At 43.0% G+C, this 72,089-nt stretch overlaps 1 protein-coding gene across 1 annotated transcript; it reads left to right on the top strand.

Annotated features, from left to right (window-relative positions):
- Positions 1-16,717: 16,717 nt before the first annotated feature.
- On the top strand, positions 16,718-57,669 carry eno4 (enolase 4). The gene is made up of 13 exons (XM_020494148.2): positions 16,718-17,007; positions 17,556-17,684; positions 28,248-28,447; positions 38,645-38,781; positions 39,274-39,443; positions 39,907-40,038; positions 40,468-40,536; positions 44,194-44,358; positions 44,447-44,572; positions 44,681-44,876; positions 54,297-54,358; positions 56,535-56,652; positions 57,215-57,669. Exons 1-13 carry the CDS (start codon positions 16,831-16,833, stop codon positions 57,277-57,279), a joined length of 1,746 nt encoding a protein of 581 aa, XP_020349737.1. The 5' UTR covers positions 16,718-16,830; the 3' UTR covers positions 57,280-57,669.
- The last annotated feature ends 14,420 nt before the right edge of the window (positions 57,670-72,089 follow it).

The following is a 72,089-nucleotide window of genomic DNA, read 5'->3' as shown; positions in this document are numbered from 1 at the left end:
CAGATTTGGGTAAGGTGGGATGTAGTGCAGTCTAAAATAAAGATGTGGCAAACAGAATGAGGTTAAAGATTATTGGACATTATGCCGATGTGCTGTGCTATGCTATGTGATAGTAGTAGCCCAAAGGTCAAAGAGCAGAAGTGAGAATGGGAAATCCAAAGATCATCTACTGATCATCTTGAAATGTTCCTTTGTTGTTATTTAAAGTTATCCTAACACAACCTCAGGGTCTTTGCTAAACTATACATGACAGAGTCAACGCGTTCAATGGTTTAGACCTAGCCTACTCCAAATCAGGCCTTCGTCAACTAACTTGAATTTATTATCGAAAGCATTTGTTGTGGAGGTTTGAGTTAAATACCAATGCCCCCCCCCCCAAAAAAAATTCCACAATAGATTTTTTTTTTTTGTGGTTAAAGCTAGGAGTTGGGATGGGGAATAGTTGTTCTTTATTCAATCATTTGTCTCCAGCTCTGTGCACTCCTTTAATCAGAAGTACCATCCATAATTTCCCTCATATTCTTTGAATGGACATTTCTCCCAACAATGGGAGCCTATACTGTAACATTTTTGGATTTGGTTTCTGTATGGCAGTGATAACTGTCTCAGCTGCATGGCTAATGAACACTGTAACCATCGTTTTCTGACCCTTCAAGACATATAAGCCTCAGCTCCTAATGCTGTTTCTAATATTAATAATACTAATATTAATACATTAATCATTTTAATAATAGTAGGCTATTAATAATAATAATACAAGTAATAATAGTAATAACAAATAATAATAATAATAAATCATTAATGAAAGGAAATGTGTTTGCTTGTGCTTAAGTAGCTTCTTATTATTATGTAATTCATTACAGTTGTATTATGGTCATACTGTTCTATTTGGGGGTCCCATGTTTAACCACAGTTAGCTGAAATCATTTATTATTTCCTAGGTTTGAACTTTTTTGTTGTTACTGCCACATGTATTTATCCATAGGGGATAGTCATATTGAATTAGGTTTTGGACAGTGGTATAAAGTAACTAAGTAAAAAATACTTTGAAGTACTACTTAAGTAGTTTTTTGGGGTATCTGGACAAACACTAACCCGGACGACACTGGGCCAATTGTGCGCCGCCCTATGGGACGGTTGTGATACAGCCTGGAATCAAACCAGCCTGGAATCCACTACCTTCCCAAAGATTTACGTTTTACTCCATACGTTTTCCTTGGCACCGAAAAGTACTCAGTTAATTTTGAATGCTTAGAAGGACAGAAAAATGGTCAAATTCACAGACTTATCAAGAGAAAATCCCTGGTTGCCTCCTGAGTTGTGCAGTGGTCTAAAGCACAGAACTACAGACCCAGGTTTGATCCCAGGCTGCACCGCGACCAGGAGAAACATGAGGCGGTGCACAATTGGCCCAGTATCATCTTGTCCCATCGAGCTCTAGCGACTCCTTGTGGCGGTCCGGGCGCATGCACGCTGACTTTGTTTGCCAGTTATACAGTGTTTCCTCTGACACATTGGCAGGTTAAGTGAGCTGTGTGACTTGGCAGGGTTGTGTTTCGGAGGACGCATGGCTCTTGACCTCTGCCTCTCCTGAGTCCGTACGGGAGTTGCAGCGATGGGACAAGAATGTACCTACCAGAAAAAGTTAAAAATATATAAATTAAAAACATTTGGTTGAGTAAGTTTGAGGGGTGAACGTAGCACTTTGGGATGTGTGAAACTTACTCCTCAGCCTCGTTAGCTAGCTTTTGAGGTGGCGCGATGTGTTTGTGAGTCCGAGGTTCCAAGTTCGGGCCAGGTATGGGTTGAATAGGTAGGAAGTGGTACTCTCTAAGCAAGCAGCGTGATGTCCCATATGTCTTGAACACTTGGAAGTCAGAGATTTCTGAGATCCCAGTTGTTTTGAACATGGCAGTCTCAGTGGAGTGAGAGTGAGCGGTTGAGGGCCTCTCCCGGTTCCTGCTATCTCCTTTCTTTTCTCCAGTGAGACTGACCAGAGAGTGGGCACCGTCTTCGACCTGATGGAGAAACTCGAGTCACACCGCATGTCATGCATTAATTCATGTTGTTCCTATGACCAGAGAAATTGAGATATTCATAGATATTAAAATAGACACAACGAGCTGCTAATAATAACAAAAACACAGGGCACACTTGGCTACTCTTTCATTGCCGCACAAGTGGATGTAGGAAGAAGTGCGTTTTATGATTTTTTAAAGTGCTGAATAAAAGTGTTGATAGTGCTAAATACATATTTGACCATTTTCTTCGAGATTTTCTTTGTATTAGAATCCTATCCTAAGTTCATATGTCTTGTTGTGCTTCTCTCCAGGCGTATGTCCTAGCTCCAAACACAGACCACGCTGAGGACTTCTCTGCCTTCCCACTGGGCACACACGAGTTGATTCAAAGTTGTTTCCACGTCATTTCAATGAAATTACATGGCGTCTGTGCCAAGTGGCTTAGCTTACCAAGACGACAATTCTCCTGGTTGACATTTGCCTCCTGGTGAAATGGGTTGCACTTTAACTCTTATTTAAGCACTGTTTGGAATTTTTCTATTCCAACACACTGGTTATTTTGTACATTTTGGTGTCATTTCTCCTCCTGGCTTGTTTTCTGATAGAAGCACTACGAAGGAAATGTTCAATTAGGCCTGTGACAAGAAATGCGCTGGTAATGTTGATGGCTTGTCTCATCATGCTTCTTCCACTGGTATATTGAGGATAAGGAGTTACCTGTCTATCATAACACAGAGGGTGTTCTTTAATGGAAGCCTCCAACAAAATCCAGGTAGAATCAGGAAGGGCAGCTGTCTAGGCCCCTTACTTTTTTCAATATTAACTAACGACATGCTTTGTGTAAAGCCAGTGTGTCTATGTATGCTGATGACTCGGCACTATGCACGTCAGCTACCACAGTGACTGAAATGACAGCAACACTAAACAAAGAACTGCAGTTAGTTTCAGAATAGGTGGCAAGGAAGAAGTTTGTCCTAAGTATTAAAAAACTTAAAGCATTATATTTGAGACAAATCATTCACTAAACACTAAACCTAAACTAAATCCTGCAATGAATAATGTGGAAATTGAGCAAGTTGAGGAGACTAAACTGCTTGGAGTAACCCTGGATTGTAAACTGTCATAGTCAAAACATATTGACACAACAGTAGCTACTGTAGGATGGGGAGAAGTCTGTCTATAATAAAGCGCTACTCTGCATTCTTAACAGCACTATCAATAAGGCAGGTCCTACAGGCCCTAGTTGTGTCGCACCTGGACTACTGTTCAGTCGTGTGGTCAGATGCCACAAAGAGGGACTTAGGAAAATTGAAATTGGCTCAGAACAGGGCAGCATGGCTGGCCCTTGGATGTACACAGAGAGCTTGAATATGTCAATCTCTCCTGGCTCAAAGTGGAGGCGAGATTGATTTCATCAATACTTGTATTTGTGAGAGGAATTGACATGTTGAATGCATGAGTTGTCTGTTTGAACTACTGGCACCCAGTTCGGACACCCATGCATACACCACAAGACATGCCACCAAGTCCAGAACAGACTATGGGGGGCGCACAGTGCTACATAGAGCCATGACTACATGGAACTCAATTCCACATCAAGCAACTCATGCCAGCAGTAAAATTTGATTTAAAAAACAGATAAAAATACCCCTTATTGAACATCGGGGACTGTGAAGCAACATAAACATAGACACATGCATACAAACACACGCTAACATATGCACTATACACACACGTACAAATGGATTTTGTGTTGTAGATATGTGGTAGTAGAGTATAGGCTTGAGGGTATACACTTAATTTATTGTTATGAATATATTGTAATGTTTTTAAAATGTATAACTGCCTTAATTTTGCTGGACCCCAGGAAGAGTAGCTGCTGCCTTGGCAGCACCTAATGGGGATCCATAATAAATACAAATAAAAATACAAAATACACTAACGTCGGCCTTGCCCAGCAGTTGCGCAGCCTCAGACCATAGAATATTGGCAGTCATTTTCTGATAATTTCCCAATGATTCTATGAATGACCACCATTCGTCGACACAAATTAGTGCTGCACACGGCTGACTGTTTGAGTTGGTCTGTTTTGTCCTTTACACACTTGAGTCTTGCCAGTTACAGTTAGGGGTGTTCTACATGATGTCCCTCAGTGGTGATTTCATAGATGTACAGCTACAGACTGAACATTCAGATCAGTCATCACAGGAAACACTAGGGCTGTGTTTACAATTCTGATCTTTTGACCAATCAGATTGTTGCAAAAAATCTGTTCGGCTGCCTGTGTAAACACAGCTTAAGAACAGGAAAAACATACTCTCCTGTGATCAGCAACCACTATCCAGCTGTGAAGTATACAATATATGTACAGTATTCAAGATTAAATGCACAAAGCTTGGGAAATTGTGAGCAGTGAAAACTGAGGGGTGCCCATGAACAGAAAACATAGTTGTTTTTGTACAAGATGTCACCATGCTTTAATAATTGACACGTCAGAATCTGGTTCAAAGTAAATAACTGTCAAGTACAACGGTGAGTATAAGTGGTGGTATTTTATTTAAAAAGGCTGGTATATTTCATGTTCTCTGAGCAGATATTTATTGCATGATAATCATGAATGAGATGAGGCCCCTTTAGGAACATCTTGTATGTTATACTGATTACTAAGGATCACAAAGAAGTACAAAAATATTTAAACTGTAAATAAGTCATTTGATATACTGAAAACAATGAATTAGTACTTTTAAGTACAGCAGCTCAGCAAAAAAAGACAACTGACTGGAAGCTTCACTGGAGAATGAAAGAAATCTGGGGCATTTTAAGTGAAACACAACCGTGCAGAATGCCATCGATTATTCCAGAGAGTGGAATCGTAGAAGTTCTTCTTTGCATTTACATTTCCATCTGCAACATTCTGAAAGATGGTCTCAGAAGAGCATACCCTGAGTAAACACTGTGCTTGTTCTAGAGGGCCCACTTGAGCTTTTCTCAAATGATTTAATCTACAAAACACCTCAACTCCCAAACAACTGATCATGAACTCATATCATACAAAGGTTAAGAAGATATCTGAGCAGTGCCTAGCTCAGAAGGACCTTCATCAACAAGTAGATTGATCCTGAACTAACTAACATGTCAATCTGGGTTGCCATGGCATCTTTCTACTTGTACTTAAACAAGCAGGCAACGAGTATGTTCATCTGAAATGACACTATTCCCACTACTTATGGCCAGGACTAGTAGTGCACTATACAGGGAATCAAGTGTTTTAAGACACACACACCCTTCATGTTATACTTTTGTTTCATTATATAAACAGTGAAATCTAAAAAATCAGTGCCCTGTTAAAAAATGTTTGGCAAATTAATTGCAAACTAACCAAACACGGTTGACATCTTCATCATATCTGATAACTCGTTCTTCCTATTCCCAATTAGAGACATCAGATTTCCTCAACATCATCCCTTAATAATCAATGACTGGACTGGTTGAAGTAAAAATAAACCCAGACCACTCTTAAGAAATTAAAGCAAAATCTCAATTTGCAGGAGCTGTAGGTAGATTGGACTCCATGTAGAACTCCTTTAGGATTCCGGAACACCAGGCTCAGCACAATTGAGGAGATCTAGCTATGGTTATGGATTGACTTAAGGGACACACAGTTACTCCCAGGCAGAGAGAAAAGGGACATACAGATCATACAAAACCTCAATAATAGTACATGGTCTTCATTCCATTAACAATTAAGAATGACACCATAGGCAAGAGTTCACTATGCATACAGTCTGTCCATTCCTATCCTAATAAAGGACATGTGGGCAACTAAGAGAAGAGGTTGACTAGAGACAAATCTCGCACACAAACACAACAGCATAGAACAGAGCAGTGAGACGTACAATGAAAGAGGAGAGAGAAGGGAAATAGATACCATAGTCTCATAAAGCGCATCGATTGTAAAGAACAGAGTTTTCCGTCTGTTAGGAGGGAAATTAAGGTAGAGGCGTGGATCAGAAAACCAGTCAGTATCTGGTGTGTCCACCATTTGCCTCATACAGCGCAACTTATCTCCTTTGCATAGAGTTGATTGTGGCCTGTGGAATGTATTCTCACTCTTCAATGGCAGTGCAAAGTTGCTGGATATAGCATCCCAATCAAGCTCAAGGGGTAACATGTCTGGTGAGTATGCAGGCCATGAAAGAACTGGGACATTTTCAGCTTCCAGGAATTGTGTACAGGTCCTTGCAACATGGGGCCATGCATTATCATGCTGAAATATGAGGTGATGGAAGCGAATGAACGGCACGACAATGCGACTCAGGATCTAGTCAAGGTATCTCTGTGCATTAAAATTGCCATTGATAAAATGCAATTGTGTTCGTTGTCCTTAGCTTATGCCTGCCCATACCATAATCCCACCGCTACCATGGAAAACTCTGTTCACAACGTTGACATCAGAAACCGGTCACCCACACAACACCATACTGTGGTTGTGAGACCAGTTGAAATTCTCTAAAACAGTGGATCCCAAAATTTTATAGTCCCGTACTCCCACAAACATTCAACCTCAAGCTGCGTACCGCCTCTAGCACCAGGTTCAGCGCACTCTCAAATGTTGTTTTTTGCCATCATTATATGCCTGCCACACACACACAAGATACATGTCACGCTCGCTATCATGAAACTCCCTGTCATAAATCGACCAAGGCGCAGGGTGCATGTAGGTCCACATCTTTTAATGAAAGTGAAACCGAAACAACCGAAAAACAAACAGGTAAACAGCAAAGAACGTGACGCAATCGAGGTGCACACAAACACACAGAAAAAGAATTACCCACAAAACACAGGTGGGAAAAGGCTAGTATGGTTCTCAATCAGAGACAATGACAGACAGCTGTCCCTGATTGAGAACCATACCCGGCCAAAAACAAAGAAATACAAAACATAGAAAAAATAACATAGAATGCCCACCCTAGTAACACCCTGGCCTAACCAAAATAGAGAATAAAAAGCCTCTATGGCCAGGGCGTGACAGTACCCCCCCCCCCAAATGTGCGGACTCCGGCCGCAAAACCTGACTCTAAAGGGGAGGGTCCGGGTGGGCCTTCTTTACGGCGACGGCAGGCCCCGAACTGAAGACCCTCGTAGAGGGCGCCACTGGACTGAGGGGCGCCTCTGGATAGAGTGGCGCCTCTGGACAGAGGGGTGCCTCTGGACTGAGGGGCTGCCGCTCTGGACTGAGGGGCTGCCGCTCTGGACTGAGGGGCTGCCGCTCTGGACTGAGGGGCTGCGGCTCTGGACTGAGGAGCTGCCGCTCTGGACTGAGGGGCTGCAGCTCTGGACTGACGGGCGGCTCTGGCAGCTCCGGACTGACGGGCGGCTCTGGCAGCTCCGGACTGACGGGCGGCTCTGGCAGCTCCGGACTGACGAGCGGTTCTGGCAGCTCCGGACTGACGGGCGGCTCTGGCAGCTCCTGACTGACGGGCGGCTCTGGCAGCTCCTGACTGACGGGCGGCTCTGGCAGGTCCTGACTGACGGGCAGCTCTGGCAGCTCCTGACTGACGGGCTGCTCTGGCAGCTCTTGACAGGAGGGAGGCTCTGGAAACGCTGGACAGGAGGGAGCACCTGGAGGAAGGAGACGGAGAGACAGCCTGGTGCGTGGGGCTGCCACAGGAGGCCTGGTGCATGGAGGAGGCACCGGATGTACCGGACCGTGGAGGCGCACTGGAGGTCTCGAGCACCGAGCCTGCACAACCTGTCCTGGCTGGATACCACCTGTAGCCCGGTAAGTGCGGCGGGGTGGAACAGACCGCACTGGGCTGTGCTGGCGAACCGGGACACTGTGCGTTGTGCTGGTGCCATATAACCCGGGCCGAGGAGACGCACTGGAGACCAGATGCGCTGAGCCGGCTTCATTCCTCCTGGCTCGATGCCCACTCTAGCCCGGCCGATACGAGGAGCTGCGATGAAGCGCACCTGGCTATGCGTGTGCACTGGGGACACCGTGCGCCTCACCGCATAACAAGGTGCCTGCCCGGTCAACCTCTCTCCACGGTAAGCACGGGGAGTTGGCTCAGGTCTCCTTACCCAATACATTTTTGGGGCTGCCTCTCGTCCCTGTTGCGCTGCCGTGCTAACTCCTCATAACGCCGCCGCTCGGCTTTAGCTGCCTCCAGCTCTTCCCTGGGGCGGCGATATTCCTCAGCCCGTGCCCAGGGTCCCTTACCGTCCAAAATCTCCACCCATGTCCAGGAGTCCGGAACCCTCTGCTCCTGGTCACCACGCTGCTTGGTCCGATTGTGGTGGGTAGTTCTGTAACGAACCTCTTCCTCTTCTGATGAGGAATAAGAAGGATCGGACCAATATGCAGCCTGGTAAGTGTCCATGTTCATTTATTAGAACTGAACACACAAAACAAAATAACAAAGTGAATGAAAGAAACGAAACAGTCCTGTCAGGGGAAACAACACACTAAACAGAAAATAACTACCCACAACTCAAGGGCGAAACCAGGCTGCCTAAGTATGTTTCTCAATCAGAGACAACGATTGACAGCTGCCTCTGATTGGGAACCATACCAGGCCAAACACATAGAAATACAAACATAGAACAAAACATAGAATGCCCACCCCAACTCACGCCCTGACCAAACAACTAAAATAGAGACATAAAAAAGGAACTAAGGTCAGGACGTGACAATATATTTATTAAACATAAGAATGAGTGTGAGTTTTTGTCACAACCCGGCTCGTGGGAAGTGACAAAGATCTCTCATAGGACCAGGGCACAAATAAAAATATAATAATAATCTATAATTTTGCTCTTTAGTTAGCCATCTTACATATAAAAGCTTATTTGTTAATCAAATATTGTGAATAACTCACCACAGGTTAATGAGAAGGGTGTGCTTGAAAGGATGCACATAACTGTGCAATGTTGGGATGTAGTGTAGAGAGTCAAATCAAATTTTATTTGTCACATACACATGGTTCGCAGATGTTAATGCGAGTGTAGCGAAATGCTTGTGCTTCTAGCTCCGACCGTGCAGTAATATCTAACAAGTAATCTAACAATTTCACAACGACTACCTTAAACACACAAGTGTAAAGGAATTAATAAGAATATGTACATATAAATATATGGATGAGTGATGGCCGTGCGGCATAGGCAAGATACAGTAGATGGTATGAGTACAGATGAGTGAGATGAATAATGTAGGGTATGTAAACATTATAAATACAGCCTGAAAGGATGCTCTCGATTGTGAACCTGTAAAAGTTTGTGAGTGTTTTCGGTGACAAGCCAAATTTCGAGCTTAATGACGAGTTTGGAAGGTACTATGATGTTAGATGCTGAGCTGTAATCAATTAACAGCATTTCTTATATAGGTATTCCTCTTGTCCAGATGGGTTAGGGCAGTGTGATTGCGATTGAGTCGTCTGTGGACCTATTGGGGCGGTAAGCAAATTTGAGTGGGTCTAGGGTGTCAGGTAGGGTGGAGGTGACATGAGCCTTGACTAGTCTCTCAAAGTACTTCATGATGACTGAAGTGAGTGCGAATGGGCGATCGTCGTTTAGCTCAGTTACCTCAGGTTTCTTGGGAACAGGAACAATGGTGGCCCTCTTGAAGCATGTGGGAACGGCAGACTGGGATAGAGATTGATTGAATATGTCCGTGAGCACACCAGCCAGCTGGTCTGTGCATGCTCTGAGGACGCCGTCTGGGCCGGCAGCCTTGTGAGGGTTAACACGCTTAAATGTTTTACTCTCGTTGGCTGCGGTGAAGGAGAGCCCGCAGGTTTTGGTGGGGGGCCGTGTCAGTGGCACTGTATTGTCCTCAAAGCGAGCAACGGAGTTGTTTAGTTTGTCTGGGAGCAAGACGTCGGTGTCAGTCTTAAATCATTTTCCACACACAGTCTGTGCCTGTATTTAGTTTTCATGCTAGTGAGGGCCGAGAATCCACTCTCACATAGGTACGTGGTTGCGAAGTGCATCAATGTCTTAACAGCGCAATTTGCCAAGACAAGAAACTCTGAGCGCAACCCTATCCAGAAATCTGGCAGTGGCTTCTGATTACATTTTCACAGTACCGCTTGTTGCAATTTCGATGAGGCTCTCTTGTTCAGATATCGGTAAGTGGACTGGAGGCAGGTCATGACAGGGATAACGAATCCAGTTGTTTCATCCGTTTCGGGAAAGTATCTGTGTAATTGCGCACTCAGCTCACTCAGGTGCTTCACTATATCACTTTTGACATTGTCCGTAAGTTTGAGTTCATTTGCACCCAAAAAATCATACAACGATGGAAAGACCTGTGTGTTGTCCTTGTTAATGCAGACAGAAAAGAGCTCCTACTTTTTAATCATAGGCTCAATTTTAATATAGTTGCGGAGAGTCCCTGTAATTCTAGATTCAGATAATCTGTGCACGAACAAACATCACCCAGATAGGCCAGTCGTGTGACAAACTCGTCATCATGCAAGCGGTCAGACAAGTGAAAATGATGGTCAGTAAAGAAAACTTTAAACTTGTCTCTCAATTTAATAAAAATTGTCAATACTTTGCCCCTTGATAACCAGCTTCTCTATGTTGTAAAAGCGTTACATGGTCGCTACCCATGTCATTGCATAATGCAGAAAATACACAAGAGTTCAGGGGCCATATTTTTTAAATTGTCATGTTTAGTTTCTAAATGTCTGTGCAAGAGTGAAGGTTTCCCGCGAGAGAGTAACTGTTAATGTGATTGGATGTTAATTATTTGACTAGGCTACCTGTATTTGACCATGTGTTGTTATTTCGCTGAACACTAGATGGTAAAATTGTATTTCTGGCAGTGAAATGAACTCTCACAACTGTATAGCCCTGTTGGAAAATATAAATGCACTGTTTGAAAATGTGAAAAGAAAAGTGACTCACATTTTTATTTGGTGTACCCTAAATTGCGCTTACCCTCCAGTTTGGGAATACCTGCTCTAAAACAACAATTAACATAAAATTATCTGGCAACAGCTCTGGTGGACATTCCTGCAGTCAGCATGCCAATTGCACTCTCCCTCAAAACTCGAGACATCTGTGGCATTGTGTTGTGTGACAAAACTGCACATTTCAGAGTGGCCTGTTTTTGTCCCCAGCACAAGGCACACCTGTGTAATGATCATGCTGTTTAATCAGCTTCATGATATGCAACACCTGTCAGTTGGATGGATTATCTTGGCAAAGGAGAAAATCCCACTAACAGGGATGTAAACAAATTTGTGCAAAGAAACGTATGATATGTTACGAATTCTAGCTAGGTGGCTAACGTTAGCTAGCTGGCTAACATTAGCTACGCTAGGAGTTAGAGTTAAGGAGTTAAGTAAAAGGGTTAAGGTTAGGGTTACGCCTCAATCACAACGACAGTGTCAACTGGATATGTGTGCAACAAAAGTTCAACATTCACCTTCTGCTGCCATTTGTTTAACCCCCTTTTCTCCCCAATTGGTAGTTACAGTCTTGTCCCATCGCTGCAACTCCTGTATGGACTTGGGAAAGACGAAGGTTGAGAGCTATGCATCCTCCGAAACATGACCCTGCCAAGCCGAACTGCTTGTTTACACACTGCTTGCTTCACTCGGAAGTGTAAGGGGTGCGTAACTGGTGGCAGGAGAGCAGAAGCAGAACTAGATAATAGCCGGAGCAGTTTAATTGCAAAACCAACGGCATAAAGAAATAACCACCATGGGTACAAAACCCGACACGCACCAGTAAACATGTGCACAAGCACTTACAACAAACAATTCCACACAAAGACATGGGGTGGAACAGAGGGTTAAAAACACAACAATTAATGAGGGAAATGAAAACCAGGTGTGTAGGAAAACAAGACAAAACAAATGGAAAATGAAAAGTGGATCGACAATGGCTAGAAGACTGGTGATGCCGACCGCCGAACGCCGCCCGAACAGGGAGAGGAACCGACTTCGGTGGAAGTCGTGACAGGAAGCCAGCCACACCAATGTGTCGGATGAAACACCGTACAACTGACCACCGTGTCATCGTGCATGTGCTCCGGCCCACCACAGGAGTCTCTAGAGCGCGATGGGAAACACTCGCCCTAACCCGGACGACTCTGGGCCAATTGTATGTCGCCTCATGGGTTCTCCCGATCGCAGCCGGCTGCGACACAGCCCGTGATTTAATCCGGATCTGTAATGACGCCTCAAGCACTGCAGTGTCTTAGACTGCTGCACCACTCAGGATGCCTGCTACCATTTCTGTCAAGCCATCTACGCATAGTTTGATGCATACCTTCGATAAATGCAATATATTTATATTTAACGCAATGCTGCAAGGCAAAAGCATCGCTCCATTGGAAATTAATGTACTTCTGGTGTACCAAAACGCAATGAAGCTGTCGGTGTGATCGAGGCATTAGGGTTAGTGAAAGGTTTTAAGGTTAGGATTAGCTAGCATGCTAAGTAGTTACAAAGTAGCTAAAAAGTAGTAAGTAGTTAAAAAGTTGCTAATTATCTAAAATGCTGACGTTGTCCGTGATGAGACTTGAACTCACAACCTTTAGGATGCTAGATGTTCGCGTTATACCCATTCACCTTGACCAACCATCCTACTTTAATTTTTGTCTTAAGTCCTAAGTAATCATCGGTCTTATTTTAACCATACGAAATGTCACACATCATACTAAATGGAGTGTCACTGATTTACGTACAGAATAATACAAAATGTTCTGAGACCAGGTTGAGAGACCTGGCTAGTCTGGAGTGGTACAGACAGAGAGGACGGAAGGTTGAGTCAACAAGGAGCATGAATGGCAGCGTACTGACTTATGTGCCTCTGAGGCTGTTATTGAATCTGATCATCCTGGCAGGAATAGAGCTCACCCACTGGAACATATGCATCAGCCTTAAAGGCACTTTAAAAAAGATATATATTTTATTTTTGCATTTTCCAATTAAGAACATTCAAAACAAAAGTGAAAAGATATTAGACAGCAATAGGACAAAGTGACAGTAACAGACAAGCGTAAAAAAAGAATATAACAAACAATTGTATATACAAACATACAATAAATAAGTCAAAATAAGGAGTCAAATAATAATAATGAGACATTGGATCATATGATCACCTGCCGTTAGCTACATATTATACATTACGTGTGAAACATTATATAAGGGTTAAATAGAGGTTCAATCAATGTCATGTGAGGGGAGGTTCTCCATATAGTCAATAAAAGGTTGCCAAATTCTGTAAAATGTCTCTAACTTATTCCTCAAGCAGAAAGTGATTTTCTCCAGTGGGATACAACTATTAACGTTCAATAGCCACATTGCAACTGGCAGGGGGGAATCCGATTTCCATTTCAAGGCAATACATTTCTTGGCAATTGCTAACAAAATTTCTGTTAGCTTTATAGTATGGCTTTGCCTAAGATTGGAGTTAGTAAAGTTACCCAGTAGACAGACCTCCGGGTCTAAAGGGAATGCAACCCTGTGAATTGAGGATATGGTATCGCATACCCCCTGCCAGAAACCGTGTAGTTTTGAACACTGCCAAATGGAATGGAGGAATGTTCCTTCATCTGAGCCACATCTAAAACATAGGGAGGAGATATCATGGTTGAACGTGCAGTCTAGATGGGGTGATATAGAGCTAATGGAGGAAATTAAACTGGATCAGTCTGTAACTGGAGTTCAATGTGGATGTAACACCCTCCCTGCATAGGTCACTCCATAGACCCTCATCAAGATTAAAACCCAGATCTTTTTCCCATCTAAGTCGGGGTTTATCTAGCTCAGGCAGTGTTAGTCCTGACATAAGAGCATCGTAAACACGGGAAATGGTCTTGAACAGTGGTTGGTCTGCGTGGCAGAGTTGTTCAATAGGTGACATCTTAGGTAGGTTCCATTTTCCCTTGAGAGTCACCCTAATAATGTTTCGTAGTTGTAGGTAGCTAAAGAAGTCCCTGTTAGGCAAGTGGTATTTCTGTTTCAGCTGTTCAAAAGGCATAAGAACTCCCTCCTCATAACAATGTTCCAGAAGAGTGATACCCTTATCAGACCATGGTCTAAAGTTACTATTCTGGAAAAACATAGGGATCAATCTATTGTTCCATAAAGGGGTTTTAGGGGAAAGGAATCCCCCTCGTCTGAACAGCTCATGCAGTTTGCACCATGCCAGGACAGAATGTATGATTAAAGGGTTGTCTGTGATGGTTTTTATAGATTTTTGTCCCATTTTTAAAACAATTCTGCCCCAGTGTCATCATTCACCTCAAACCTTTCAATGTTCAACCATGAGGGAGAGGGACCATTGTCAAACCTCTGAGCCAGAAACCTAGACTGTGCAGCCCAGTAGTACATTCTAAAATTGGGGAGGTTTAAGCCCCCTTGACCGTAATCAAGGGTCAGTTTATCCGGGCCAACCCTAGGGGTTTTGCCGTGCCAGATAAACTGTCTGGTCAGCTTGTCGAGAGAGGAAAAGAATGCTGCGGGCACAGGGATAGGGAGAGATTGAAACAAATATAGAAATCTGGGCAGGACATTCATTTTAATTAAATGTATTCTACCCAGTAGAGTGAGAGGCAAGTCCATCCATTTACAAAGGTCACCCTCCACCTTTTGCAACAGCTGGCCAGATTGAGTTTATATAGGTTGTTCAGGTTACCAACCACCATTATGCCCAAATATGTGAAGCCCATAGGCGACCATCTAAAAGGAAACTTGTGCTTGATGGTATGGTGGTCAAAGATAGACAACGGTAAGATTTCGCTTTGATCAAAATTATAACACTGTAATAGGATCTGCAAGTGAGAGAGGGAGTGTTCTGGGTTTGTTAGAAATAAGATAAGGTCGTCCGCAAAGAGTGATAACTTATGGGTATGGGGGCCCACCTCAAAGCCATGTATGACAGGGCACGTTCTAATAGCTTCAGCCAGCGGTTCGATGGCGAGGGCAAAGAGGTGGAGGCTAATTGGACAACCTTGCCTGTTCATCCTATAGAGAGGGAAAGAGGAGGAAGTAATCCCATTGGTAGCAATCCTAGCTTTAGGAGATTTGTAGAGTGATTTCATCAAATTTACAAACACGGTACCTAAACCAAACTTTTCCATGACGCGAAAGAGGTATGGCCATTCAACCCTATCAAAGACCTTTTCAGTGTCGAGGGACACTAGGTATTTTGTTTTTGTTAGCAAGGTGAATTAGATTGGTCTACAGGAGGCGCAATTTAGCGGGTTTTTCCCTTTCTTGTGGATTACAGTAATCACTGCTTGAGAGAAAGATTCCGGAAAGCAGTTGTCTTCCCCGGCTTTTTTAAGTACATACATAAGGTAGGGGACCAACAGCTCCCTAAATTCTTTATAGAACTCTGGAGTGAAGCCATCCTCCCCGGGAGACTTATTAGAAGGTAAGGATTTAATTGCCTCCAACAATTCAGGAACTGAGAACTGTTCACTCAGGCGCTCTCTGTCATCCTCTGACAGGCATGGGAGGTTGAGAGTGGAGAGAAAGGAGTCGATCTCTGATAGATCATCGCTTGATTGGGAAGTGTAGAGGCCTTCGTAGTATTTCTTAAAAGTATCATTAATTTCAGTAGGCCTAAAAGGCACTTTGACTGCTAATATACCTGCAATGAGTTTTGCTCATGAAACAGCCTGCAGCATCTTGATTTATCAGACTCCGAGGCTGCTATTGAATCTGATCAGCCTGCCAGGAATAGCGCTCACCCACTGGATCATATGCATTAGCCTATAAGGCGCGTTGACTGCTTATATGCCTGCAAGGAGCTTTGCTCATGAAACAGCCTACAATCTGATCAAGCTCTGAGGCTAAAAGCTAATCTGATCAGCCTATCAGGAATGGAGCACTGTATATGTAAATATTAACCACAAAACACGAAGTGTCTGTTATAATTATACAGATCAGTTATGCAAGCTAACAACCAGCATAGATAACTAGGTAGCTAACTAGCTAGCAAGACTACCTAGATAGCTCACAAGACTACCACAAGCTAGTTCCAAAAACTGGGTCCTAGGGCCCCCCGTGGGTGCACATTTTGTTATTGTCCCTAGCAGTAGACAGATGATTCAAAGAACCAACTCATCATCAAGCTTTGGTTATTTGAATCAACTGTGCAGTGCTAACTTAGCACTGCTAAGGCAGGAGGCAGGACCAATTTTGGGAAACCCTGGCTCACAAGACTAGCAGCCCTGCTAGCAAGCAAGCTACCGAAAAGCACACAAATATGGTTCATCTACAACAAATCAGTCTGATATAATATCTGTGACATATCAGTATAAAGTTGCCTCAATTTAGAAAGATGTTTGCTAACTATTTTTTCCCCCTCGAGGCTTCAGGATTCTGGCTGTTTGAATGTGGCTTGATAGAGCATTGTTCCTTGACTCGTTATTCCTCCGCTGGTCTTTGGGCAGCACGCAGCCTGGAATACAAGGCTGCCTGTCAGGCGCTGTTCCGGGCTTAAATGCCCACCAGCGATTTCTCTCCACATATCCATAGTTCAGGTTATAGATGAAAATGTAACCAGATATGTTTCCTAACGATCGTGTTACGTTCTTTTCTCTCTGATGAAACATGTAAATGATATAATTCAATGTAGGAAGTTATGTCACATTTAAGTTGCTAAGCGACCAGTATTATACACAAAGACACGGCTCTGTTGACAGTTTGCTTGGTGTAGTAGCTATGTAAGGGAACAGTAGCAGTAGCTGCAGTACTGTCGGTAGCTCGTTTCTCTGGATGTGGCGACTGCGAATACAAGCCTTATTTTCTCTACAACACTCCGACAGAACGTTATAGCTATGTCTTATAAAGGCTTTATAAATTGTAACAGTCGTGTCTCCAAAGAAGAGCAGGAGTTTTATGATTTAAAAATTAAAGCTGCAGAATATTATAGGGCAAACGGCGTCCCACAGAAGATGGAGGGTGTCCTGAACGACATGTTCTTTGATAAGCCCGAGGATATTTATGGTTACCTGGTATGATTGACAATGATTCATTGATTTCTGAACTGCTGACCATCATATTATCATGCTTTCTATCTAGCTAGTTTGCTAAGCCAAAGTTAAGTTAATCAGCTAACTTACTGGAGCCAGAAGTCATGTGTAAATTCGGGCAAGTGTTTGGGTGCTGAAATTGGTTTTTTAAATGTTTTTGTTTTTTTAATAAAAAAATAATTGTATGTAATGTCTAAGCTCCAGTCCTCCCTAGTAGTGGCTGCACAACTTCATCGTAAATCGTGGAGTTGAGTTTAGTTAGCTTCTGTAGCTGACTCAAGGGGAACGTTATTTAGTCTTAGCTTACCATGTAAACAAAAAACAGCTATCTAAACGTTAGCTAGTTTTGGCTCAAGTCGAGCACTAGTGTTACTGAACACTGATGACCAAATCATGCCCTTGTTTAGGCCTAATTGAATCAGTAATCCTGCTGGGCTGTGGCACTGCAGTGCACCGGCTGGTGTGGTCCCAATATCCAGGTTGTTGTTTCTTTCTGCTGTGATTATTAAAAGTTTTATGAAATGTTCTAGGCAAATTACTTCTCAAAATTATCATCGCCACCTGTGATAAGCAGACTATTGGGGAAAGAAATTTATGATGGAAAGGGTCAACTATCCCTCCAGGCACAGGTCCTCTGCATCATCAAAAACGAAGAAAAGGTAAGTTCATGAGCAAGCTAGCTAGCGAGCTCCTTTTTCCTTGTACCAGGTTCTTTTCAGTTTTGTGCATCTTCTCCTTGTTGGAAATTGAAGTAGCCCACTCACTTCCCAAATGTTCAATTCATATAGCCAAATCTGTGATCAATATCTGTAGAGGTTGCAATAGGCAGTGGGGGAAAAAGTACCCAATCATCATACATGAGTAAAAGTAAAGATACCTAATAGAAAATGACTCGGGTAAAAGTGAAAGTAACCCAGTAAAATCCTACTTGGGTAAAAGTCTAAAAGTATTTGGTTTTAAATATACTTTAAGTTTCAAAAGTAATGTACTTAAGTAAAAAGTAAAAGTATAAATCATTTCCAATTCCTTATATTAAGCAAACCAGATGGCACCATTTTCTAGTTTTTAGTTTCTAGGCATGCTCCAACACTCAGACATAATTGACAAATGTTGCATGTGTTTAGTCAGTCAGCCAGATAATTTTATGACCTGCTAAGCATTCAAAATGTAACGAGTACTTTTGGGTGTCAGGGAAAATGTATGGAGTAAAAATGACATCATTGGCATTAGGAATGTAGTGAAGTAAAAGTAAAAGTTGTCAAAAATATAAATAGTAAAGTACAGATACCCTCCCAAGTAGTAGTTCCAAGTATTTTGACTTAAGTACTTTACACCACTGGCAGTAGGTTCGTAATGTAACCTAATTTCTAGTACAATTCCAGAAAGTGTTTTCATCTGTCATATTATGGATATTCAATCAAATGTATTTGTTGCTATCAAGTGGGGCATTGTTGACAAAAAAAAAAGACTCCTAAGGTTTTCAATTGGAATTACCAGTATGGTAATATTTGACATGACAGTATCTGGGCTCTTCAGCTATTCAGGGAGATCTATTGTGAAGATGCAGCTGGGGAAACGAGCAGGCTTGGAGGGTAGTCATCAGAGGACAACCACTGACCCCATGCCCTTTGCCATTTCAGTTTTTCAGTATTTTATTCTAGTCAAAGAAACATAATCATGAACTATCAGTTTTTACTAAACAGTCGCCTCTACAACGCCTGGGCATTCGTTTACATCCGACTGTGCTGAGGCCAGCAGTTCTACACTGAACAAAAATATAAATGCAACATGCAACAATATCAAAGATTTTACTGAGTTACAGTTCATAGAAGGAAATCAGTCAATTTAAATAAACAAATGAGGCCCTAATCTATTGATTTCACATGACTGGGCAGGGGGTGCAGCCATGGGTGGGCCTGGGAGGGAATAGGCCCACCCACTGGGGAGCCAGCCTCGGCCATTCAAAAGTAGTTATTCCCCACAAAAGGGCTTTATTACAGACAGAAATACTCCTCAGCACCCCCTTCCCCCTCAGACGATCCTGCAGGTCTTGGGCTGGCGTGGTTACACGTGGTCTGCGATTGTGAGGCCAGTTTGATGTACTGACAAATTCTCTAAAACAATGTTGGATGCGGCTTATGGTAGAGAAATTAACATTCAATTACCTGGAAACAGCTCTGTTGGACATTCCTGCAGTCAGCATGCCAATTGCACACTTTTTAAAATATTATTTTTATTTAACCTTTATTTAACCAGGTAGGCTAGTTGAGAACAAGTTCTCATTTACAACTGCGACCTGGCCAAGATAAAGCAAAGCGACACAAACAACAACACAGAGTTACACATGGAATAAACAAACATACAGTCAATAATACAATAGAAAAGGTCTATATACAGTGTGTGCAAATGAGGTAGGATAAGGGCGGTAGGTAATAAATAGGCCATAGTGGTGAAATAATTACAATATAGCAATTAAACACTGGAATGATAGATGTGCAGAAGATGGATGTGCAAGTAGAGATACTGGGGTGCAAAGGAGCAAAATAAATAACAGTATGGGGATGAGGTAGTTGGATGGGCTATTTACAGATGGGCTATTTACAGATGGGCAATGTACAGGTGCAGTGATCTGTGAGCTGCTCTGACAGCTGGTGCTTAAAGTTTGTGAGGGAGTAAGTCTCCAGCTTCAGTAATTTTTGCAGTTCGTTCCAGTCATTGGCAGCAGAAAACTGGAAGGAAGGGCGGCCAAAGGAGAAATTGGCTTTAGGGTTGACCAGTGAAATATACCTGCTGGAGCGCTTGCTACGGGTGGGTGCTGCTATGGTGACCAGTGAGCTGAGATAAGGTGGGGCTTTACCTCGCAAAGACTTATAGATGATCTGGAGCCAGTGGTTTTGGTGACGAACAAATATGAAGTGAGGGCCAGCCAACGAGAGCATACAGGTTGCAGTGGTAGGTAGTATATGGGGCTTTGGTGACAAAATGGATGACACTGTGATAGACTACATCCAATTTGCTGAGTAGAGTGTTGGAGGCTATTTTGTAAATGACATCACCGAAGTCAAGGATCGGTAGGATAGTCAGTTTTACGAGGGTATGTTTGGCACACTCCCTCAAAACTTGAGACATCTGTGGCATTGTGTTGTGTGACACAACTCCACATTTTAGAGCAAACTTTTATTGTCCCAAGCACAAAATTTGTGTGCAAAATTTGAGAGAAATAGGCTTTGTGTGTGTATGGAACATTTCTATGATCTTTTATTTCAGCTCATGGGACCAACACTTTACATGTTGTGTTTATATTTTTGTTCAGTATAGATTCGACACAGGAAACCTCTCTCACAGTCGACAGAGAAACATTTCGGCCCAAGGGACAGAGTAGTGGATTTAGCAGCCTTTAGAGTGATGCTCTTGGATTATTACCATCCCCTACTTGGCAGATACCATGAGATGGCTGATGGTAATCTGCCATGACAGGGAACAGCGAGGCTAGTGGTTGAACCTAAAGGGAGAGAGATAGAGAAAGAAGAAAGTGGATAATTAACTCAGATATTCCACCTTCTAACTACGCTGCTGGCTTCAGGTCAGTGGGAGGTGCCTGTGTTCGCGCTGCCTGCCTCAGTGCTCATCACAGTCTGGGACCACTCTAAGATGGCAGCCGAAGCAGAGGGAGGCACAAATCCAAACAAACCTTTATTTCACTGTTCTCCCTCAGTGCAACATTTGAATTGTTTCACACCTTGAGCCATTTTAACTCAGTCAGTCAGTCTGCAATGCTTTTGACGGATGCTGTTTTTGTTTGAATTTGTTTTTGTTTACACGGTGGAACTCTGGTTAAATTTCTAAATATTTTCCCCCTAATCGAACCAAAACAAATCTGTTTGTTGACATTGGGCCCGATTCAGACTTAGGAAATGCATGCCTTTCATGGGCCTTTCCTTCATACTTCTTAGTAGTTGGTATTCAGACTTACCCCTGTGTAGGTGTGTAAAGGGCTTTGCAGGTGTGGTTCCCTTGCACATGCTGTATAAATGTAATTGAACTGCTGAAAACTATTTCCCGCTTACCGGACAACAGATGTTCTCATGGAGTTTTCATCCAATAGAGTTTTCAGTACATTTATCTAAAGCCGTCCCTTTAAATTTGGTGTAGCTTTTAATTATAACTTTTTTTCTCAAAAGATTCACTAGAATATATGGAGAGAACAGTTCAGAATTTTAGGGATCATATTAGGAAAAGCCATGAATCCCTAAATACACTCATATTCATCTCATTTTTAGCACCAACTGGTAGATTTAAAAATACTCTGATCTATATTATTTTAGGGTTAGGAAAGTATTTATGAATAATAATAAAAAACAGGTTTGGACAGCCTTTATGCACAAACATAAATTGGTGAATCAAAAAACGGTGTTTCATCCTGAAAGTTGCCATATTTTAAACAGTTAAATCCATGAAATATTGGACGGTGATAAAAGTGTACAAGAGAGCTTGAACAGTAGTCCTATAAATCTACCCTAATAATCCTCCCTGATCACGGAACTGTGATGATAATGGTCCAGTCGACGTGAATTGAGTACCCCAGGCTCCAGGTTTAAACTGCTATGTATGGTCTGCGTTTTATAATAATTCGAATAGGCTACATGTCCCAAATTATTGCACAATTTGTAATATGTTAGTCTAATATGACCCACTGTTGCTAGCGATCCTCAGGAACTACCACACAAACGTAACAGAGGAAAGAAAGGTAAACTAACGATGTAATGGAATGATGCAAAATGTAAGGAAACTAACACTAAAGTGACAGTTATAAATGTATTTGGGTAGAACTGACGGTGGCTACCGATAGTGGTTCATATTTAACACTATACAAATTGTAAAGCATACAGTAAAAAGTCTGGGCATATAATTTAAAGATTCTAGAAATTATAAATAAACTCGGTAGGTTTGGCGCTATATGGTCATTTGCGCATGGCTACAGAAGCCTATAGCTTGTGTCTCCAAATTGAATCTTTGCAAGTTATAAGGCCAGCATTTCATAAAATTCACTGTGCAAAAGGTAATATGTTGATATGCTTCGGTTGGCTCCTATATGACTGGTTTCACATTTGTTTCCAGTTATCATAAGATAGGCCTAAAATAGATCTAAAACAATTGTCATTTATATTTACAATCCCATTATCCAAATGGCTTACTCATTTACCTAGTTCTTATCAAGAGCTGTTATCAATTTGTAAATTACAGTTCATGGAGAATGGTGTTCTTTCTAAATAAAAAAATGAAGTAGATGTTGTTCCACTTGGAACTGACAGGTTGCTCGACCTTATTCATTGTGTAAAGGTGGAGGTATTATGAGGGACTTAAGTCAAGGTCAGATTATGGCGTATCTGTAGACACCTCCACCACACATTTCTTTGCTCTCCACCCCAAATGAATTATATATGATGGTGATAGCATGCTTTTCTCATGCTTAAACTCAAGGTCAGAATATGCATAGAGATAAAAGTGCATAAAAGGTGAATTATGTTCCATTTATGCACACTTAACTCGGGTCGGAATTCCCCCCCACATGAATAGACGTATGATATAATTTGTTGGTATTGGAGGTGTGACCATAGTCACATTTTGGGAGGATATCTCTATGGAAGTGACATTCAGAACTTTATGGTTTCCATGTGATGTTCGCACAAGGATTGAGTAAAGTCTCTGTTTATTATGGTAAAACTTGTTACAGACCGTTACTGTATACGGTGGCTTGCGAGGAGTATTCACCCTTCTTGGCATTCAACCTATTTTGTTGCCTTACAACCTGGAATTAAAATAGATTTTTGGGGGGCTGGTATCATTTGATTTACACAACATGCCTACCACTTTGAAGATGCAAAATATGTTTTATTGTGAAACAAACAAGAAATAAGACAAAAAAACGAAGAACTTGAGAGTGCATAACTATTCACCCCCCCAAAGTCAATACTTTGTAGAGCCACCTTTTTCAGCAATTACAGCTGCAAGTCTATTGGGGTATGTCTTGTCCCGTCCCTTGTATATATTGTTTCTTTCTTCGTATATATTTCGTATATATTTTTCTTCAAAATTTTCCTTCTACGGACTGCAACCCGCCTCACCCAATGCGGTATAGATCTGCAATTTTTTTATACTTTAGAACCGTAACCCCCTTCAGAAGCTAGCCAGCTGACTAGCTACTAGCTAATTGTCATTTAGCCACTGCTAGTTTGCCATCACCGTTAACTGGGACATCTGCCAGCTTCAGCCCGGAAAACTCCTGCCAGCCTGCACAGTACGATATCAACCCAGAGCATATCAGACTGCTTTTCTCCACCATATCGCCAGATTCCTACCGCAAGCTCTGAACCTTTACTCCCCCGAATCATCGCAGTTAGCTAGCTGCTATCCGAGTGGCTACTCCTGGCTAATGTCTCTGTCCCGAAGCAAGCACCAGTTAGCCTGGAGCTAGCCTCGAAACTAGGCCCATCTCCCGGCTAGCCGAAGAGATCTATCAAGCAATTCCTGGGCTTCAATTACCTCTTTTGCCAATTGGCCTGGACCCTTTTCTGCCGACACGGAGCCCCGTCGATTCATCATGACTGGTCTGCCGACGTAACCATCCGAGGGGGTTTCAACAGGATCCCCCGTTGCGACATCCCCCTGAGGCCCATCTGCCAGCCTGCTGCTAGCCCCTGTCTGCTAGCGGCACTCTCTGTTCCGAACGCACTAGATGACCAGTTCTTTTAGCCTTTAGCCATACTCTTATCCTACTCCTTTTCTGTTCTTCTGGTGATGCCAGGTTAACCCAGGCCTTCCAGCCCTCAGCATCACTCAAATTCTCCAGACTCTCTCATTTGTTGACTTCTATAACTGTAAAAGCATTGGTTTCATGCATGTTAACATTAGAAGACTCCTCCCTCCTCCCTGTTTAGCACACTCCGCCAACCTGGATGTCCTAGCTGTGTCTGAAACCTGGCTTAGGAAGGCCACCAAAAATCCTGAAATTTCCATCCATAACTATAACATTTTCAGACAAGATAGAACTGCCAAAGGGGGTGGAGTTGCAATCTACTGCAGAGATAGCCTGCATAGTTCTGTCCTACTACCCAGGTCTGTGCCCAAGCAATTCTAGCTTCTTCTTTTAAAAATCCACCTTTCCAGAAACAAGTCTCTCACCATTGCCGCTTGTTATAGACCCCCTTCAGCCCCTAGCTGTGCCCTGGACACCATATGTGAATTGATCACCCCCCATCTATCTTCAGAGTTCGTACTGTTAGGTGACCTAAACTGGGTCTTTCTTAACACCCCGGCCGTCCTACAATCTAAGCTAGATGCCCTCATCTCACACAAATGATCAAGGAACATACCAGGTTCAACCCAAAATCCGTAACCATGGGCACCCTCTTAGGTATCATCCTGACCAACCTGCCCTCTAAATACACCTCTGCTGTCTCCAGGATCTCAGCGATCACTGCCCCATTGCCTGCGTGCGTAATGGGTCCCGCGGTCAAACGATCACCCCTCATCACTGTCAAACACTCCCTAAAACACTTCAGCGAGCAGGTCTTTCTAACCAACCTGGCCCGGGTATCTTGGAAGGATATTGACCTCATCCCATCAGAAGAGGATGCCTGGTTGCTCTTCAAAAGTGCTTTCCTCTCCATCTTAAATAAGCATTCCTCATTCAAAAAATTTAGAACTAAGAACATATATAGCCCTTGGTTCACCTCAGACTTGACTGCCCTTGACCAGCACAAAAACATCCTGTGGGGTTCTGCATTAGCATCGAATAGCCCCCGCGATATGCAACTCTTCAGGGAAGTCAGGAACCAATATACTCAGTCAGTTAGGAAAGCTAAGGCTACGCTTTTTCAAACAGAACTAATTCCAAAAGGTTTTGGGATACTGTAAAGTCCATGGAGAATAAGAGCACCTCCTCCCAGCTGCCCACTGCACTGATGATAGCAAACACTGTCACCACCGATAAATCTACAATAATCAATAATTTTAATAAGCATTTTTCCACGGCTGGCCATGCTTTCCACCTACCCCGACCAACACCTCAGCACCCCTTGCAGCAACTTGCCCCCCCCCTTTCTCCTTGACCCAAATCCAAACAGCTGATGTTCTGAAATAGCTGCAAAATCTGGATCCCTACAAATCAGCTGGGCTAGACAATCTGGACCCTCTCTTTCTAAAATTATCCGCCAAAATTGTTGCAACCCATATTATTAGCCTATTCAACCTCTCTTTCGTATCATCTGGGATCCCCAAAGATTGGAAAGCTGCAGCTTCAAAGGGGGAGACACCTTAGACCCAAACTTTGATAGACATATATCCATCCTGCCTTGCCTTTCTAAAATCTTCGAAAGCCAAGTTAATAAACAGATCACCGACCATTTCGAATCCCACCGTACCTTCTCCACTATGCAATCTGGTTTCCGAGCTGGTCATGGATGCTCCTCAGCCACGCTCAAGGTCCTAAACTATATCCTAACCGCCATTGATAAAAGACAGTACTGTGCAGCCGTCTTCATCGATCTGGCCAAGGCTTTTGACTCTGTCAATCACCTCATTCTTATCGGCAGACTCAATAGCCTTGGTTGTCAAAAGACTGCCTCGCCTGGTTCACCAACTACTTCTCAGATAGAGTTCAGTGTGTCAAATCGGAGGGCCTGTTGTCCGGACCTCTGGCAGTTTCTATGGGGGTGCCACAGAGCTCAATTCTCGGGCTGACTCTTTTCTCTGTATATATCAATGATGTCGCTCTCTCTGCGGGTGATTCTCTGATCCACCTCTACGCAGACGACACCATTCTGTATACATCTGGCCCTTCTTTAGACCTAGAATATGTGGACAACTGCAAATACCTAGGTGTCTGGTTAGACTGTAAACTCTCCTTCCAGACTCACATTAAGCATCTCCAATCCCAAATGAAATCTAGAATCGTCTTCTTATTTCGCAACAAAACCTTCTTCACTCATGCTGCCAAACATACACTCATAAAACTGACTATCCTACCGATCCTCGACTTCGGCGATGTCATTTACAAAATAGCCCCCCACACTCTACTCAGAAAACTGGATGTAGTCTATCACAGTGCCATCCATTTTGTCACCAAAGCCCCATATACTACCCACCACTGTGACCTCTCTTCTCTCGTTGGCTGCCCTCACTACATATCCGTTGCCAAACCCACTGGCTCCAGGTAATCTATAAGTATTTGATAGGTAAAGCCCGCCTTATCTCAGCTCACTGGTCACCATAGCAACACCCACCCGTAGCACCAACTCTAGAAGGTATATTGCACTGGTCATCCCCAAAGCCAACACTTACTTTGGTCGCCTTTCCTTCCAGTTCTCTGCTGCCAATGACTGGGACGAATTGCAAAAATCTCTGAAACTGGAGTCTTATATGTTGGGATGTTATCGATCTTTAAGCATCAGCATCACTTTAAGCATAAGCTGTCAGAGCAGCTTATCGATCACTGTACCTGTACACAGCCAATCTGTAAATAGCACACCCGACTACCTCATCCCCATATTATTACTTACCCTCTTGCTCTTTTGCACCCCGGTATCTCTTCTTGCACATCATCATCTGCACATATTTCACTCCAGTATTAATGCTAAATTGTAATTATTCCGCCTCTATAGCCTATTTATTGCCTACCTCCCTACTCATCTTCATTTGCACACACTGTACATAGATTTTTCTATTTTTCTTTTCTTTTGTGTTATTGACTGTACGTTTGTTTATGTGTAACTCTGTGTTGATGTTTTTGTCGCACTGCTATGCTTTATCTTGGCCAGGTCGCAGTTGTAAATGATAACTTGTTCTCAACTGGCCTACCTGTTTAAATAAAGGTGAAATTTAAAAAATGTCTATAAGCTTGGCACATCTAGCCATTGGTATTTTTGCCCATTCTTCAGGGCAAAACTGCTCCAGCTCCTTCAAGTTGAATGGGTTCTGCTGGTGTACAGCAATCTTTAAGTCATACCACAGATTCTCAATTGGATTGAGGTCTGGGCTTTGACTAGGCCATTCCAAGACATTTAAATGTCTCCCCTTAAACCACTCAAGTGTTGCTTTAGCAGTATGCTTAGGGTCAATGTCCTGCTGGAAGGTGAACCTCCGTCCCAGTCTCAAATCTCTGGAAGACTGAAACAGGTTTCCCTCAAGAATTTCCCTGTATTTAGCATCATCCATCATTCCTTCAATTCTGACCAGTTTCCCAGTCCCTGCCGATGGAAAAACATCACAACAGCATGATGCTGCCACCACCATGCGTCAAACGTGTTTGCTTATTTTGTCTATAAGTAATGGCTTTTTTTCTGGCCACTCTGTGGAGTGTCCGGCTTAAATTGGGCCTATGGACAGATACTCCAATCTCCGCTGTGGAGCTTTGCAGCTCCTTCAGGGTTATCTTTGGTCTCTTTGTTGCCTCTATGATTAATGCCCTCCTTGCCTGGTCCATGAGTTTTGGTGGACGTCTTGGAAGGTTTGTTGTGATGCCATATTCTTTCCATTTTTTAATAATGGATTTAATGGTGCCCCGTGGGATGTTCAAAGTTTATGATATTTTTTTACAACCCGACCCTGATCTGTACTTCTCCACAACTTTGTCCCTGACCTGTTTGGAGAGCTCCTTGGTCTTCGTGGTGCCGCTTGATTGGTGGTGCCCCTTGCTTAGTGATGTTGCAGACTCTGGGGCCTTTCAGAACAGGTGTATATATATACTGAGATCATTTGACAGATCATGAGACACTTAGATTGCACACAGGTGGACTTTATTTAACTAATTATGTGTCTTCTGATGGTAATTGGTTACATCAGATCTTATTTAGGGGCTTTGTAGCAAAAGGGGTGAATACATATGCATGCACCACTTTAATTTATTTTATTTTTTTTATTTTTTGAAACAAGTAATTTTTATGAATTTCACCAATTTGGACTATTTTTTGTATGCCCATTACATGAAATCCAAATAAAATGTATTTTAATTACAGGTTGTAATGCAACAACATAGGAAAAACGCCAAGGGGGATGAATACTTTTTCAAGGCACTGTATCATGGTATTCCTAGGACTATAGTAGATTATGTAGCAGACAGCATCATCATTCTTCTAAAAGGCATCATAGTAGGTTTTGCCTCACATTGTCCACCCACTGCTTTTTCTTGCTAAAACCCTCCTCCCCCTTGTCTTTGTGTTTAGACAACATGTTCTGCGGTGATATCAAGCCACAGGGAGGTCCTCGACAACAGTTTCCAGGACCCAAGTGGTGTGACCAATATCAACAATGATAAGAGGAGGGATTCTGTGATGGCCGCTCTCCACTGGATCCATGAATCACTGAACACAATCCTAAAGGGCTCTGATCCCTGCGACCAGACAGGAGTGGATAAAATACTTAGGTGCGCATCCTCTCTAGAGCTCTGTGCACAGATATGTTTGCGAAACCAGTAGTTGTCAATACTGAAAGTCAAGATATTGGTGATGAATGTGCAGAAATATATATATATTTTTTTACATGGTTGGATATGTAACTAATAACTATAAAAACAACCTTGCTGAAATACCCCCAGGTCTAATAATAACCCTCCTGCTGTAGATTTACACAAGTTTTGAAAATTGATTGTCCTAAGGTTCCATTACTTTGTCCACTCAGGGAACCTGAACACACAAAATACATTTGGGTGATTTTCATAACATTTTGGGTGTTTTATTTAACTCTTGTACACCAGCGGTGTTCCCGGACCGGTCATTAGAAATTAATGAGTGAGACTACAATTAGTGTATAAAATTTAGTTCAGGCACATGCCCATTCATTAGAAGGACACACTTCCTCTCCCAGACCCCCACATGCACACACCTCACTCTTTCATGGCAACCTCCACGGGAACCTTTCCCCAATATAATCTTTCCCCCACAGGAACCACACCTGTTGGCATTCTTACAAACATCGCAACATCGTTTCAATGATATATACAACTTTTCTTGCAACTCTGGTATATAAAGCTTTTTTGAGGCCTTGCTCACAATTCATTCTGTGGCAGCACAATCACCAAACGATATACTGTAGGCTCTTGATCATATCTTTGATCATGACACGGGTGAGGGGAGAGAGTCCTTGTTAAACTTTGACACAAAATAGTCTGTGACAAATAGCACAATATGTTTCATCTGAGCATCTGTTGTAGTCAAAATAATCCATACATGATGCTTTTTTTAAAACTCAAAAACGAGTTGTATGAGCTCAGGCCAATGAGGCCTACATGCTATAAATAGCTAATAGAAGTTCAAAACTTTGATTGTTGATAAAAAGATCTAACACAACATTGTGATAATATATGTATTACTATGGATTTATAATCAACTATAATGGGGCGTTCATTTTGGAACGGGAACACATCATTAATTAACATGAAACGAACACAACAGGAGGGTTAAAGTTAAGTCATGGTCAGTGTTGAATGAATCATAGCAATCATAGGTTGAATGCAGCATTGCTGTATAGTGCGCTCAATATGTCTTGTAGTTGAGTAGCCAGCCTAGGCCACTGCTCAAATGTTCCTGTAATAGGCCTGGGTTGGTTATTGGTTATTGGTTATTCGTTGTCAAGCTTTAAAAGAATGAAGCCAGACTGCAACATTTTAGTAGCCTAGATGCCAAAATCCAAGCTGTCTGTACACTTTCCCTCAGCTGTACGCTGTAAACAGGACACACGAAAGCAGCGCAATTGACATTGCATTCACCCAATGCAAGTGCATCGGGCTGTAATTCCATAAAGTAGATGACTCAGCTGTTTACTTATTTATACTCGCTGTGTGTCCTATGGTCCGCGTGCGAATCCTTTATTTTATAACTTTTTGACAACAAAGATTACATTTTCAGCAATGACCTGTTAGAATTGAAACTTGGCATGAACATTTAGCCTACATGTTTAAAGTTTCGGTCCGGTAGAATAATTATTGTGTGGGTCTAAGGAGGAGTGGGGTGTGTGTGTAGACAGTGCATTGGCAGTACTTTAGCAGTACTTGCTGTGACTTGTAGTGTAGAGCATCAGGGGCGATATGGAAGCGGTCCAAAATTATTTGACAACACAAATCATTGCACGTGTCAACGGAAAGATGTGTCAGGGGCTGGATTCTGCCCGGCCTTGTGTTTGACATGTGGTCTAGACTTAAGGAAATGCATTGATTCAATGGAGCCTAAACTATTTGGTGTCCACAAAGTATCTACCGTAATTGCTGGACTATAAGCCGCTACTTTATTCCCACGCTTTGAACCTCGCGGTTTATACAATGACACGGCTAATTTATGGATTTTTCCCGCTTTCATGCCGCCAAAAAACTGAGCACCGTCACGTGACGTAAAATCGAGCGCGCTCAAACTTCCTATCATTCATCATGGCAAAGACACGGAGAAATGCATATGATGCAGCTTTCAAGTTGAAGGCGATCGATCTGGCTGTTGGAAAAGGAAAGAGAGCTGCTGCACGGGAGCTTGGCCTTAATGAATCGATGATAAGGCGTTGGAAACAGCAGCGTGAGGAACTGACTCAGTGCAAAAAGACAACAAAGGCTTTCAGAGGGAAGAAAAGCAGATGGCCCAAAGTATTTGCAGCCACTCGACATCAGTGTAAATCGTGCATTTAAGGTGGCGCTCCTTGTTCAGTGGGAGTCTTGGATGACAAGTGGGGAGAAATCCTTCACTAAAACGGGCTGCATGCGAAGAGCAACTTATGGTCAAGTCTGCCAGTGGGTCCTGACAGCGTGGAGCATTGTCAAAAAATCCACTATCATCAACGGGTTTCGAAAGGCTGGACTGCTGCGTGTTGAAGGGGCAGCATGAGCTCAGCGGGGTATTTGCCTCCGGATGAAAGCGACGAGAGCGACAATGAAAACGATCCAACATCGGATGAAGCAATTCTGAGGCTATTCATCTCCGACACCGAAGGAGATGACTTCAGTGGTTTCAGTGCACAGGAGGTGCTACAATTAGTGTATAAAATTTCATTTGTTTCAATGTACCGGTAGGCACCTTATGTGCGGCGTATTTATGTACAAAATACATATTTTTTAATAATTCAGTGGGCGCGGTTTATATTCAGGTGCGCTTAATAGTCCAGCAATTACAGTAATGTCATTTTTATTTATTTTTTACCCCTTTTTCGTGGTGTCCAATTGTTGTAGTAGCTACTATCTTGTCTCATCGCTACAACTCCCGTACGGGCTCGGGAGAGACAAAGGTTGAAAGTCATGCATCCTCCGATACACAACCCAACCTAGCCGCACTGCTTCTTAACACAGCACGCATCCAACCCGGAAGCCAGCCGCACCGGAGGAAACACCGTGCACCTGGCAACCTTGGTTAGCGTGCACTGCGCCCAGCCCGCCACAGGAGTCACTGGTGCACGATGAGACAAAGACATCCCTACCGACCAAGCCCTCCCTAACCCGGACGACGCTAGACCAATTGTGCGTCGCCCCATGGACCTCCCGGTCACAGCCGGTTACGACAGAGCCTGGGCGCGAACCCAGAGTCTCTGATGGCACAGCTGGCGCTGCAGTACAGCGCCCTTAACCACTGCGCCACCCGGGAGGCCTGTATCTAATGTAATTAGTATCACAGCTGCAACATTTTAAGAGTATCTTCTAGTTAATTAACTATATTATTCTAGTTATTTTATAGAATGCCCCAAAAGACAAAACTAGATTAATAACAATCAAAATAAATAAATGAAATAAATTCATTAAACCGGTTTGCCTGTTCTAGAACCAGGGACTGTAGCTTGTGCTAAATCCTAGTGAAATCCTAGTGAAATATATTAAATGTCTGATAAATGTTCCCAGACAAATGTATTAAATGATAAAGAACTTGAATCTCCATCCAGCAAATCCTGATGCATCCCAAGTCACGCAACTGTCTAAGGCACTGCATCAGTGCTAGAGGTGTCACTACAGACACCCTGGTTCGATTCCAGGCTGTATCACAACCAGCTGTGATCCCATAGGGCGGCGCACAATTGGCCCTGCGTCGTCTGGGTTTCGCTGGTGTAGGCTGTCATTGTAAATAAGAATTTGTTCTTAACTGAAAAAAAGGCAAATTCCAGTTGTCTTAGAGGAATATTTTTCATATTTTTCTCCTCAAGTTGGATGGCATAGCTTGTAATGCCAATACTTGTCTAATAGTCCATGCATATTATATTATTTGAAAGGCATGGCACTTCTCCAAGTGGCAGCATTAGCTGTAATGATCACATAATATGATCTCACAGAGATTGGCATCCCTGGGGAGTCACAAGGGCACTAGGTTAGAGGGAGGAGGGGTCAGTGTTTAGCTTTACCCCTGCCCCTGGCGCATACTGTGCCAAGATGCCAAAGCCTAGCATGCTATTGTCCTCTGCTGAACTGCTGTCGTTCTCTCCTCTTGGCAGAGCTGCAATATCAAATTAGATACCCTTGCCTAAAGGGTATTGCGTTAGTGACACAAACATGAAATCATACAAATTTCAGCTGGGTTGTTTCTGAAAAAGTCTTGATTTGGTATACACTGAGTGTACAAAACATTAGAAACACCTTCCTAATATTGAGTTGCAACCCCTTTTGGCCTCAGAACAGCCTAAATTTGTCGGGGTATGTTCTACAAGGTGTCAAAAGCATTCCACAGGGATGCTGGTTCATGTTGACTCTAAGGCTTCCCACAGTTGTGTCATGTTGGCTGGATGTCCTTTGGGTGGTGACCATTCTTGATACACACTGCAAAATGTTGAGTGTGAAAAACCCAGCAACATTGCAGTTCTTGACACACTCAAACCGGTGCGCCTGCTACCAACTACCATACCCCGTTCAAAGGCACTTAAAATAAATGTTCTTCATTCACTGAATGGCACAAATAAACAATCCATGTCTCAATTGTCTCAAGGCTTAAAAATCCTTCTTTAACCTGTCTCCTCCCCTTCATCTACACAGGTGACATCAATAAGGGATCATAGCTTTAACCTGGATTCAACAGGTTAGTCTATGTCATGGAAAGAGCAGGTGTCCGTAATGTTTTGTATACTCAGTGTATACAGTGCATTTGGAAAGCATTCAGAACCCTAGACTTTTTCCACATTTTGTTACGTTACAGCCTTATTCTAAAGTGGATTAAATCATTGTTTACCCTCATCAATCAATACACAATAACCCATAATGACAAAGCAAAAACAGGTTTTCAGCAATGTTTGCAAAAGTATTTTTTTTAAATAAAAAATGAAATATCACATTTACATAACTATTCAGACCACTTACTCAGTACTTTGTTGAAGCACCTTTGGCAGTGATTACAACCTCAAGTATTCTTGGGTATGACGCTACAAGCTTGGCACACCTGATTTTGGGAGTTTCTCCCATTCTCCTCTGCAGATCCTCTCAAACTCTCAGTTTTGATGGGGAGCGTCGCTGAACAGCTATTTTTCAGGTCTCCAGAGATGTTAGATCTATTGTTCAAGTCTGGGCTCTGGCTTTTCAGGTTTCCTCCAGACGTGACACTTGGCATTCAGGCCAAAGATTTCAATCTTGGTTTCATCAAAGCAGAGAATCTTGTTTCTCTGGTCAATCTTGGCAAATTCCAAGCTGGCTGTCATGTGTCTTTTACTGAAGAGTGGCTTCAGTTTGGACACTCTACCATAAAGGCCTGATTGGTGGAATGCTGCAGATATGGTTGTCCTTCTGGAAGGTTCTCCCATCTCCACAGAGGAACTCTGGAGCTCTGTCAGAGTGACCATCAGGTTCAAGCCCTTCTCCCCCGATTGCTCAGTTTGACCGGGTGGCCAGCTCTAGGAAGAGTCTTGGTGGTACCAAACTTCTTCCATTTAAGCATGATGGAGGCCACTGTGTTCTTGGTGACCTTCAATGCTGCAGAAATGTTTTGGTACCCTTCCCCATATCTGTTTTTTGTGGGGGAACATCTTCTGAATTTTCATTGTTGGACATAAAAGACTAAAAACACCAGGAAATCAGCTGTTCCAAAGTATTGCCACGCATAATAGAGAAATACTGCATATGTTATTGTATACAAATGTTTTTTTATTTAACTAGGCAAGTCAGTTAAGAACAAATACTCATTTACAATAACGGCCTAAGAACTGCCTTGTTCAGGGGCAGAATGACAGATTTATACCTTTTCAATCTAGCAACCTTTCGGTTATAGCAACCTTTCGGTATTCAATATAGCAACCTTTTGGTTACTGGCACAATGCTCTAACCACTAGGCTACCTGCTGCCCTGAATGTAAACAGCGCTTGAAATTATTATGTTTTTAGTCAAACATTACGTCTGGCAGGGCCGGTCCTGGCCATTACATCCCTTGGTCTGACCCAAATAATTGCCAATAGTCCCAGTAAGCAAAATTATGTTGAAAAGACGTCTAAAATCCGTATTTTTCCAGATGTTAAAATCATGTTCATTTTTGGTTCTGAATGAATGTTGAAAATATGTCATTTATAGACGTCTATGTGTGCTCTAAATCAAGGCTAGAAGTCTATGATTGATTCAGATTTGGTCTGGCCCGAATCAAAAACCAACGTCCGTGGATGTGGAAATCAGGGCCGGTATATCATACAATGCAGTTGAGGAACAATGGGAAAGTAATTCTGCTTTGAACGTTGATAAACTTGTCACCCCACTTTTGAGAAAATGGCCCTTGAATGTTTTGGTACACCTATTGCAGAGCCGGAGGGGATGGTTGACTTTTTACGTGCTCCCAACCAACTGCTTTTATGTAAAAAAAAAATTACATTGTTTGTAACTTATTTTTTATACTTATTTTGTACATAATGTTGTTTCTACCATCTCATATGACTGAAAATAACTTCTGGACATCAGAACAGCGATCACTCACCTCAAACTGGAAAAAGATGTTTACTTTAACGAGTCCGACGTGAAGGATATACTGCTTTCTCGGGAACGGGCCCAAATCCCTGTCATTTGCTTGAAGAAAAGACTGAGAATAAGGAGGCGGAGGTTGGCCTACCTTCTGAGAATTTGTAGGCGAGTGAGTAAATTCCCACTGCCATCCATTCTATTGGCCAACATGCGATGATTGAAAAATAAAATGGATGACCTAAGATTATACTACCAACGGAACATTAAAAACGGTAATATCTTATGTTTCACGAAGTCGTGGCTGAATGACGACACATAGTATATAGAGCTGTCGGGATCTTACATGTACTGGCAGGACAGAGATGCTACTTCTGGTAAGACGAGGGGCGGGGGTGTGTATCTATTTGTCAATAACAGCTGGTGCGCGATGGCTAATATAAGTCTCGAGGTATTGCTCGCCTGTGGTAGAGTACCTTGTGATAAGCTGTAGACCACACTATCTATATTATTCGTAGCCGCCTATTTACCACCACAAACCGATGCTGGTCGTAAGCAAACAAGAAAATTCTCATCCAGAAGCAGCGCTTCTAGTGGCCAGGGACTTCAATACAGGCAAACTTAAATCAGTTTTACCAAATGTTTACCAGCATGTCACATGTGCAACCAGAGGGAAAAAACTTTAGACCACGCCCTCCATTTGGCAAATCTGACAATAATCCTGATTCCTGTTTACAAGCAAAAACTAAAGCAGGAAGTACCAGTGAGTCGCTCAATATGGAAGTGGTCAGATGACGCGGATGCTACGCTACAGGACTGTTTTGCTAGCACAGACTGGAATATGTTCCCGAGATTCATCAAATGGCATTGAGGAGTATACCACCTCAGCCGTCGGCTTCATCACTAAGTGCATTGACGATGTCGTCCCCATAGTGACCGTACGTACATATCCCAACCCGAAGCAATGGATAACAGGTAACATCTGCACCGAGCTAAAGGCTAGAGCTGCCGCTTTCAAGGAGCGGGACACTAATCCGGACGCTTATAAGAAATCCCAGTAAGCCCTCAGACGAACCATCAAACAAGCAAAGCGTTAATACAGGATTAAGATTGAATCCTACAACACTGGCTCTGACGCTCATTGGATGTGGCAGGGTTTGAAAACTATTACGGACTACAAAGAGAACCCAGCCGCAAGTTGCCCAGTGACGCGAGCCTACCAGACGAGCTAAATGCCTTTTATGCTCACTTTGAGGCAAGCAACAAGCTGTTCTGGACAACTGTGTGATAACACTCTCGGTAGCCGATGTGAGCAAGACCTTTAAACAGGTCAACATTCACAAAGCCGCAGGGCCAGATGGACTACCAGGACGTGTACATAAAGCAGGCGTGGGCCAACTGGCAAGTGTCTTCACTGACATTTTCAACCTCTCCCTGACCGAGTCTGTAATACCTACATGTTTCAAGCAGACCACCATTGTCCCTGTGCCCAAGGAAGCGAAGGTAACCTGCCTAAATGATTATCCCGTAGCACTCACGTCGGTAGCCATGAAGTGCTTTGAAAGTTTGGTCATGGCTCACATCAACAGCATCCTCCAGGATAATTTAGATACCCACTCCAATTCACCTACTGCCCCAATAGATCTACAGATGACGCAATATCAATCGCACTCCACACTGCCCTTTCCCACCTGGACAAAAGGAACACGTTATGTGAGAATGCTGTTCATTGACTACAGCTCAGCGTACAGCACCATAGTGTCCACAAAGCTCATCACTATGCTAAGGACTCTGGGACTAAACACCTCCCTCTGCAACTGGATCCTGGACTTCCTGACGGGCCGCCATCAGGTGGTAAGGGTAGGCAACAAAACATCTGCCATGATGATCCTCAACACTAGTCCCCTCCTGTGCTCCCTGTTCACCCACGACTGCATGGCCAAATACGACTTCAACATCATCATTAGGTTTGCTGACAATACAACAGTGGTAGGCCTAATCATCAACAACGATGAGGCAGCCTATAGGGAGGAGGTCAGAGACAACAACCTCTCCCTAAATGTGAACAAGTCAAAGGAGCTGATCGTGGACTACAGGAAAAGGCGGGCCAAACATGCCCCCATTAATATCGACGGGGCTGTAGTGTAGCTGGTTAAGAGTTTCATGTTCCTTGGTGTCTACATCACCAACGAACTATCATTGTCCAAACACACCAAGACAGTCGTGAAGAGGGCACAGCAACAACATTTCCCCCTCAGGAGACTGAAACATTTTGGCATGGGTCCCCAGATCATCAAAAAGTTCTACAGCTGCACCATCAATAGCATCCTGACCGGTTGCATCACCGACTGGTATGGTAACAGCTCCGCAACTGACCATAAGGCACTACATAGGGCAGTGCGTATGGCCCAGTACATCACTGGGGCCAAGTTTCCTGCCATCCAGGACCTATATACTAGGCGGTGTCAGAGGAAAGAACCCCAAAATTGTCAAAGACTCCAGTCACCCAAGTCAAAGACTGTTTTCTCTGCTACCACACGGCAAGCGGTGTCGGAGCACCAAGTCTAGGTCCAAGAGGCTCCTTAACAGCTTCTTCCCCCAAGCCATAAGAGTGCTGAACAATTAATCAAATGGCTACCGGACAATTTACATTGTTTTTTACACTGATGCTACTTGCTGTTTATTATCTATGCATAGTCACTTCACCGCTACCTACATGTACACGGTAAGGTCTACACATGTTGTATTCGGCGCATGTGACTAATAAAGTTTGATTTGATTTGATTGATTTGATCTACACCTATTCAGAGTCGTTCACACCCTCTTAATCTTCTTTGGGACTGGGGGGCAGTATTGAGTAGCTTGGATGAATAAGGTTCCCAGAGTAAACTGCCTGCTACTCAGGCCCAAATGCTAGAAAATGCATATAATTATTATATTCGGATAGAAAACACAAGTTTCTAAAACTGTTTGAATGATGTCTGTGAGTATAACAGAACTCATATGGCACGCAAAAACCTGAGAAAAAATCCAACCAGGAAGTGGGAAATCTGAGGTTTGTAGTTTTTCAAGTCATTGCCTATCCAATTTTTATTTTTTTTACAGTGTCTATGGGGTCATATTGCACTTCCTAAGGTTCCCACTAGATGTCAACAGTCTTTAGAATCTTGTTTCAGGCTTCTACTGTGAAGGTGGAGCAAATAAGAGCTGTGTCAACCAGGTGTCTGGCAGAATAGGCTATTTTTCGTAATGAACACTATCAGAAAAATGTTCACGATAGGTGGTTGGTTTTGTCGGTGTCGATAATTTTCAGTTGTTCTTCCCAGCTTTACATGACAGCCTCCAAAAATATTAGCCTACACGTTTAAAATGTATAAACTGAAAATAAGACCCTGTGCTTTGTTTTTACATAGCCAATCACGCAAGCTTGTTTACTCTGTACCTAATTCAGAAATCATTTAAGAAATGTATGATGGCTTTGTAATAGCAGAGACAGAACATAGTTTGCTGTGCTCTCTCAAATACAATGCTCCGGTAACTCTGGTGTCACACAAGGAGTGTGTTCCATTCTCCATCAGTACCTATTTGGTCAATATCTGACATTTCTCCTATTATACAATGGCTCATCCAAGGGTAAAATAAACCCTTGTCCTGATCCACCCCATAGTGTCATGCATGCTGCTTTTGATAACTCTATGCTGCTCCTGTGGATGAAGGCCAAATGGTATTTGTTTTGTGTGGCAGTGATTTCTTCATGGCCCGCTACCTGGAGGACCAGGACATTCGGAACAGAGAGAAGGAGAACCCGCCACCGAGTGTGCCTGTGCCTGAGCCATCCCCTCCCACCGCATCCCCCAAAGACAAGAAGGGTGGAGACAAAGGTAACAAACCTCTCCCCTGGGCCAGCCTGCCAGATAATCTGACATCACACATCATATTACCACTGGATGCTTTTCTTTCAAAACATTAGCTTGTTCTCAATCAAATACAGCAGCGGGACCCTGTGTATGTTTTAAGTATGCATAAAGAAACGGACTGGTGCTCAGAGGTTATGTGCAGGTTCAATGTTACGCTGAAGTTTGCACCTGGGAGACACATTGAGAGGTGTTATTTTAAGAGCTCTGCCAGTATTAGGTCCCGGCTCCATAGAGAAGTCTTAGTTGAAGCGCTGGTCCAATGGTCCAATGCAATGCTCTCTTTCTTATTTCCCTAGTGGTCCCCCTGTGGTAAACCGTCTCCTCCCCTCTCTCTAGTGTTGCAAGAGAGTCCCTGTGGGAGGCCTGGCCTCTCAGTCAGTCACTGGGGGAAAATGTTCTTCCTCTCAAGTTGTGTAACAACATTGAGGCAGATGAAGTTTGTTTCTGGTTTTCCAGGCAAAAAAGGCAACAGCACAGAGAAGCCCATTCCACCTCCAGAGCCCTTAGAGCTCGTCCTGCCTGGCAGCATGGCCATTGGTTCAGTGTCCTTGGCTGTGGCCAAGACTGGGGCTCTACTGCAATGCCTCCCCCTGTACAAGTACATCAAAGCTCTGAGAAACCAACAAGTCAGTGAGCCCTCCCTTCAACACACATACCTGCACACACACAAACACACCATGCAATGTGAAATAGGTCATTGATCAGGAATGATAGGCCTAAGGGCAATACCAGATACTATACAGTATATGTGGGTGTAGGGAGGCTATTTCATCTAGTTGTCATACAAAACATGTAGCCAGTAGTTTTTAAAGAAGTGCTGAGTAATAATATTGACCATCTTCTCTTGACTTGGGTATATAATGTCCAAAATCTGCTACTGTAATTAAAGTGTTCAATAATACCTCATCAAGTCTTTTATGTCCCAGAAGGCATTTCTGGCAAAAAACGAATACATTTAAAATAAAAAATTAAAACGTTAAAATGCCTCTCCTGTGAAGTAGTGGCGTGCGACATACACCTCGCTTCTTGAAACGGGTCACATTTGTAAAACACCAAATGCTTTACTATGCTTTTTCTTTATTTTAACAGCCGTGTCCAAAAGAGATGCACATCCCTGTGCCCTTGGTAACTTTGTTGAGCTGTGGCAAGATGTCCCCAGGAAAACTCAATTTACTGGAGGAAGTCATTGTCATCCCTAAAGCTGGACAAAGACTGAAACAAGTACTGACACTCACAACCACAACATATTTTCAGCCTTTATTCTCCAATTTCAAGTTACACATTTTGTTCTCCATCTGCCCAGTATTACTGGGAGAGTTTATTCTTTGTGTTCTATCTGGACACTTACACATGTAAGTAATTTAGCAGACCCTCTTATCCAGAGCGACTTACAGTAGTGAGTGCATACATTCATTCTGGTCCCACGCTTGAATCGAACCCACAACCCTGGTGGTGCAAGCCCCAGGCTCTACCAACTACGCCGCACACGACCATACAGGACTTACTGAATACTAGTCTTGAGAGTGTCGAGGTTAAGTCAACCAATGTTCCTGATTGTTTTCCAACATAGCACATTTTCTCTGCCAAGCGTTGGTATTACATAGTTTAAAGAAACCTGTATCGAAGACAACCTGTGAACTCCCCCAACAGATCATTACAATGGTACTTGAGCTTCAAAAGGAGATGATGAAAATAATGAACGCTGCTTCAAAAACAGGGGTAAGGAACATTGCGGCAGATATTTGTATATTGGCTCTACTGTACAGTATAGGGCTCTATTTGTGTCTTATGACTCACAGTTGAGTCAGGGTCTACAGTACATGTTGTCTTTCTTACTCTACCTTCTAGAAAAGAAAGCAAATACATTTTGGTGGACATAAACTCAGCAAAAAAAGAAACATCCCTTTTTCAGGACCCTGTCTTTCAAAGATAATTAGTAAAAATCCAAATAACTTCACAGATCTTCATTGTAAGGGATTTAAACACGGTTTCCCATGAACCATAAACAATGAATGAACATGCACCTGTGGAACGGTCGTTAAGACACTAACAGCTTACAGACGATAGGCAATTAAGGTCAATTAATGTCAAGGACACTAAGGAGGCCTTTCTACTGACTCTGAAAAACACCAAAAGAAAGATGCCCAGGGTCCCTGCTCATCTGCGGGAACATGCCTTAGGCATGCTGCAAGGAGGCATCAGGACTGCGGATGTGGCCAGGGCAATAAATTGCAATGTCCGTACTGTGAAACTCCTAAGACAGCGCTACAGGGAGACAGGAAAGACAGCTGATCATCCTCGCAGTGGCAGACCACGTGTAACAACAACTGCACTGGGACGGTACATCCGAACATCACACCTGCGGGACAGGTACAGGATGGCAACAACAACTGCCCAAGTTACACCAGGAACGCACAATCCCTGCATCAGTGCTCAGACTGTCCGCAATAGGCTGAGAGAGGCTGGACTGAGAGCTTGTAGGCCTGTTGTAAGGCAGGTCCTCACCAGACATCACCGGCAACAACGTTGCCTATAGGCACCAACCCACCGTCGCTGGACCAGACAGGACTGGCAAAAAGTGCTCTTCACTGACGAGTCGCGGTTTTGTCTCACCAGGGGTGATGGTCGGATTCGCGTTTATCGTCGAAGGAATGAGCGTTACACCGGGGCCTGTACTCTGGAGCGGGATCGATTTGGAGGTGGAGGGTCCGTCATGGTCTGGTGCGGTGTGTCACAGCATCATCGGACTGAGATTATTGTCATTGCAGGCCATCTCAACGCTGTGCTTTACAGGGAAGACATCCTCCTCCCTCATGTGTTACCCTTCCTGCAGGCTCATCCTGACATGACCCTCCAGCATGACAATGCCACCAGCCATACTGCTCGTTCTGTGCTTGATTTCCTGCAAGACAGGAATGTCAATGTTCTGCCATGGCCAGCGAAGAGCCCGGATCTCAATCCCATTGAGCACGTCTGGAACCTGTTGGATCGGAGGGTGAGGGCTAGGGCCATTCCCCCCAGAAATGTCGGGGAACTTGCAGGTGCCTTGGTGGAAGAGTGGGGTAACATCTCACAGCAAGAACTGGCAAATCTGGTGCTGTCCATGAGGAGGAGATGCACTGCGGTACTTATTTCAGCTGGTGGCCACACCAGATACTGTTACTTTGATTTTGACCCCCTTTGTTCAGGGACCCATTATTCCATATCTGTTAGTCACGTCTGTAGAACTTGTTCAGTTTATGTCTCAGTTGTTGAATCTTGTTATGTTCATACAAATATTTACACATGTTAAGTATGCTGAAAATTAACACAGTTGACAGTGACAGGACGTTTCTTTTTTTGCTGAGTTTAGATATGTTATCTTTTGATTTATTTCTAAGACTGAATGTTACTTTTTCCAACTTTTGTTGTGTTGCATCCTGAATTGAAAATGGATTAAATTGAGATTTTATGTCACTGGCTTACACACAATACCCCATAATATCAAAGTGGAATTATGATTTTAACCTTTTTTACTAATTAATTAATAATGAAAACCTGATATGTCAACGCCTTAGCAAGACTACTGTAAATAAGTTCAGGAGTAAAACTGCTTAACAAGTCACATAAGTTGCATGGACTCAGTCTATGTGCAATAATAGTTTTTAAATTTTTTGAATTACTTCTTCATCTCTGTACCCCACACATACAATTATCTGTGAGGTCCATCAGTCGAACAGTGAATTTCAAACACAGATTCAACACAAAGACCAGGGAGGTTTTACAATGCCTCACAAAGAAGGGCACCTATTGGTAGATATATATATATTTTTTTTTGAGCATAGTGAGGTTATTAATTACACTTTGGATAGTGTGCACCCAGTCACTACAAAGGTACAGATAGGAGAAAACTGAGGATGGATCAACAACATGTAGTTACTCCACAATACTAACCTAATTGACAGAGTGAAAGAAGGACGTCGGTACAGAATACACATATTCCAAAACATGCATCCTGTTTGCAACAAGGCACTAAAGTTATACTGCAAAAAATGTGACAAAGCAATTCACTTTTTGTCCTGAATACAAAATGTTATGTTTGGGACAAATCCAATACAACACATTACTGAGTACCACTCCATATGTTCAAGCATAGTGGTGGCTGCATCATGTTATGCTTGTAATTGTTAAGGACTGGGAGTTTTTCAGGGTGAAAAAAAAGGAATGGAGCTAAGCACAGGCAAAATCCTAGAGGAAAACCTGGTTGTCTGCTATCTACCAGACATGGGAGATTAATTCTCCTTTCAACAGGACAATAACATAAAACACAAGGCCAAATCTACACTGGATGTCACGCCTTGGTCATTGTATTTTGTGTTTTCGTTATATGTTTGGTCAGGCCAGGGTGTGACATGGGTTTATATGTTGTGGTTCGTATTGGGGTTTTTGTATTATTGGGATTACGGCTGAGTAGGGGTGTTGCATAGGTTTGGCTGCCTGAGGCGTTTCTCAATCAGAGTCAGGTGATTCTCGTTGTCTCTGATTGGGAACCGTATTTAGGTAGCCTGGGTTTCGCTTTGTATTTCGTGGGTGATTGTTCCTGTCTCTGTGTAGTGTTCACCAGATAGGCTGTAATAGGTTTCACGTTCCGTTTGTAGTTTTTTTGTATTTAATAGTTATTTCATGTATCGTCATTATTTTCATTAAATAATCATGATTAACCACCACGCTGCATTTCGGTCCGACTCTCCTTCATCTACAAACAAAGAACGCCGTTACACTGGAGTTGCTTACCAAGAAGACAGTGAATGTTCCTGAGTGGCCGAGTTACAGTTTTGTCTTAAATCTGCTTGAAAATCTATTACAAAACCTGAAAATGCTTGTCTAGCAATGATCAACAACCAATTTGACAAATCTTGAAGAATTTGGGAAAAAGAGACTTATCCAGAAAGACTAATTTGTAATCACTTCCAAAGGTGATTCTAACATGTATTGACTCGGGGTTGACTACTTATCTAATCAAGATAAATTAAGTGTTTTCTTTTTCTTTTTTTCTTTTTACAAATGTTAGATTTTTCATTCCACTTTGACATTACATACTGTTTTGTGTAATCCTTGAAAAAAAATTACAATTAAATCCACTTGAATCCCAAAATTTGGAAAAAGTCCAGGGGTGTGAATACTTTCTGAAGGCACTGTATACCTTACATGAAAGCGTACATTTTTCAAGGCTTGAATCAATTCAATGCCGTCTGTTTATGGTTAAGTACTAGTTGCACTATCAAACTGCAAATAGATGATCCAGCACTTCTCTCCACATATATAGGTATATTATTAACAATGACACTTTGTGTTCCTTTCCAGGTGGCTGACTAAACATTCCTTCTCTCTTTCCAGCCTGTACTGCCAACAGTGTCTGACTCTGGAGCCTTAGTTGTTGGGTATGAGCGTCCTGAGCAGCCTCTCGATCTAATTACTGAAGCTTCTAACAATCTTGGATTGGCACTTGGAAAGGGGATCCATTTAGCAGTAAACTGTGCTGCTCACAACCTAATGGACTATGTATGTAAACAGAATGTTAAAACATGCAGTGTGCCCTTGCACAAGGAGTACAATTCTATGTATTCATTCTGTCTTTGCTCCTCTATAGCCAAAAGGAAAGTATGAAGTTATTACAGGAACACCCAAGTCTCCTGATGAACTAGTGGACATGTATGAGGCTTTGATTAGTAAATACCCAGCAGTCGTAGCTCTGATCGATCCTCTGCGAAAAGAGGTAAGACGGGAACACAGCTCTGAACACAATACTGCAGTAAACGAAAGACATGCGTTGGTGAGTACAAATGTGCTTGTAGAAGCTCATGGTATGTGACCCCTGTGTAAGGATGTGGAGCAGTGGGAGAGACTGAGCAGTGTGGTTGGAGCCTCGTGTAGCCTGCTCTCTGACATCTCCTCCAAGCCCCAGTGTCACAGCTCACGGGAAGACGCCCCATCTCTTCCAGGCGTCAGAGGGTATATCCTCAATCAGTGCAATGAGACCACAGTCACCGACCTGATCCACGTCACCACAGAGAACAACGGTAAGGGAGCCACTGATGGAGTCAGTTTTAGGTGTATAGAATTGAGCACACAGTCATGCAATCTCCATACACGAACATGGGCTGTAGAATGGCCTTACTAAGAGCTCCGTGACTTAAAGGGGCGCCATCATAGGATGCCACAAACAACAAGTCAGTTTGTCAAATGTCTGCCCTGCTAGAGCTGCCCTAGTCAACTATAAGTGCTGTTATTGTGAAGTGGAAATGTTTAGGAGCAACAAGTGGTAGGCCACACAGGACCGCCGAGTACTGAAGAGCCTAGCAGGTAAAAATCGTCTGTCCTCGGTTGCAACACTCCAAACTGCCTCTGGAAGCCACGTCAGCACAAGAACTGTTTGTCGGGAGCTTATTGAAATGGGTTTCCATGGCCGGGCAGCCGCACACAAGCCTATGAATGGAAACGAACACTATTATTCCAATGAGCTCCGCCCCAACAAAATTTGGTCGGTGCAGATCAGATCCAAATCTGAACTAATGATAGACGTCTACGCTATGTTTCACACATTTGAACATCACAGTACAGTGCCTGACAGTTTAGGAGAGTGGAGTACAATGCAGTACGGTATGGTACGGTACGGTATAGGACAATAGAGTTTTATTCAGTGAAGTACAGTATGGTATAGTAGAGTATAGGACAGTAGAGTTTTATTCAGTATAGTACAGTACGGCATGGTACGGTATAGGACAGTAGGGTTTTACTCAGTATAGTATAGTTTAGTTCAGCAGAGTATACATTAGAGTATAGTAGGGTACAATAGTACACTATATTTGACTTTTATTTTATTTACTGTACTCTAATGTCTTCTGGTGTATTGTATTGTACTGTACTGTACTTTCTTTTACTGTACAGTACTGTACTGTGCTGTCAACTTGTGAAACATACGGGTAACTGCCAAAATAATGGAAAAACTTGAGTAAATGAGGAATACAAAGCATATTGCAAGCAGGTTCTTCACACAGGTGTGGTTCCTGAGTTAATTAAGCAATTAACATCCCATCATGCTTAGGATCATGTATAAAAATGCTGAACAGGCCATTATTTTTGCTACCATGGCTATGCCCCCATAGAATGACAATGCTCCATCCACAGGGCACGAGTGGTCACTGAATGGTTTGATAAGCATGAAAATGATGTAAACCATATGCCATCTCAATCACCAGATCTCAACCCAATTGAACACTTGAGATTCTTGAGAGGCACACGTTTTCCATCAATAAAACCAAATTATGGAATTTATTGTGGAAGAATGGTGTCACATCCTTCCAATAGAGCTCCAGACACAGAATAGGGACCACATTTCACTTGCTTGTTTGGGCAGCCACAAAGCCAAAATCTGTCCATGTTAGAGATGCACTCCAGGAATTTAAACGCAACAAATTCGGAACATATAGTACGAAATGGATTCATAACATATACGAATAAAAACTATAAATAATCATTGTAATTTTTGCAGGATGTAACATAGCATACAAAATTGATGACGTAGTACACCATTGAATGACGTAGTACATAAAACATGGGGACTGCTTTTGCCTGCTTTGCTTTTGCCTGTGTTTCCTCCACGTACTCACCCTGAAGTGTGTGTCACCGTTCCGGTACAATTTGTGCCGGTCCTACGCATCAGGTCTCCCAGTGCGCCTCCACAGCCCAGTACGTCCTGCGCCAGCTCCCCGCATTCGCCGTGCGAAGTGTGTCATCGTTCTGGCACCATCTGTGCCAACTCTACGCACCAGGTCTCCAGTGCGCCTTCCCAGTCTGGTACATCCTGTGCCTGCTCCTCGCGCTCGCCTTGAGGTGCGTGTCACCAGTCTGGTACCACCAGTGCCGGCCCCACGCACCAGGCTTCCTGCGACGATCCCCAGTCCAGAGCTTCCGGCGACAGTTCCCAGTCCAGAGCCTCCGGCGACAGTTCCCAGTCCAGAGCTTCCGGCGACAGTTCCTAGTCCAGAGCTTCCAGCGACGGTTCCCAGTCCAGAACCTCCAACGACGGTCCATAGCCCGGAACCTCCTGAGACGGTCCCGAGAACGGAACCTCCAGCGACGGTCCCCAGTCTGGAACTTCCAGAGACGGTCCCCAGTCCGGAACCTCCTGAGACGGACCCCAGTCCGGAACCTCCTGAGATGGTCCCCAGTTCGGAACCTCCTGAGACGGTCCCCAGTCTGGAACTTCCTGGGACGGTCCACAGTCCGGAACCTCCTGCAACGGTCCGAAACCTCCAGCTCCATGGCCGGAGCCATCCCCTGCGCCGATTCCCAGTCCGAGCACGACGTCCAGTCCAGCTCCATGGCAGGAGCCCTTCTCTGTGCCGATGCCCAGTCCAGGCACGGCAACCAGTCCCACTCCATGGCAGGAGCCTTCCTCAGCGCTGGTGCCCAGTCCGGGTATGGCGTTCTACCCGGCTCCATGGCTGGACCCGGGGTCTGGGCGGGGCCAAAGACCCGCACTGGAGCCGACGCTAGACGCCCACCCGCACCTGTCATGCCCTGACCAAAGAGAGCCTTTTTATTCTCTATTTTGGTTAGGTCGGGGTGTGTCTGGGGTGGGTATATCTATGTTGGCCTGGTATGGTTCCCAATCAGAGGCAGCTGTTTATCTTAGTCTCTGATTGGGGATCATATCTAGGCAGCCATTTCCCCATTGTGCTTTGTGGGATCTTGTTTTCTTGCCTGTTGAGCACTGCTTGAGTTTCACGTATCGTTTATTCTTCTTTGTTGTTTTTGTGAGTTTCATTTTGATTAAACATGTTTATTTATTTATTTTATTTAACCTTTATTTAACCAGGTAGACTAGTTGAGTTCTCATTTGCAACTGCAACCTGGCCAAGATAAACGCGTAGCAATTCGACACATACAACAACACAGAGTTACACATGGAATAAAGAAAACATACAGTCAATAATACAGTAGAACAAAATAAAACAAAAAGTCTATATACAGTGAGTGCAAATGAGGTAAGTTAAGGAAATAAATAGGTCATGGTGGCGAAGTAATTACAATATAGCAATTAAACACTGGAATGGTAGATCGGCATAAGATGAATGTGCAGGTAGAGATACTGGGGTGCAAAGGAGCAAAATAAATGAATACATACCAGTATGGGGATGAGGTAGGTAGATAGATGGGCTGTTTACAGATAGGCTAAGTACATGTGCAGTGATCTGTAAAATGCTCTGACAGCTGGTGCTTAAAGCTAGTGAGGGAGATGTGAGACTCCAGCTTCAGAAATTTTTGCAATTCGTTCCAGTTATGGGCAGCAGAAAACTGGAAAGAAAGACGACCAAAGGAGGAATTGGCTTTGGGGGTGACCAGTGAGATATACCTGCTGGAGTGCGTGCTACGAGTGGGTGCTGCTATGGTGACCAGTGAGCTGAGATAAAGCGGGGCTTTACCTAGCAGAGACTTGTAGATAACCTGTAGGCAGTGGGTTTGGCGGCGAGTATGAAGCGAGGGCCAACCAACGAGAGCGTACAGGTCGCAATGGTGGGTAGTGTATGGGGCTTTGATGACAAAACGGATGGCACTGTGATAGACTGCATCCAGTTTGTTGAGTGGAGTGTTGGAGGCTATTTTATAGATGACATCACCGAAGTCGAGGATCGGTAGGATGGTCACTTTTACGAGGGTATGTTTGGCAGCATGAGTGAAGGATGCTTTGTTGCGATATAGGAATCCGATTCTAAATTTAATTTTTGATTGGAGATGCTTAATGTGAGTCTGGAAGGAGAGTTTACAGTCTAACCAGACACCCAGGTATTTGTAGTTGTCCACGTATTCTAAGTCAGAGCCGTCCAGAGTAGCGATGCTGGACGAGCGAGCAGGTGCGGGCAGCGATCGATTGAAAAGCATGCATTAATTTTACTTGCGTTTAAGAGCAGTTGGAGGCCACGGAAGGAGAGTTATATGGCATTGAAGCTCGTCTGGAGGTTAGTTAACACAGTGTCCAAGGAGGGGCCAGAAGTATACAGAATTGTGTCGTCTGCGTAGAGGTGGATCAGAGAATCACCAGCAGCAAGAGCAACATCATTGATGTATACAGAAAAGAGAGTCCACCCGAGAATTGAACCCTGTGGCACACCCATAGAGACTGTCAGAGGTCCAGACAACAGGCCCTCCGATTTGACACACTGAACTCTATCAGAGAAGTAGTTGGTAAACCAGGCGAGGCAATCATTTGAGAAACCAAGGCTGCCGAGTCTGCCAATAAGCATTTTGTGATTGACAGAGTCGAAAGCCTTGGCCAGGTCGATGAATACGGCTGCACAGTAATGTCTCTTATGGCGGTTATGATGTCGTTTAGAACCTTGAGCGTGGCTGAGGTGCACCCATGACCAGCTCTGAAACCAGATTGCATAGCGGAGAAGGTATGGTGGGATTCGAAATGGTCAGTAATCTGTTTGTTAACTTGGCTTTCGAAGACCTTAGAAAGACAGGGTAGGATAGATATAGGTCTGTAGCAGTTTGGGTCATCCCCCTCTTCAAAGTGTCACCCCCTTTGAAGAGGGGGATGACCGCGGCAGCTTTCCAATCTTTGGGAATCTCAGACAATACGAAAGAGAGGTTGAACAGGCTAGTAATAGGGGTTGCAACAATTTCGGCAGATCATTTTTAGAAAGATTGTCCAGATTGTTTAGCCCGGCTGATTTGTAGGGGTCCAGATTTTGCAGCTCTTTCTTTCAGCCGCGTTTCGGGCTGCATGGACACAGCCACATGCAGCCGAAATGCGTCGCTTTAAAAAAAACTTTGTTTCTATTGAACATGCCATACTAATAAAGACATTTTAATTAATTATATGAAGGGTGCCTTGGTCCTCCTTTCTTTTTGATGACCAATTTACCCCTTTTACCAAAGAGCACCTTCTATCTACCAATATTTACTATTGTGTACCTTAGTAGCGCCTCCCTTCCTCCTCTTTCTACGAGTTCCCACATCTGCTGAGCACTTGTTGGCTGCTTTTCCTTCACTCCGCGGTGAAACTCATCCCAAATCATCTCGTTTGGGTTGAGGTCGGGGGTTAGTGGAGGCCAGGTCATCTGATGCAGCATTCCATCACTCTTCTTCTTGGTCAAATAGCCCCTACACAGCCTGGAGAAGTGTTGGGTCATTGTCCTGTTGAAAAACAAATGAGCCCACACCAGATGGGATGGCGTATCGCTGCAGAATGCTGTAGTAGCCATGCTGGTTAAATGTGCCTTGAATTCTAAATAAATCACTGACAGTGTCACCAGAAAAGCACCCCCACACCATCACACCTCCTCCTCCATGCTTCACGGTGGGAACCATACATGCGGAGATCATCCGTTTACCTACTCTGCTTCTCACAAAGACACGGCCGTTGGAACCAAAAATCTCAAATTTGGACTCATCAGACCAAAGGACAGATTTCCACCAGTCTAATGTCCATTGCTCGTGTGTCTCTTAGCCCAAGCCAGTCTCTTCTTCTTGTTGGTGTCCTTTAGTAGTGGTTTCTTTGCAGCAATTCGACCATGAAGGCCTGATTCATGCAGTCTCCTCTGAACAGTTGATGTTGAGATGTGTCTGCTACTTGAACTCTGTGAAGCATTTATTTGGCCTTCAATTTCTGAGGCTGGTAATGAACTTATCCTCCTGAAATGTTCTGGATTTACTGACTTTCATGTCGTAAAGTAATGATGGACTGTTGTTTCTCTTTGCTTATTTGAGCTGTTCTTTCCAGAATATGGACTTGGTATTTTACCAAATAGGGCTATATTCTGTATACCACCCCTACATTCACAGCACAACTGATTGGCTAAAACACATTAAGAAGGAAATAAATTCCACAAATGAACTTTTAACAAGGTACACCTGTTAATTGAAGCTGGTTGAGAGAATGCCAAGAGTGTGCAAAGCTGTCATCAAGGCAAAGGGAAGAATCTTTGAAGAATCTCAAATATAATATATATTTTGACTTGTATAACACTTTTTGGCTTACTAGATGATTCCATATGTGTTATTTCATAGTTTTGATGTCTTCACTATTATTCTACATGTAGAATGTAGGGTGCTTCTACACCTGCATTGCTTGCTGTTTGGGGTTTTAGGCTGGGTTTCTGTACAGCACTTTGAGATATCAGCTGATGTACGAAGGGCTATATAAATAAATGTGATTTGATTTGATTTGAATGTAGAAAATAGTAAAAATCTAGAAAAACCTGGAGTGAGTGGGTGTGTCCAAACTTTTGACTGGTACTGTATATTTTGACTGGTACAGCATTTCTCTATCCATCAGTAATAGACAGTAATAGACAGTAATAGACAGTAATAGACAATCCTGTTCAATATATATATATATATATATATATAGTGGGGAGAACAAGTATTTGATACACTGCCGATTTTTGCAGGTTTTCCTACTTACAAAGCATGTAGAGGTCTGTCATTTTTATCATAGGTACACTTCAACTGTGAGAGACGGAATCTAAAACAAAAATTAAGTTCTGCTTTTCTGATGTATCAAATACTTATGTCATGCAATAAAATGCAATGAATTACTTAAAAATCATACAATGGGATTTTCTGGATTTTTGTTTTAGATTCCGTCTCTCACATTTGAAGTGTACCAATGATAAAAATTACAGACCTCTACGTGCTTTGTAAGTAGGAAAACCTGCAAAATCGGCAGTGTATCAAATACTTGTTCTCCCCACTGTATATATATTTCTATTTATATATATATTATATATATTTATATACAGTGCCTTGCGAAAGTATTCGGCCCCCTTGAAATTTGCGACCTTTTGCCACATTTCAGGCTTCAAACATAAAGATATAAAACTGTATTTTTTTGTGAAGAATCAACAACAAGTGGGACACAATCATGAAGTGGAACGACATTTATTGGATATTTCAAACTTTTGTAACAAATCAAAAACTGAAAAATTGGGCGTGCAAAATTATTTAGCCCCTTTACTTTCAGTGCAGCAAACTCTCTCCAGTAGTTCAGTGAGGATCTCTGAATGATCCAATGTTGACCTGAATGACTAATGATGATAAATACAATCCACCTGTGTGTAATCAAGTCTCCGTATAAATGCACCTGCACTGTGATAGTCTCAGAGGTCCGTTAAAAGCGCAGAGAGCATCATGAAGAACAAGGAACACACCAGGCAGGTCCGAGATACTGTTGTGAAGAAGTTTAAAGCCGGATTTGGATACAAAAAGCTTTAAACATCCCAAGGAGCACTGGTGCAAGCGATAATATTGAAATGGAAGGAGTATCAGACCACTGCAAATCTACCAAGACCTGGCCGTCCCTCTAACCTTTCAGCTCATACAAGGAGAAGACTGATCAGAGATGCAGCCAAGAGGCCCATGATCACTCTGGATGAACTGCAGAGATCTACAGCTGATGTGGGAGACTCTGTCCATAGGACAACAATCAGTCGTATATTGCACAAATCTGGCCTTTATGGAAGAGTGGCAAGAAGAAAGACATTTCTTAAAGATATCCATAAAAAGTGTTGTTTAAAGTTTGCCACAAGCCACCTGGGAGACACACCAAACATGTGGAAGAAGGTGCTCTGGTCAGATGAAACCAAAATTGAACTTTTTGGCAACAATGCAAAACGTTATGTTTGGCGTAAAAGCAACACAGCTCATCACCTTGAACACACCATCCCCACTGTCAAACATGGTGGTGGCAGCATCATGGTTTGGGCCTGCTTTTCTTCAGCAGGGACAGGGAAGATGGTTAAAATTGATGGGAAGATGGATGGAGCCAAATACAGGACCATTCTGGAAGAAAACCTGATGGAGTCTGCAAAAGACCTGAGACTGGGACGGAGATTTGTCTTCCAACAAGACAATGATCCAAAACATAAAGCTAAATCTACAATGGAATGGTTCAAAAATAAACATATCCAGGTGTTAGAATGGCCAAGTCAAAGTCCAGACCTGAATCCAATCGAGAATCTGTGGAAAGAACTGAAAACTGCTGTTCACAAATGCTCTCCATCCAACCTCACTGAGCTCAAGCTGTTTTGCAAGGAGGAATGGGAAAAAATTTCAGTCTCTCGATGTGCAAAACTGATAGAGACATACCCCCAAGCGACTTACAGCTGTAATCGCAGCAAAAGGTGGCGCTACAAAGTATTAACTTAAGGGGGCTGAATAATTTTGCACGCCCAATTTTTCAGTTTTTGATTTGTTAAAAAAGTTTGAAATATCCAATAAATGTCGTTCCACTTCATGATTGTGTCCCACTTGTTGTTGATTCTTCACAAAAAAATACAGTTTTATATCTTTATGTTTGAAGCCTGAAATGTGGCAAAAGGTCGCAAAGTTCAAGGGGGCCGAATACTTTCGCAAGGCACTGTATATATATATTGAACAGGATTGTCTATTACCTGATGGATAGAGAAATGCTGCAAGAGTGCTCGCACATGCACTGCTTTAAAGCAACGATATTTGAGTGATAGGCTGTTAAATTTTTTAAAAACTAAAATTAAACAAATAATGTGACCCCCAAAAGCCAGATGGAGATGTGTAAATTAGAGGCGCATTCGGTCCTTATATTACTGTAGCATAAGCTATGCTGCAGAAAATGTAGTCCCACCTGTCACAAGAAAAAAAGCTCCCATGATGAGATGATAGGTCGACATGCATTGTCAACTGCCGTCCATACTGAGATGGGCTGTCTGTTCCCACCCTGAGCATTGATGATTGATCATGCAGAGAGCAGAGAGAAAGCCTTAGAGAATCCAGATTGAGACATTGCATATAATTTAACAGTTCCATTTCACGTCATGCTGTTCATATAAATAATTTATTATAATTTACCGGTTTCTCTAAGTGATTTTACCCAGGAAAAGGGGGTGGTTTGGGCGGTAATTCTTGGTAAATCTCCGTAACCGGTGTCCCGCCTTTCAACCCTAGTCTGGATAGGTATTTTAAGTATCAGCTAACCACATCATATGTTATAGCAATCTGGTGCCGAACGGTACAGTCGAATGACGTGGCATGCAACCATTGGTTGATGCATGCAATGTCTGAGCAGAGGAACGCAACCTTCATATCGAGTATGGTAGGGCCGAGGGGCTTGTTTGGGATTCATCGCGATAGTTTCCACTTAGAGGGGTTGAGGCTTCGTTTGTCTCGTTAGTATATTTTCTAACATGTCTCCCCTCAGGATTTAACCGAGCATCTGACACAATTTCGCAAGATTCTAGTTCTGGGTTTCGGAGATTGTTCTTACGATCTCACTCAAATGAATGTTTATATGAAACTAAGGTTTGTTAGTTTGTTCATGTTTATTTTGGGGAATGCAGTGTATTTCAAGAGGGAACGAACCCCTGTAATGACAGATAGTGTAAAGAGTTGATTAATTAACCTGGTCATGTACAGTAAATGACTTGAGTGTGTGTGTGTCACTTTTTGTATGTCAGGTGCAGTGATAATTGGAACAACGTGCGGTGAACCCTGCAGTGATGACGCCCTCTCAGATGTGGTGAGGTTTAGTCATCTACTCCCTGGATTTGTGTGTCTCTTTACATCTATATGTTTACATGTGTATCTCTCTCTGTGTCTTTATCTATCAATCTGTTTGACGGAAAGTCTGACAAGGGTCGTTCCACCAATTAGGTGCCTTTTTAACTTTTTACACTCGTGGGAATTGGCATATATGGATAGGGCTCAATTGAAATGTTTCTGACAGAAGAAATATGATAATATGCATAAGCATGGTAGCATTTGAATGGGAACGGTTTTAAACCAAAGTTGAGGACACAACATTTCACCTGGGACACAAAATTACACTGTTAATTTTATGTGCATTTGACATTTACTGTACTTTTCACCGCATTAGCTAATAACAAAATCAGAAAATACTCTGGATACATTCAGTAACATGATATGAATATTCCTGGAAAATGTGGGGTAGGTGCGACATAAGACCAAAAAAGTTACACGGGTTTGAGTGAGAGGACTAACTGGTGTCTCCAAGTGGCCACACACACCTCTCCAAAGTGTGCACAGTTCCTAAATCATTTCAATGCACTTTTATGACTTAAAGAATAGTCTTCAACTATAAGTTGCTTTTGGGCTCCTCGAGCTGTGCTGTTGAGGAACTCGAGGAAGCACACTTGTAGTTGTTTTGTTTGGAACACAACCCTGCGTCCCCGCCATCACACAGTTACTGTTGTTTACGCAATCCAAAAACGGCCCATTATAAATCGCAATCTGGGTCAGGTGGGCATAATTTGAAAGCTTGTTCTATTGCCTACATGACTAGCTAAGTTATAAAATAGGATGATACGGGGCAAATAAAAAAACAGATTGTTATTTTGGTGCGTTTAGAAAGGAGTCATGAGTGCATTCAGATTATGACACTATGTCATCTTGTAACTGTACATGTAACATAGTGATCATAAATGTTGACACTGTATATGACCAGATTTTTATGATATGGAAATGTGAAGTGCACATTTGGACTCATGGGTGTTTGGCTTGCTTGTATAACTTCAAAGGGATGTTTATTATAATCTTCAACGTCTCATCTTTCAAAATACATAGAGTCCTCTTAATTGACAGCAGTTCCCTGATTCAGACTACAAAAAAATGGCAAACGTTGACCAATTAGTCGGAGGGATTGGGGCAACATCTTGTCGCGTGCTGTGCCCAAGTTCAGAACGGCTGTCAGTCAAAACCTAAGAATACTGTGAATGAAGCGTAGAGCCTGAGCTCTGACGTCATGTATAGCATGTTACTGTACAGCCACTGCGTTCCAATTTAGGAGCTTACCAGTTCCCAAATCTTCCATTTTCAACCTGTACGAGTGTAAAGGGCTACGTAGTGGAACTTGATGATTTATTTTATTTGACCAAATGTTTTACTTTCTGTCATAAAAAGCACATGTTCAACTTCTTGAAAAACACATTTTTCCATCACAAGAGGTTAAATAAAAAAATAACTATAGTAAGTGCCTAATAAGTATAACGGGGTTGACCATAACAGGATTGACAACTTTATCTTAAATCAGCCATAAATCCCCTTGTAACATGGGGAATGGAAGCTTGTTGTGTGCAACCGGGAGGAACTTTTTAATCCAAGTTTCGCAAAAAAAGTTGTTGAAACATTTTTATCCCATCTAAATAACTAGGGCTTTAGAATGATGGTGAAAACTTGGAGAAGTGTTTGGGTTATTTGGGTTAAAATCTTCATAGAAGTCACAGAGAGATGTCAAAATGCAGAATATGGGCTCTTTAGTAAAGTCTAATTATATAAAAAATCAGATTTATTGAATATTCAATGTGGTCTATATAAAGGGCATTTAATTTTATATAACAGGATGTTTTTATAAAATATTTGCACACAATTTCTTCTTAAAATATCCAAGGGACGCAAAAGGCACTCATTTCGTGGAACGACCCACAATCAATTGCAGTAACTCAGCAATTATGAATGTATTCTGTTCTGCACGAGTTTGACAATACACGTGTGTGTATTTACAAGGCCCAATAACCTCTGTTGAAGAGATATCATAAACAGTTTGCCTGTCATTGTGTACTCACACTACAACAAAGCTAACTGACAGCGTCTTGTCCTTCCCTTGCTGATGAGCAGTTGCATGTTGGAGCTCTATGCCTGTAAACTGTTGTCATTGTGCGTTTCGCTCTCTCCCTCAGGTTGTAGGCCTGGGAGTTGGGTATGTCAAACTGGGAGGTCTGAATCGTGGAGAGCGGCTGACTAAATACAACCGTCTGATTTCTATAGAGGAAGAATTGGCCCAGCAGGGAATACTGGGTATGGCTTTTTCTTCTCTTGTCTTTTCAGCCGGTAGAAAGAGGAGGCTAGACAAAGCTATGGGGAGGAGAGGCAGTAATGGGAAGGCTGGTGAGAACACATCTCTAACTGCCCGTGAAAGGGAACTGTGTGTCAGGAATCATGAAGGGGGGGGGGGGTAAAGGAGCTGGCAAAAAAAATCTACCTTGGTTCTGTTAATTGGCTACATAATTATGTCCCCCTCCCCCCCAAGGGACATGGACATTGGACAATTGCTGAAAAGCGAGTTCATCTTTGTATAAAATAAAGAATTAACTTGTGCACCAGTTGCATATACAGGACTCTTGTATACTGTTTGGTTCTGGCTCTGTGGGAATATATATTTTTAGTACTGTCAAAGCAGTAGAAAACATCACAGACCTAGAATAGAGGGGCCTGGAGCAAGGAGGGGCATGTTCAATGTACACAGACCTCTACAGAACTCGTTCAATAGGCTGTCATACCGGGGCTAGTTTCTCTTTGGCCTTTTTAAAGTCTTTGTTGTCCATTCAACTTATTCCACTTTTTTTCCCCCTGTCTGCAGATTCAAGAAAACAACACACATCCCCTCTCTTTGTTGGAGAAACGGAGGAGCAGTCATCTACATAATATTCTCGGGGACAAGGATTGAACAAAAACCATAATGTTTTTATTCCAAATTACATTTTCTATTTATGTTCACATCAATATAATGTAAATACAGGACTTAAAATGAATAGCTCATACAATCTATTTAAATGATACACCATTACATTTCTGAATGGATTTTCCAGTCTTCACATAGTGCAAATAGGTTTCACTGTATTAAATAGTATTTTACCCTAGCAACAAAACTGAATTGATCAAAATACTTTTGCATTGCAAACTCTGAAATGAACTGAAAATGATATTTAAACATATTTTCACATTCCAAAGAATATATATATGTTTAATCTAATTCAATGTAAGGCACTGTGCTGTGGTGATCATTATATTGAATAAACCTGTCCATATAATAACCATACTTTTTGGTGTGGTTTATGAATATTTTTCCATTATTGATATAATGCAGTGTGGACAACAGACGGGCTTTGTATTCTGAGGTCTTCTTTCCTTCAAGCAGAGAACGGACTGTAGCATTGACAGATGCAGGTCTGTTGTATGAAGATACATAGATAGAAAGGCATATACAAACACAAATATAAACACAACAAGGGTTTGTCCCATGTTTCATGAACTGAAATAAAAGATCCCAGACATTTTCCATATGCACAAAAACCTTATTTCTCTCAGATTTTGTGTACACCTTTTTTTACATCCCTGTTCGTGAGCATTTCTCATTTGCCGAGATAATCCATCCACCTGACAGGTGTGGCATATCAGAAGCTGACTAAACAGCATGATCATTGCACAGGTGGACATTGTGGTTGGTTAATAGACCCATAAAGAGAGTTCCAAACAGCTAATTTTCAGTTTCAGTCCACTCCCAGACAGTCCTAGCTAAAGTCTTGCTTGAGAAATAGTTTTTTTGCTAAAAAGATACTTTTGCACATTTGAATGGAAATCTATTACAATAAGGTTACCCAATTGTTACCGAGGAATGATTTAATATTGAGATTTAAATTAGCTGTATTGGGCATTTAAGCGTAAAGCAGGTGGACCCCGAGTAGAAATCCTGGAAGTAGGAGTACTGGAATAGTTTGATACTGACAGAAAAATATTTTACATTAGTTGTAGTCACTATTACTCAATGTCTTTATGTAACATGTTAGTGCTGATATATGCTGTTATAGAGGAAACATATTTTTAAGCAATGTTGAGAGGATGCTGACTACCAAGTAAAGCCAACACACTGAGAAAGGGCCCCTTCATAATTTGTCATATTCTCATCTGACCCCACAATACAGTTTCTAGAGGAAATTAAGTCCTTTATAAAGATAGAAACATCGGTCTAAACAGTTGTGGCATCCCCTGCGCCAGTGTAACAGACGGGGCAGTTGTTCCAGTGGGAAGTACAGTTCAAAGCTGCTTTGGGCACCAATAGACAGGGAGAACCAGCACACAACTGTTGGAGCACTTATGGCCTGCATCAATGAGCCTGTCAAAGGAGTTTTCCTTCATTCATGCCTCTTTTCAACTCGAAAGACAACGTTGATTTAGCGACATGATCCATGAATTACTGTATTTCACCTATCAACTTACTTGATTTATGATTTAGGGATATTTTTCCATAATTCAATTCATAATTTAATAATAATAATATAATAACTTAGAACGATAGGCCTACATAAGCTATCTGTAGCTGCACATGGCACAAAGCACAATTACTCCTATTATCAAGCATACCTGTGTAATTACAACAGTTTAGCGTGAGTAAAATTGCATTTAAATTGAAATATCAACTTTAAAAAAAGATTAAGTATCATAAGACTGGATTTCACTTGGTCTCAAAGTGCTTAGCTCAGCATTGCTTCATATACTTTGGTATGTATGTAGTAGAAATTGTTGCTAAACATTTGGGAATATTCTGTGTGTTCATACAGCCATCTACTGAACCTCCAAACAAACCAAGGAAGGAGAGAAAGAAAGAGATAGGGAGCACACGGGATATTTACAGACATCCTCTAATCAATGAGTGTGGTTAGCCAGACAAAGCAGTCCTGTACATTGGCCCTGAGCAGCCATGGCTCCCTACCAGGCAATTACTCTGTTTGGAAAATAAATGAAATGACTGACAAAATAGGCTAAATTAAGTGTTTCCTAAACACACTAAAAAAGGGGATTCCTAAATGCCAATCCCTCTGGGGGGGAAAAACAACAAAACGTTGCATTGTAATGGCGGATGGCAACAGAAATTGAGAGCGGTAAAAGATGTCTCTCACCAAAATAGAAAAAAGGGACACAGCATGGCTCCGGTTAATTACATGGCCTAATCGGTAGAATATTTACTGCTTGTCAATCAATGTCAGACTGCAGGTCACTGAAAAGGAAGCAGGGAAAGGTATTGACCAGGTCATCGACTCGGTTTCAACACTGAACTGCTGAGCTGTCCACGGGCTGAAAACAACAGCTCCAAGGAGAGCAAGTACCAGCTGGCCATAGTCGGTGATACTGTCGGTAACTTCTACAATTAACAAAAACAACAACAAAAACGCAACATGCAACAATTTCAAAGATTTTACTGAGTTATAGTTCATATAAGGAAATCAGTCATTTTAAATAAATTGATTAGGACCTAATCTATGGATTTCATATGACTGGTGTGGCAGACCAGGGGGTTTAATCTAGATGTTTACACAGATCAGGCACAGACACAAGTGCGATACCTCAGTTTCAAGGGTGTTTATTTAAAACGATAAAGAAAAAGAAAAGAAACCTGTCTCCTCAAGGAGACCACTTCTGGGTTAACGCCTTCTGGGCTCTGGGGAATGCCGTCTCCCCTGGGGTAGAACACCTAGCCCCTCGGTTCTAGCAGACTGTGAGGACGTCTATCTGGTAGCAACCTCTCGCTACCTCCAACCCCCGTGTGCTGCACTCCTGGCACCTTTATGGGCCCCGTATGGCTGGTGAGCATTCAGCCCCTTGATTACTCACCAGTCTCAATCAGCCTCAATTAGTCCTGGCCAGAGGAGCATGGTCTGTGACCAGGGTGAGTGGGTGCCCAACAGGTAATACTTAAGAGTATCTAGCGCCCACTTCACCGCTAGACACTCTCTTGACAATCAAGTACTTATTTGCTCAGGTATCAACTTCCGGCTTTCGTACATGATGGGGTGTTCCTCCCCATCGTATACCTGGGACAGGATGGCCCCTAGTCCCGTGTTGCAGGCATCCGTCTGCACCAGCATCAGTACCTGGAAATGGTGTGTCCCGAGAATTAGATGGGAGCACAAGGCTTCCTTCAGGTGCCTGAACACAGCTTCGGCCTCACGACCACTTCACTGTTTTCGGAAGGAATCGGCATGTCTTGGTGCGGGGAACGGGCCAGTCACAAACCAACTGGACCTTCCTCTCCTGGGGCTTGCCGTACCCTAGGTACTCCACATCCTCGAACCCCAGCTTGCATTTCTTGGCATTCGTTGTCAACCCGGCTTGCCTGAGTGTGTCCAGTTCCACCCACATGGAACTCTCGGGGCAGGGTACCCCAATTGTAGACCTTGGCTTGGGCGCGCTGGGCCTTCTCCATATGTTCCCTTACTACTAGCCATATGGCTGTTATCCGCTCCCTCGTCGTCTCTGTGTTCCACCACGCTGCAAATAGGTGTCGGCTGGGCTTCCCACACCTCCTTAGTGGCTACTTTGGAGAATCTCCAAAATAAAATATATTTTATTATGTTTAACACTTTTTTGTTACTACATGATACCATATGTGTTATTTCACAGTGTTGATGTCTTCACTATTATTCTACAATGTAGAAAATTGTACAAACAAAGAAAAACCCTATGTATAAATGAATCAAGTGGTTGTACACATATTCTATAGGCATTTTGACAGTTGACACACATGGAAACAAGGAAATATTTTACACTTTTGAATCAGGATCACAGTGCAAAGATTGTTTGAATCTCAGCCTGTGGCACCATTTTCTGCTATAATATCTGTTATTACTAAAGAATTCTCCTTTTCTCTCTCTCTTTCCATCCCTCTCTTTCCATCCCTTTACTCTCTCTTTGTCTCGCTTTGTGTCTATCCTGCACGTAGAGCTGCTTACTCAAGCAAGGTCTGCTGCTCAATGACACTCATCTCATTGGGCGTTATCTGAGTTAAGTCTTAGTTAACCTAATCTTCCTTCAACATGACAAAAAAATGGAGGGCCATAGGAAAACATGTCAGTTTGCACAATTCCGAGTCCTTGGTCCATGCAAAGTCCCCCTTTCCACGGCTCCCTCTGTCTGCTAGGCCGTTGTTGAGGGGAAGTCTGCAGTTAAATAAAATTACAAAGTGACTTCCTCTTCCAACAATGTTGTAGCCTCGTCTGTGTTTAGGGGCAGTCAGCTGAGGAATGAATGTGCAGAGCCAATCGGTCTTAAGATGAAGTCTGAGCCCCTTGAGGACCCCGCAAGATAAATCTAACAAATCAAATCAAATGTATTTATATAGCCCTTCGTACATCAGCTGATATCTCAAAGTGCTGTACAGAAACCCAGCCTAAAACCCCAAACAGCAAGCAATGCAGGTGTAGAAGCACGGTGGCTAGGAAAAACTCCCTAGAAAGGCCAATACCTAGGAAGAATCCTAGAGAGGAACCAGGCTATGTGGGGTGGCCAGTCCTCTTCTGGCTGTGCCGGGTGGAGATTATAACAGAACATGGCCAAGATGTTCAAATGTTCATAAATGACCAGCATGGTCGAATAATAATAAGGCAGAACAGTTGAAACTAGAGCAGCAGCACAGTCAGGTGGAAGTTGAAACTGGAGCAGCAGCATGGCCAGGTGGACTGGGGACAGCAAGGAGTCATCATGTCAGGTAGTCCTGGGGCATGGTCCTAGGGCTCAGGTCAGTTGAAACTGGAACAGCAGCATGGCCAGGTGGACTGGGGACAGCAAGGAGTCATCATGTCAGGTAGTCCTGGGGCATGGTCCTAGGGCTCAGGTCCTCCGAGAGAGAGAAAGAAAGAGAGAAGGAGAGAATTAGAGAACGCACACTTAGATTCACACAGGACACCGAATAGGACAGGAGAAGTACTCCAGATATAACAAACTGACCCCAGCCCCCCGACACATAAACTACTGCAGCATAAATACTGGAGGCTGAGACAGGAGGGGTCAGGAGACACTGTGGCCCCATCCGAGGACACCCCCGGACAGGGCCAAACAGGAAGGATATAACCCCACCCACTTTGCCAAAGCACAGCCCCCACACCACTAGAGGGATATCTTCAACCACCAACTTACCATCCTGAGACAAGGCTGAGTATAGCCCACAAAGATCTCCGCCACGGCACAACCCAAGGGGGGGGCGCCAACCCAGACAGGATGACCACAACAGTGAATCAACCCACTCAGGTGACGCACCCCCTCCAGGGACGGCATGAGAGAGCCCCAGCAAGCCAGTGACTCAGCCCCTGTAATAGGGTTAGAGGCAGAGAATCCCAGTGGAAAGAGGGGAACCGGCCAGGCAGAGACAGCAAGGGCGGTTCGTTGCTCCAGAGCCTTTCCGTTCACCTTCCCACTCCTGGGCCAGACTACACTCAATCATATGACCCACTGAGGAGATGAGTCTTCAGTAAAGACTTAAAGGTTGAGACCGAGTTTGCGTCTCTGACATGGGTAGGCAGACCGTTCCATAAAAATGGAGCTCTATAGGAGAAAGCCCTGCCTCCAGCTGTTTGCTTAGAAATTCTAGGGACAATTAGGAGGCCTGCGTCTTGTGACCGTAGCGTACGTGTAGGTATGTACGGCAGGACCAAATCAGAGAGATAGGTAGGAGCAAGCCCATGTAATGCTTTGTAGGTTAGCAGTAAAACCTTGAAATCAGCCCTTGCTTTGACAGGAAGCCAGTGTAGAGAGGCTAGCACTGGAGTAATATGATCAAATTTTTTGGTTCTAGTCAGGATTCTAGCAGCCGTATTTAGCACTAACTGAAGTTTATTTAGTGCTTTATCCGGGTAGCCGGAAAATAGAGCATTGCAGTAGTCTAACCTAGAAGTGACAAAAGCATGGATACATTTTTCTGCATCATTTTTGGACAGAAAGTTTCTGATTTTTGCAATGTTACGTAGATGGAAAAAAGCTGTCCTTGAAATGGTCTTGATATGTTCTTCAAAAGAGAGATCAGGGTCCAGAGTAACGCCGAGGTCCTTCACAGTTTTATTTGAGACGACTGTACAACCATTAAGATTAATTGTCAGATTCAACAGAAGATCTCTTTGTTTCTTGGGACCTAGAACAAGCATCTCTGTTTTGTCCGAGTTTAATAGTAGAAAGTTTGCAGCCATCCACTTCCTTATGTCTGAAACACATGCTTCTAGCGAGGGCAATTTTGGGGCTTCACCATGTTTCATTGAAATGTACAGCTGTGTGTCATCCGCATAGCAGTGAAAGTTTACATTATGTTTTCGAATAACATCCCCAAGAGGTAAAATATATAGTGAAAACAATAGTGGTCCTAAAACGGAACCTTGAGGAACACCGAAATTTACAGTTGATTTGTCAGAGGACAAACCATTCACAGAGACAAACTGATATCTTTCCGACAGATAAGATCTAAACCAGGCCAGAACATGTCCGTGTAGACCAATTTGGGTTTCCAATCTCTCCAAAAGAATGTGGTGATCGATGGTATCAAAAGCAGCACTAAGGTCTAGGAGCACGAGGACAGATGCAGAGCCTCGGTCCGATGCCATTATAATGTCATTTACCACCTTCACAAGTGCCGTCTCAGTGCTATGATGGGGTCTAAAACCAGACTGAAGCATTTAGTATACATTGTTTGTCTTCAGGAAGGCAGTGAGTTGCTGCGCAACAGCCTTCTCTAAAATTTTTGAGAGGAATGGAAGATTCGATATAGGCCGATAGTTTTTTATATTTTCTGGGTCAAGGTTTGGCTTTTTCAAGAGAGGCTTTATTACTGCCACTTTTAGTGAGTTTGGTACACATCCAGTGGATAGAGAGCCGTTTATTATGTTCAACATAGGAGGGCCAAGCACAGGAAGCAGCTCTTTCAGTAGTTTAGTTGGAATAGGGTCCAGTATGCAGCTTGAAGTTTTAGAGGCCATGATTCTTTTCATCATTGTGTCAAGAGATATAGTACTAAAACACTTGAGCGTCTCTCTTGATCCTAGGTCCTGGCAGAGTTGTGCAGACTCAGGACAACTGAGGTTTGGAGGAATACGCAGGTTTAAAGAGGAGTCCGTAATTTGCTTTCTAATAATCATAATCTTTTCCTCAAAGAAGTTCATGAATTTATCACTGCTAAAGTGAAAGTCATCCTCTCTTGGGGAATGCTGCTTTTTAGTTAGCTTTGCAACAGTATTAAAAAGGAATTTCGGATTGTTCTTATTTTCCTCAATTAAGTTTGAAAAATAGGATGATCGAGCAGCAGAAAGGGCTCTACGGTACTGCACGGTACCGTCCTTCCAAGCTAGTCGGAAGACTTCCAGTTTGGTGTGGCGCCATTTCCGTTCCAATTTTCTGGAAGCTTGCTTCAGAGCTCGGGTATTTTCTGTGTACCAGGGAGCTAGTTTCTTATGAGACATTTTTTTTGTTTTTAGGGGTGCAACTGCATCTAGGGTATTGCGCAAGGTTAAATTGAGATCCTCAGTTAGGTGGTTAACTGATTTTTGTCCTCTGGCGTCCTTGGGTAGGCAGAGGGAGTCTGGAAGGGCATCAAGGAATCTTTGTGTTGTCTGTGAATTTATAGCACGACTTTTGATGTTCCTTGGTTGGGGTCTAAGCAGATTATTTGTTGCAATTGCAAATGTAATAAAATGGTGGTCCGATAGTCCAGGATTATGAGGAAAAACATTAAGATCCACCACATTTATTCCATGGGACAAAACTAGGTCCAGCGTATGACTGTGACAGTGTGTGGGTCCAGAGACATGTTGGACAAAACCCACTGAGTCGATGATGGCTCCGAAAGCCTTTTGGAGTGGGTCTGTGGACTTTTCCATGTGAATATTAAAGTCACCAAAGATTAGAATATTATCTGCTATGACTACAAGGTCCGATAGGAATTCAGGGAACTCAGTGAGAAATGCTGTATATGGCCCAGGAGGCCTGTAAACAGTAGTTATAAAAAGTGATTGAGTAGGCTGCATAGATTTCATGACTAGAAGCTCAAAAGACGAAAATGTCATTTTTTTTTTGTAAATTGAAATTTGCTATCGTAAATGTTAGCAACACCTCCACCTTTGCGGGATGCACGGGGGATATGGTCACTAGTGTAGCCAGGAGGTGAGGCCTCATTTAAAACAGTAAATTCATCAGGCTTAAGCCATGTTTCAGTCAGGCCAATCACATCAAGATTATGATCAGTGATTAGTTCATTGACTATAATTGCCTTTGAAGTAAGGGATCTAACATTAAGTAGCCCTATTTTGAGATGTGAGGTATCATGATCTCTTTCAGTAATGACAGGAATGGGGGTGGTCTTTATCCTAGTGAGATTGCTAAGGCGAACACCGCCATGTTTAGTTTTGCCCAACCTAGGTCGAGGCACAGACACGGTCTCAATGGTGATAGCTGAGCTGACTACACTGACTGTGCTAATGGCAGACTCCACTATGCTGGCAGGCTGGCTAACAGCCTGCTGCCTGGCCTGCACCCTATTTCATTGTGGAGCTAGAGGAGTTAGAGCCCTGTCTATGTTGGTAGATAAGATGAGAGCACCCCTCCAGCTAGGATGGAGTCCGTCACTCCTCAGCAGGTCAGGCTTGGTCCTGTTTGTGGGTGAGTCCCAGAAAGAGGGCCAATTATCTACAAATTCTAACTTTTGGGAGGGGCAGAAAACAGTTTTCATAAGCGATTGAGTTGTGAGACTCTGCTGTAGAGCTCATCACTCCCCCTAACTGGGAGGGGGCCAGAGACAATTACTCGATGCCGACACATCTTTCTAGCTGATATGCACGCAGAAGCTATGTTGCGCTTGGTGATTTCTGACTGTTTCATCCTAACATCGTTGGTGCCGACGTGGATAACAATATCTCTATACTCTCTACACTCGCCAGTTTTAGCTTTAGCCAGCACCATCTTCAGATTAGCCTTAACGTCGGTAGCCCTGCCCCCGGGTAAACAGTGTATGATCGCTGGATGATTCGCTTTAAGTCTAATACTGCGGGTAATGGAGTCGCCAATGACTAGAGTTTTCAATTTGTCAGAGCTAATGGTGGGAAGCTTCGGCGTCTCAGACCCCGTAACGGGAGGAGTAGAGACCAGAGAAGAATCGGCCTCTGACTCCGACCCGCTGCTTAATGGGGAAAACCGGTTGAAAGTAACACAGGACACTTTATCCTCATATAGGCTTTTGGGGGTAAGTTGCATGCATGTAAACAATATGGCAGAAAGAAAAGTCACTTACAATGAATTTCCTACACAATCCTAGGAGATTTCACCTTTCTTTCAGCTGTGCTCCAAGTGGAAATTGTGCCTTAGCGGCAAATGAGGCCCAAATCCTCAATTAATGCCCCACACAATGGTTACGGGACGTCACCCTAGCTCTCAAATTTCCCCCTCACATCAAAAATAGTCCAACAAATGTGTACAGGTGAGGGAAAACAAAAAAGCCACATTCTCATGGTCAACTAAGCATGAGGGTCATTGTGGCGTTCTGAGGGCAGGTTGATCCCAATCCAATTGGTCCGTAAGAAACACCTAGCATAACAGCTTAACCTCTAGCTGATGTGCCAAACATCAAATCAAATCAAATTTTATTGGTCACATACACATGGTTAGCAGTTGTTATTGTGAGTGTAGTGAAATGCTTATCCTTCTAGATCTGACAGTGCAGTAGTATCTAACAGGTAATATCTAACAATTCCACAACAAAACCTAAAAATTACAAATTCCACAACAAACCGAATACACACGATCTAGTAAAGGAATGGGATGAGAATATATAAGTATAAAATATATGGATGAGCAGTGACAGAGCGGCTAAGATGCAATAGATAGTAAAGAATAGATAGTGAAGGATACAGTATACAGTATATACATATGAGATAAGCAATGCGAGATATGTAAACATTATTAAATTATTAAAGTGACAAGAGTTCCATTTATTAGCCTTAAGATAGAAGCTGTTTTTCAATCTCTCTGTCCCAGCTCTGATGCACCTGTACTGACCTCGCCTTCTGGATGGAAGCAGGGTGAATAGGTAGTGACTCGGGTGGTTATTGTCCTTGGTTATCTTTTTTGCCTTCCTGTGCTAACGGGTGGTGTAGGTGTCCTGGAGGGCAGGTAGTTTGCCCCTGGTGATCCATTGTGCAAACCGCACCACCCTCTGGAGAGCCCTGCGGTTGTGGGCGGTGCAATTGCCATAGCACGCGGTGATACAGCCCGACAGGATGCTCTCGATTGTGCACCTGTAAATGTTAGTGAGCGATTTCGTGACAAGCCACATTTTTTTCAGCCTCCTGAGGTTGAAGAGGCACTGTGTACGTGGACCTTTTCAGTTTGTTGGTGATGTATACACCAAGGAACTTTCCACCTTCTCCACTGCTGTCCGGTTGATGTGGATAGTTGGGTACTACCTTTTCTGTTTCCTGAAGTCCACGATCATCTCTTTTGTTTTGGTGACATTGAGTGAGAGGTTGTTTTCCGGACACCCCACTCCGAGGGTCCTCACCTCCTTCCTGTAGGCTGTCTCGTCGTTGTTGATAATCAAATCTACCATTGTAGTGTAATCTGCAAACTTGATGATTGAGTTGGAGGCGTGCATGGCCACGCAGTCATGGGTGAACAGGGAGTACAGGAGAGGGCTGAGAACGGACCCTTGTGGAGCCCCAGTGTTGTTGATCAGCGGAGGGGAGATGTTGTTTCCTACCTTCACCACCTGGGGGCGGCCCATCAGGAAGTCCTGGACCCAGTTGCACAGGGTGGGATCGAGACCAAGGGTCTCAAGCTTAATGATGAGTTTGGAGGGCACTATATGGTGTTGAATGCTGAGCTGTAGTCAATGAACAGCATTCTTACATAGGTATTCCTCTTGTTCCGATGGGATAGGGCAGTGTGCAGTGTGATGGCGATTGCATCGTCTGTGGACCTATTGGGGCGGTAAGCAAATTGAGTGGGTCTAGGGTAACAGGTAGGGTGGAGGTGATATGATCCTTGACTAGCCTCTTAATGCACTTCATGATGAGAAATGTGAGTGCTACGGGGCGATAGTCATTTAGTTCAGTTACCTTTGCTTTCCTGGGAACAGGAACAATGGTGGCCATCTTGAAGCATGTGGGGACAGCAGACTGGGATAGGGATTGATTGAATGTGTCTGTAAACACACCAGCCAGCTGGTCTGCACATGCTCTGAGGACACGGCTAGGGATGTCATCTGGGCCGGCAGCCTTGCGAGGGTTAATACGTTTAAACGTTTTATTCATGTCGGCCACAAAGAAGGATAGCCCACAGTCTTTGGTAGCGTGTCGTGTCGGTGGCACCATATTGTCCTCAAAGCGTGAAAATATGTTATTTAATTTTTCTGGGAGCAAGACATCGTTGTCCGCAACGGGGCTGGTTTTCTTTTTGTAATCCGTGATTGTCTGTAGACCCTGCCACATACGTCTCATGTTTGAGCCGTTGAATTGCGACTCCACTTTGTCTCTATACTGACGCTTTGCTTGTTTTGAGGGAATAACTCACTGTTTGCATTCGGTCATGTTTCCAGTCACCTTGCCATGATTAAATGCGGTGGTAACTGCTTTCAGTTTTGCTCGAATACTGCCATCAATCCACGGTTTCTGGTTAGGAAAGGTTTTAATAGTCACAGTGGGTACAACATCTCCTATACACTTTCTTATAAACTTACGTCAATGTCATTGTCTGAGGCTACCCGGAACATATCCCAGTCCACGTGATCGAAGCCATTTTTAAGCGTGGAATCCGATTGGTCAGACCAGCATTGGATAGACCTAAGGATGGGTGCTTCCTGTTTAAGTTTCTGCCTATAGCAGCAATATGGAGTCATGGTCAGATTTGCCAAAAGGAGGGCAGGGGAGGGCCTTGTATGCATCGCGGTAGTTAGAGTAGCAGTGGTTGAGTGTGTTACTCGCTCGTGTACTGCAATCGATATGCTGATAGAATTTAGGTACCTTGTTCTCAGATAAGCTTTGTTAAAACCCCAACTACAATAAATACAGCCTCAGGATATACGGTTTCCAGTTTGCATAAATTCAAATGAAGTTCGGCCCAGCCGTCTTGGTAACCGCTTGCGGGGGGATATACACGGCTGTGCCGATAACCGAGGAGAGTTCTCTTGGGAGATAACACGGTCGGCATTTGATTGTGAGGAATTCTAGGTGAACAAAAGGACTTGAGTTAGTGTATGTTGTCACAATTACACCATGAGTTGTTAATCATGAAATACACACACCCGCCCTTCTTCTTACCAGAGAGATGTTTGTTCACGTCGTTGCAATGCACTGAAAATCCCGTTCGCTGAACAGACTCTGACAGCATGTCCCCAGCTAGCCATGTCTCCGTGAAACAGAGTATGTCACAATCCTGGCTATCTCTTTAGAAAGCAACTCTTCCCCTAATTTCATCGACTTTGTTAACTAGGGACCGGACATTAGCGAGTAATATACTCTGAAGCGGTGGGTGGTGTGCGCGCATCCGAAGCCTCACTAGAGGACCGCTCCGGTGGTGTTGTTTTGGGTCGGCCTCTGGAATCAGTTCAAATGCTCTGGGAGGTGCAGACAAAGTCGTATTCCTGATCGTAGTTCTGGTTGTGCTGGGAAGTTGACGTCTCTCTGATATCCAATAGTTCTTCCCGGCTGTATGTAATAACACTTAAGGTTTTCTGGGCTAACAATGTAAGAAATAATACATTAAAAAAAACAAATACTGCACAGTTTCCTAACGACTTAAAGCGAAGCTGCCATCTCTATCGGTGCCATCTTGAGTTCTCACATTTGACTCAATTCTAAAGCTCCAGCACTGCCAGCTGCGATGCTGAATTACATGCTTGAAATTCTTTAGTTTGAAATGGCCAATAGTGACCAATTGATTCTGCATAAAAAAACTTTACAATAACACCTTCATATAACACCTGCACAGCCTAACACAAGAGGTCCCATTGCCCAAAAAAATCCTGGTCCATGAAGGTCTGGGGAAGCAACGAGCGAGGGGAGTAGTGGAAACAAAATCTGCCACAGTGCCCTGTAATTGCTCACTGGGAGGCTACAAGGTTAATACTGGTCTAGACAGACCAATTTAAAAGACATACTTGCTCTGGCAAATGCTCAAGGCTACAAAAACTGGCTGGCGGATCCTCTCAGTGCAAACAAAGACTGTCAATAATTTGGGCTTCACCTTCACCATTAAGGAAATTTGAACAAAGCCTCAGGTTGTGGGAACAAAGTATTTCATTTCACTTAAATCAATTGCACCATGGTAATCCTTCATACTGTAGGGCACTCCCTCCCCAAAACAAAACAAGCAGCAGTATCAGGACATCACAGCTTAATACAATATGAAGCCACTGGGCCTCAGACCTGCTGTAATAATTCATGTGATCATCAGAAACAACTACATCAAGACTGGTTCTTACACTATATGAGCTTTTTCCTACAGAAAGAAGTAGGTTTTAAATTTTCAACCAGTTGGGTCTTGGGACTTGAACTTCAGTGTAAGTCATGCAGTGATGGTATATTTGAGGTGTTGAGTAATGCAGTGAGGCATACTTACCCAGGGCCCTGGGGTGCTAGTGAACAGGTCTCAGGCCAGCTGAGTGGGCCTAGAACTGTACAGAGTCCTGGGAGTTCTGCTTGGTCTGGGGCTGTTCCCCTCTCACACTGGTGACATCCAGCACACTGCTGGGGAAGGGATACTGTGAGGATGGCGAACCTTCACAGACAGTTATATATATTTGATGAGCTGCAGCACTCCTACTTTGCGCGACTATGCCATTTGTCTGATGGAAAGATTTGCAGTGGCAGAGAACTGAAACTATTTGTAGTTATGTTTGCAACAGGGCACAACTTAGCTTCTTATATGTTATATTTATTGCAGAGGAGCATCAAATAATCACACATAAAAAAGGTTTTTAACATTTAACAAAATCAACAACCAGCAGACAGCAACCACCTCCTCAATAGCTGTGCCCATACTACAAAACTTGGGTGGGCTGTGTGGAAGATGGAATGTCATAATGTATTTTTTTTGTTACAATATTTTGTTTCACTAAATTACTATTCTATAATAAGAATGTGTCTGGAAATGATTCATATTTATATGAATTTCACAACAGGTGAAGGGAGTAAGGCAATAACCTTATTATTGCGTGAATTACTAGAAATACATTTGAAAATCTAAATGCCTCAAAGTTTTCTAAAATGTAATGTCATGTCACTTGTTAAATTTAACATTCACAATAAAATAAGCTGTTCTTATTTTAACTATTAGTGGTCTGTCTTAATTGACAAAAAGTGATAAAATATTGTTCCTCATGTTTACAACTACTGAAACCCCCTCCAGAGTCCACCCTCAGAGTAAGTATGGGCTTGTCATTCTTTAATTTTATTTAGTTTAAAGGATACAAAACTCACAACTTTCATGTGAGGTCACAAATGAGGTCTCGAAAGCTCAGACTCAGTGTCTTTAGAATGCTCTCCAGCACACACTCAGGGTTTGTTATCGGAGATACAACTTTGATGTGGGGGGAGGGCCTTTGAAAGTGTCCTGTACAGTTAGAACAAAAAGTGAATCAGATTCTGGTATGGTCTTGAGAATAACTTCTAATCAGGGTTTGGAACGAAAATTAACGAAAATTATTATTATGGTCT

Source organism: Oncorhynchus kisutch, linkage group LG11 (assembly GCF_002021735.2).
Source record: "Oncorhynchus kisutch isolate 150728-3 linkage group LG11, Okis_V2, whole genome shotgun sequence".
Taxonomy (NCBI): domain Eukaryota; kingdom Metazoa; phylum Chordata; class Actinopteri; order Salmoniformes; family Salmonidae; genus Oncorhynchus; species Oncorhynchus kisutch.
This window is presented reverse-complemented; position numbering and strand designations above follow the sequence as displayed.

Coding starts and splice junctions, on each gene's coding strand:
- eno4 (XM_020494148.2), top strand. CDS start 16,831: ATGTCTTATAAAGGCTTTATAAATTGTAACAGTCGTGTCTCCAAAGAA. Junction 39,444..39,906: donor AAGCTCTGAGAAACCAACAA/GTCAGTGAGCCC, acceptor TTATTTTAACAG/CCGTGTCCAAAAGAGATGCA. Junction 40,537..44,193: donor ACGCTGCTTCAAAAACAGGG/GTAAGGAACATT, acceptor CTCTCTTTCCAG/CCTGTACTGCCAACAGTGTC.